The 53333-nt window shown below is 32.1% G+C and overlaps 1 protein-coding gene across 2 annotated transcripts; it reads left to right on the top strand.

Annotated features, from left to right (window-relative positions):
- The first annotated feature begins 21376 nt into the window (after positions 1–21376).
- LOC143068656 (uncharacterized) lies at positions 21377–41104 on the top strand. Of its 2 annotated transcripts, none has more exons than XM_076242882.1 (7): positions 21377–21491; positions 28966–29123; positions 30391–30499; positions 30957–31020; positions 35365–35565; positions 37198–37334; positions 40682–41104. In XM_076242882.1, the coding sequence occupies exons 1-7, from the start codon at positions 21468–21470 to the stop codon at positions 40865–40867; spliced, it is 879 nt and encodes a 292-aa protein (XP_076098997.1). In that variant the 5' UTR covers positions 21377–21467; the 3' UTR covers positions 40868–41104. The 2 variants fall into 2 exon arrangements, with proteins under 2 accessions (XP_076098997.1, XP_076098996.1); XM_076242881.1 differs by lacking the exon at positions 21377–21491 and adding an exon at positions 22609–22725.
- Positions 41105–53333: the final 12229 nt, after the last annotated feature.

The raw sequence follows: 53333 nt of genomic DNA, 5'->3' as shown, positions 1-53333 counted from the left end.
CATCCCTGGTATCGTTCACTAAAACATCGTTATTTGAACTTGATAGACCAGCAATAGGTTATAATTTAAGTTGGATTGGTCGGTCCGACATGTCTGCTGGATCAGGATTCGTAATTATCAGAGCTCCCTCTGCCTCTACATCAACCCCTACCACCACACTCACGTGTTCTCGTAGATTCGGGTTGAATGACAGTATTGTTTTCGAGAAATCTACGTATGAATTAGAAACAGAAGCAATGGACCTGTATTGATATTGAACAAGATGGTGACGTTATTGCTGAGAACGTAGTATAATCGTGGTAAGAACGTGCCATAATTGCAGTAGAAGCGTGGTACGATCGTGGTATGGTCATAGTGAGAACGTGAGGAGCGTAGAAAGATCTTGATAAGCGTAGTGAGAACGTGGTATAATGGTAGCGGGATCGTTTTAGTAGCGTAACGAGGACGTAGTAGCATCGTGAAAGCAAAGTTAATAATAATTTACATTTTCATGCCGCTCATACCGCGAGCTCACCACGATCTGAATTTATTTTAGATCGTGATGAGCGTGGTGCGATCGTGGTCTAGTGGGACTGGTGCTTCACGGGCATGCTAATATAACATGTTTTCCCTCTTTAATCTTTAATATCACTACAAATCAGTAAAACACACTCTTTCGCCTACATTTTTATGTTAATACCGCCCTGATAAGTTTCTCAACGGAGCTACATTGCATTTTAATTTTTTTTAAATGTACTTCTTTATTTATTCGATAAATGTTTAATAATTAATATAATTCACTTCCATAATTGTCTTTTAATTTAACAATAAGTCCATAAATTTTTCCAGTATTTTGTGTCAATATTTTATTCGGTCAGTTTTCTATATAATTATCAAATAAAACTTTCTGTTTAATCTCTTGTTTATATAATAATATCTTGTATGTTTTATGATATTGTTTTATTAACTGGTTGTATGCTTTATAAAATGAAGAGTTGAGACTTATTTAAAATATTGTCTTGTCTTGTCTTGTCTTGTCTACAAATCTAGATTACATAAGAGCTGGACTATTGTGGTTAATTAAGGGTATTCCAATCGATGAGGAGTCTGAACAGTCGGAGGAAACGGAGAAAATTATCCAAAATTTTATGACAGTTGAATTAAAAATGGAAATATTACCGAAGTTTCATCGAGCTCATCGTTTCGGTAAAGAATTCACCGAAAAAATTCCTGACGGTTCTATTAAATTTGTTACTAAACCAATAGTATGTAGATTTGTGAATTTCAAGCAGCGAGAACTCGTACGGAAAGCGGCTAGAGAATTAAAAGACACAAAATACGGCATAAATGAACAGTTTCCGAAGGAGATAAACGACCGTAGGAAGGCACTGTTGCCCCACTTCCAAGAGGCACGTCGTGAAAGAAAAAAGGCTTTAAAAGGGACCGCTTATTTATTGAAGGGAACGAATTTACACCAAAAGACACCACTAAAGAAATGGACACTAACGATAGACAGACACGTTCACGCCACCAACAAAACGAACAAGGTGCTCGACCGAGAGAATTCAACCAGTCGAAATATTCACAACCCCGTAGAGATCCCCAAAAAGGTCAGAACTAGGTATACCGTGGATGATTTAACAGTACCGTTAGAAATGAACAGTGTAAACAAACTAGCAACCTTCACTCGTGTTCATTACCTGTAAATAAAGATATTGATGTTCACAATAAAACTATTGAAATCCTTTCATTAAATGTATGTGGTATTAAAACAAAACTTCTGTATCCGGAATTTAAGTCATTATTAGATAAACATGACATTGTTTGTTAAACAGAAACAAAACTAGATGATGTAGACGAAATAGATTGTGGTAATTTTATTTTTCACTATAAAAATAGAAAGAAGCTAGCAAATCACAAATCTTGTGGTATTGCTTTAGGTTTTAAAAATATTTAGACAAGTATATTAAATATATTCAGTCGGACTGCCAATTTGTACTTTGGTTTAGTATAGACAAAAAGTTTGAGATTTAACAAATGATGCTATTTTTGGAATTATATATATTATCCCACCGATAAATACTTCATATGTACATTAGAAGATGCATTTACTGAAATTGAATTTAAATTACATTTTTTTTGTAGTAAAACAAACTATATTATTATGCTTGGCGATTATAATAGTCGCACGGGAAATTTGTCTGATTTTTATAACATTGATCAAGATAATTCTTTTGAAAATAATATCACAGATAATAATGAATTAAATGATGTTGATGTTTTAGATGAACTTGGTATACCAAGGCTTCGAAATAGTATAGATACTGTAGTAAATGGATATGGAAAAAAAATAATTGATTTTTGTAAAAATAACAGAATGTTTATTCTAAACGGTAGACTGGAAGAAAACAAAACAGGTAGTCAACTAGTAGAAAAATGCTAGCGTTATTGATTATGTGTTGAGTTCTACTCACTTTCTATACAACATTTGTAAACATGAAGTGTTAAATTTTTGTAAACTTTTTTCAGATGTACATTCTCCTTTGTCTATACAATTGTATACACATGATGAAATAAAAGACAAATTGTTAACAGAAACATTTTGTTGTGGTGACGAAAGAGTTAACAAATGGGAAAATGAAAAATGTAATGAGTATAAGAACAATATAGATAGAAATAAAGTTGATGATATATTTTATAGTTGTCTGCATATGTAAATGATGCAAATAATGTACTAAATATGATATGAATAATATTGTTACTGATATTTGTGATACTTTAACCGAATCTGCCAAGGCAACATTCGGAACTTCAACATTTAATAAAACTATGTTTAAGTGCTCAGTTTAGTAAAGACTGGTACAATAAAGATTGTAAAAAAGCGAATGAGAATTTAGAAAATCTCAGAGGTTATACTAACATTATGGGTCGAACATTTTTAAAGAACGACTTAGACAAAGTGAATTACATTATAAAAAAGTTATGGATGTTAATATTAAGAATCATAATACTGAAATGAGTAAAAAGATGAAGGGATTGAAAATAAAAAATCCAAAAGAATTTTGGAAATTGTTCAATAGAGGTAGAAAAAGAGAGAAAAGCAATATTTCACTGCAAAACTTATTTCATTTTTTCAAGCACTTAAACAAAAATAAGTTCGAAAATGAGGTTATTATAGAAAACGATATAAATTCTGATACAGTAAACGAAAATTTGAATTGTCCAATAACCCGGGATGAAATTTTGAAAGCTGTAAAAAAGGCTAAAAATAATAAATAACCGGGTGAAGACCAAGTTATTAATGAATATATTTCCTCTTCTCTTGATTGTATGGTTGATATTTATGTACATTTATTTTAATATTGTATTTGATACGAGAATCTTGCCTGAGGATTCAATTTGACTTATTGGAAATGTAATACCTATTTTCAAAAACAAGGGGAGTAAATTAGACGCCAAAAATTATAGGCCGATTACACTTTTCCTTGAGTGTCTAGGGAAAGTTTTCACGTCAATTCATAACGACAGACTTGGGGATTTTATTAAAAATTATAATATCTTAAATGAAAACCAAGCAGGTTTCCGGCAAGTTCCGGCAAGGTTATGGTGTCATACCACCAATTACTCCCTCAAATTTAGAACGTATGTGAAAGTAGGCCTACTCGGACAAAAAAAAGTGCATTTGATGTCCTTGTTTACTTAAACTAAGCAACAAATTGGCAGAAATGAAACTTTTGGTGAATGAGAAATATATTTAGACCATTTTGAGCTAAAATTTACTTGTTTATGAGTTTGCATTTAAAATTGAGGATTAGTGCACTCCATAGTATACTAATTTAAGATTTCCAGAAAACCAGGGGTTATTTTTAGTGGTACCTCTATTCGGAAGGCCTTTTCTTTTTATATGATTTTAAACACCTGTTGAAAATTGGTATGTAGAAAGCTGATACATGTACGATTCAGGATATACCTGGGGTGGTGTTCTCGAAAGTATCCTAAGATTCGTCGTAAGTCATAGATAAGACCGATTTTAGGATGGACTTAGGATGGACTTAGGACACTCTTGAGTTGCGTCTCGAAGCTATCTCAGCCGCATCTTATGTTAGGACGTCCTAAACATGTCCTATGTGCGAAATCCTAAATAGTTAAAGTAATTGTTTGATAAAACATTTATTAGTGACGAAACTAATTAATAAATCTGTTTACAAAATTTTGTAATAACAAGTATTTAATGAAAATAAAATGCATGATTTTAAATTTAGTTAAAAAATAATATCAAAATAGGATTTTGATATAAACTGTAAAACAATTTGTTTTGAAATGAGAATATTGAATTCGTAGTGTCATCGTATCGTAAAAATACGACGTTCAAAGGTTAAAATTATGCACAATCTCTTTTCACGTTCATCTTCACGTAAACAAATGAGAAAAAAGCATGCACAAGTTAGGATGAAGATATGATGATCTTAAGACACCTAATTAGGTGTCCTAAAGTAAGGACGAAAGTGTGATATATCCTAAGTTAAGAGAGCTTCGAGAACACGACTTAGGACAAAGACTTGTCATAAGATGGTCTTAGGACACGTCCTAATCCTAAGATAGCTTCGAGAACACCACCCCTGGTTTCTATGAAGTTAAACTTAAGGTAAAATATTTAGAAAGCTGTGAAAATTATAAAATTTGTTTGAACAGATAGAGACTTTTAATTGGTGGTATGACACCTTTATTCCACAACGGATCATGTTTTTTCATTATATGCTTTATTTGAATTATCACGGGTGAAAAAGAAGAAATTATTTTGTGTATTTGTCGACTTATAAAAAGCTTTTGATTTTATTCATCGAAACTCATTATTTTTTAAATTGATATTAAACCATGTGGACGGAAAATTTCTAAGAATTATTAAAAATATGTATGATGATGTCAAATCTAGAATTGTTCATAATTCAGAAGTTTCTGATATTTTTGCTTGTGAAACAGGAGCAAGACAAGGGGAAAACCTTTCTCCTTTGCTTTTCTCCTTGTATCTAAATGATTTACAAGAATTTTTAGAAAATTCTAATATTGAAGGAATTCAGTCTGTAACAAAAGATTTTGAAAATGAACTTTTTGTATATTTTAGTTTTTTCTATTATTGTATGCTGAACTTTTTGTATATTTTATTTTTTTTTGTTATTGTATGCTGATGATACAATATTACTTGCTGAATCTAGCCATGATTTACAATGTACGTTGGACAAGTTTTTAGAATATTGTAAAAAATGGAAATTGAAAATTAATGTAAATAAAACGAAAATTGATATTCTCAAAAGGTAGAATACCTAGAAACTTGTTAAATAATATAGATGGAAATGAAATTGAGATAGTCAGTAGTTATAAATATCTTGGTATTATATTTTCTAAAAGTGGCTCATTTCTTTCCACCAGAAAATATCTACGTGACCAGGAGATTAAAGCAATGTATGCTGTAATTAAAAAAATCCAGATTAAATCACTTGTCGATCGAGTGCCAACTAGATATGTTTGATAAGGCTATTGTTCCTATACTAATTTATGGGTGTGAGATATGGGGATTCGAAACTTTAGATATTCTTGAGAGAGTTCATTTGCGTTTTTGAAAACATATATTGAGGTTAAAAAATTCAACCCCTAATTTCATGGTCTATGGGGAATTGGGAAGATACCCGATTTCAGTTACCGTCAAGTCACATATGATTACAACTGGTGTCATTTACAAGAAGAAAAAGAGATTAAAAATATCATGTTTATTATATAAGCTGTTATATTTAAATCTCAATAACTATGGTTTTGATAGAAAATGGATGTTATATATAAAGAAAATTTTTGATGACTGTGGAATGTCAAATATATGGCAAAATCACAACTTATTTGAGAAACGTTGGGTTGTATTAAGTGTTCAGCAAAGATTAAGAGACCAGTTCATTCAAGAATGATCAACAGAAATAAACAACTCGCCCAAGGGGCTGTGTTATAGATTGTACAAAAATGTTTTTAAATTTGAACACTATTTATCAGTACTACCATTTAATTTATTGATAACCTTATGTAAATTTAGATGTGGGAATAACCGTTTGCCCATCGAGACGGGAAGGTTTCGCAACATCCCAAGATCTAAAAGATTGTGTCACCTTTGCGTCTCAGCTGACATTGGTAATGAATACCATTATATCATGATGTCATGTAATTATTTTAAAGATGAAAGATTCAAATACTTACCACATTATTGTAATAAAAATATAAATGTTATCAAATTCAAACAAGTATGTTCAACCCAAAATATTGTTGAGATTGAGAAACTTTGTTTTTTTGTTTTGTTTCTATGTCTGTGAAAGTCTATCCTCCTGGTTAATACAACTATATGTTTATTTATCATTTGTGTAAATATTTATCATATTAATTTTGCATTTCACACATGCTATATCTTATATATGTTATATTATTGTAATATCTTCTCTGTAATTATGTATTTGGTTTATGAGAATAAAGATCATTCATTCATTCATTCATTCAGGATTTTGTACTTAAATTAAATTAAAAAAATCAGGTAACTAAGGTTGCTTGCTTGTTTATCAAATTTGATTGGCCGAACATGAAAAAGTGACGCGAAATTGTAAAAGTAAATTTGATCTGATAGTAGCACTTTAATATGCTGTTAAAGAAAGAAGACAATAAAACCATTTTAAGGTTAGTTAAATATTTTTTTTAAAGGTTAATATATTTTGTTTTATCATTTTTGTATTCTAGCATAGATTATTCTGAGAAAGGTTTTGTTACTTTGAATCCAGCTCCGCTCGCCCAAAATTACGTTCGCTCCCATTCTCGTTCGACCTTTTCACGTTTGCACCTTACACGTTCATATTTTGTTTTTAAAAGTTTTTGAAATGAATAAGTTTTTAATCGTTCTTTAGTTTGTGTTTTATTGTATAAAGAACATTTGTTTTTCTTAACAGACTGTAACAGAAAGGCAGAAGATTTCAAACGGCTATCAAACAAGATACAAACTGTTATTTTTTTTTATCAGTGTTCTAAAATAAATCACAATTAATAATCTAATCACAAATAAATATTTTTTTTACAATATTCACGAATTTTATTATACAAATATAAAGCTTTTAATATAAACATCTAAAAACATCAATCGGTATTTGAATAAATGTAGGGCGCGAATGGACACAAGAGGCGAAAGTGTGGGATGAGAACATGTATATGCATTTGTTTTTAAAAAGAGAACAAACCAGATAGCTGTTACTTTTGAAACCTGAAGCTTTATAATTTATAGAAGTATATAAGAATTTGTGACCAGCTGTAAATTTTGCTAGGCTAATTTTCTGTCTTATCCAATATATCCAAATTTTTCAGTGGCATTCCAAGTTTCACGTCCAGAGACGACCTTCTATTTGTGCTATTACAGGACCTAACAATATATCATTTATGTGTTCTCGTCATGAATAGACATGACGTGCTTCTTTCGCTTTGTTAATAAACCCATGCTCTAAAATTCAATAAAATATGTATGCACATGCGTATATTGACCACTACAGAATAATGAATTTCATCAAATTGTCATGCATTTAAAATATTTCATTAATTTAAAACACTTCAAAACTCTAAAATGATGCACATGTTGTTACTAATTCATTTGTTATGACTGTAATATGTTGCATTTGGAAATTGACATATTTGAATTAGATACAACAACCGTTCATGCTGGCTTTTCAAACTCCTCCCTCTGAAAATTCATAGTGCCAGTCGTTTGCTGGTTTACAAACAAGAAAGGGAGGTTCATGAAATAGCCTACACAAACACTATCGCTTTGGCAAAAATAATCACGAATATAATGCTTACCCATGTTAAAACTACAATAAAGTATAGCTTAGCCTAGCATCAATTTTTGACACAGGTTGTAAAGCAGATAACAATAAAAAAATTCATGAGTCATTCCATGTAACAGTATACACGAAGACACGCTCTTGTACAATGCTAAAATGTTATATTTCCATGTATAAAAAAGTTCTATGGGGGAAATAATATCCTACAGGATTTTGATGCTGTTTTCACTCTTATTGTCGAGTCAGGCAATATGTGCAAATTAATTCAAGAGACTGTGTAATAACATTCAAGCAGGGCATAAATACAATGTATATACCTCGAACTAGTATTTGAAACCGTATGCAATGTCTTTCGCTCCTATAATGACTACCTCAAAAGAGGGTTGATGTTTAAAAAGAGTGCATTTCATTAAGGATTCTTCGTTGCTTTATTAAAGCCGTCCTTTGAAAGTTTTATGGTGGGACGACACAATCGTTATTTTAAAATACAGACAACGTATTCTATTCAATTTATAAAAATCGATAAAGATAAAAATATAAAATCCTTGATACCAAAACATATAAAGACTAAGTATTAAGACATAAAAATAAAAGAACATCGCTTATGTCATACAAGGACAAATAATTTTATCCATTCTTGACTTCTTTTATAGCTTATATATATAATGAATACAGAAGTTGGGGAACACAATGGCGATGCTGACGCGCGTATGCTAGATGTGATACAAGTGTAAAATATCAATGAATTTTAAAAATATTATAATCAAATAAAGGCAACAGTAGTATACCGCTGTTTAAACTCATAAATCCATGGACAAAAAACAAAATCGGAGTAACAAACTAAAACTGAGGGAAGCGCATTAAATATAAGAGGAGAACAACGACACAACACTACAATGTAACACACACAGAAATACCTCTGTGAAAAAATTATGTATTTACAATGAATGGTTTTTGAGTAATCCAGTTTTCAAATTGTACTACCAATCAAGTCTGTATTTTTAGCCAGAATTTTGAGAAAATGGGTGAGGGATACAAAGAATCATGTACATCCCATATCATTTTGGTCTTTTCAAACTTCTTAGATATGTATTTTATCAATCATTTATAAAACAAAAGTTGAAATAATATGCATTTTTTTCTTAAAATTGAGAAAAATCACAAAAATACAAAATTGACAGCATGGTAAATTTTACACAAAAAAGCGTCAAAATATGATAAAACGTTCTTATATCAACACCTACTTATAGTTTTTTAAGTAAAATTTATTCAGATTAGTTCACTTCATCTTTATAGAAAGTATGAAAAAAAGTTTAATTGTGGAACTGTGATTTTTTTCACAAAAAAAGCCCAAAAATAGGTAAAAATCGATGAAAGATGAGAAAATCATCAAAATTGGGCATATTCAAAGGGCCGTAGCAAAAAAAGAAGTGCACCACCATATCATTTTTTCTTTCCAAATTATTTTGTTACAGTGTAGTAAACCCAAAGATCAGGTTAAGAAAAAAAGTTTAATTCTAGAAATTTTTGGCTCCTCAGAGGTGTACATCCTTAAAGCTTTTGGAGTAGACGTCACGCTAAAAGCTGGGTCTGATTTAGAGGCGTTTGTCAAAAAGGAACATGTGATTGAAAACAATGGCGGTGCTAACGTGGGTATGCTTGATGCAAATGCCATTGTCGGTGTACAGAATGGTATATATAGAGCAGGATCAGGAGCAGGAGCGGAAGCAGTCATATTTAATTCAAAGGATGAAAAATGACATGCATGCCTCTGTAAAAGATTTTGGAGTAGACGTCACGGCAAAAGCTGGGGCTGATTTAGAGGCGTTCGCCAAAAAGGGACACTTAATTGGAGCAGAAATAAAAGCTAGCGGAACATTAGTAGATGCTTCAGGAGGCCCTTTTAGGGTTCATCTCGGAGTTGGTGTTTCAACCGGGGCTAAGTAGAAAATGTGACCGTAGAGGCAAAGCTTGCTGGACGTGGACTCAAACTTGGGGAACGAATTGGAATTGCTATTTTAAATAAAGAAATCACCGTTGAAGCGCTCTCACTTTTTGGCAAAGGATGGCTTTGGGGAAGTTTGGACGAGTAACATTTGTTATAATTTGCAGATCTACTGATACAATGCTGAATAATTTTTTTGTCTCAAATCGAAAGAAAAGAAATCAAGCATCTTCTTAAATTTTGGAAAGTGACCATTTATATATATAAATATATATATGAATTATTTGTAAAGTCTTATATGAACATAAAAATGAGTGTTATTGGGCAAATTATTTTACCCTGTATCGTTTGGAAAAAACAAGGAGTCCGAACATCTAACACACACTTCCAAAAACTTATCTAAGTAAATCCTTGAGAGGTACATGTCCTTAATTTATGTCGGTCGCAAATATATCTCTAATATCAGGTTACTACTATTATGACAGTTTTACAACTCTGGATGCAATAATGGCACCCGTAATAATGGTGTACTGTTTATTAAAGTTGTAAAAATTATTTAGAAAACGGATATTTTTTCCGTTACTGAAACCAGATTTCGTCAGTTTCAATTTTTCGCAGATCTATTAAGTAACAACAGTCACAAGAAAATTATCACTCTAAAACATACATAAAAATAAAGCATTAAACGAATGTTTAATCAATCAGTTAACATGTGTTTTTATATATATATATTAACTTAGCATAGTATCAGTAGATCTGCAAATTCACATTAAAATAAAATATAAAACTACAATGTTTTACAAATGCTACTCGTCCAAACTTCCCTTAAGCCATCCTTTGCCAACAAGTGAGAGCGCTTCAACGATGAATTCGTTATCAAAAACAGAAACTCCAATTCGTTTCCCAACTTCAAGTCCACATTCAGCAAGCCTCTATGGTCCCATCTTCTACCTTAGCCCCGGTTAAAACACCAACTCTGAGATGAACATTAAAAGGGCCGATAGTAGCATCTACCAATGTCCCTCTAGCTTTTATTTCTGCTCCAATCACATGTCCCTTTTTGACGAACGCCTCTAAATCATCCCCAGCTTTTAACGCGACGTCTACTCTAAAAGCTTTAGCAGCGGCATGTGCTTTTTAATCCTTTGAATTCCGCTCCTGCTCCTGAGCCTGCTCTATATATACTATTCTGTACACCAACAATGTAATTTGCATCTAGCATATGCACGTCAGCATCGCCATTGTATTCGGGAAATGCATGTACCCCAACTTCTGTATTCATTATATATAAGCTATAAAAGAAGTTAAAAATTGATACAATTATTTGTCCTTGTATGACATAAGCTATGTTCTTATATTTTTATATCTTAATACTTAATCTTTATAGGTTTTAGTATCATGGATTTTATATTTGTATCTTTATCGATTCCAAATACTAGTTGGAGGTATATACATTGTATTTATGCCCTGCTTGAATGTTACTACATAGTCTCTTGGATTAATTTGCACATATCGCCTGGATCTACAATAAGAGTGAAAACAGCATCAAAATCATTTAGGATATTATTTTCCCCCATAGGATTTTTTAAAATCATATGCAGGGAAATATTACATTCTAGCAATGTACTATATCTTGTGTTTATGTATACTGTGAAATGGAATTACTTATTAATTGTTTGAATTTTGTCTGTTTTACGTCCTGTGGCAAATATTTCATGTATGGTAATGACGAGAACACATAAATTATAGATAGTTAGGGTCCTGTAATAGCAAAAATAGAAGGTCGTCTGTGGACTTGAAACTTTAAATGCCACTGAAAATCTTTTGTATATTTGATAAGAAACAGCAACAGCTGGCCACAAAGTCTTGCATAACTTCTATAAATAATATAGCTTCAGATTTCAAAAGTGGTCTGCTCGCTCCCAAAACATATTCGCAACTACACGTTCGTATCCCACACGTTCGCCTCCTTTTTCCGTTCGTGCCTTATTTTATTTTGAAATGCTGCTTGAATGAGAAGATTTTTTTTAGGCTTTTGACATGAGCGTCACTGATGAGTCTTATGTAGACGAAACGCGCGTCTGGTGTACTAAATTATAATCCTGGTACCTTTGATAACTATATATCTCAAAACATTTATATTTGTATGAACAAACTCGTGAATATTTAAAACAAAATATTTGTTTGTGATTAGATTATTAACTGTGATTAATTTTAGATTTCATTTTATTTCATTTTAATACAATAATAAAAGCCAAAGTTTCTTTATATAGTAATACACTCACTACAGCACGATTAAAAACTTGTTCAATACAAAACCTTAAAAAAAAAGAATGCAAACGTGATTTTTGGAGAACGGACCTTGTTTCAAAGTAACAAAACCTTTCTGAGAATATTTTATGCGAGAAAACAAAACAAAACAAAAATTATAAAAACAAAATATATTAACAATAAAAAAATAATATATTTGACTCACCTGAAAACAGTTACAACTACGATTCAAATTGTTTTTATGTCTTCTTTGTTTAAAATCAAACAAGTGTCACTCTTTAGACCAAATTTAATTGATATGATTTAGCGTCACTTATTTAGGTTCGGCCATACAAGTTTGATAAACAACCAAGCAACCTTAGTTACTCTGATTTTTTTTGGTAAAACAAGGTGGTGCCAAGAACTTTTGAGCTTTTGAACTAATCAGAACAAAACCTCAATTAACCCAGTAACCTACTATGTAATTTTGATTTGCAAAGAAGACAAGACAATATCTTATTTAAGTTTCACCTTTTCATTTTATAAAACATGTAAATAGTTTATAAATTAAAGACAATTTCATAAAACATACAAGAGCCATTATAAAAGGAGTTATGAGAGACTATCTAAAAAGTATATACATTATCTACACTAGAATTAGCAATATAAAATAAATCTTTGTTTTAATAATTAATATTTTTATTTTCATCAAAATAATGTATTGTATAAATAAATGATTACACAGATAGTTTTATATAATGATTATAAAGAAAACTGGCAAAATAGAATTTTGACACAAAATGTTTGTAAAACATTACGGACTTACAAATTGTTTAATTTAAAAGACAGTGCTACCTGTACACAAGTTAAAATAAAATTGATTAAAGATACATGTACTAAATATATTTGGTAAATACAGGAGTGCTATGTCTAAATTGCGATGTGGCGTCGCTCCTATTCGAATATAAACGGGGAAATATGAGAATATATGTTTAGAGAAATTTAAAGGTTGTATTTTGATTGTAATGTAATTGAAAATGAAAAACAGGTGTTATTGTAATGTCCAATATATGCATATTATAGTCTTTTTAATAGTAATGGTCACTTTGACGATTTTTTATATGTAACAACGTATTAGATTTTAGCGAGAGAATATTCTGTATTACTGAAAAATTATTACATCAGGGTTTTCGTTATCACAAACTAGTCAAAACATTTACGAAATTTTATAATCGGTACAAGGACATCATTCGTAAATATAACTCAACATGTAGACATCTTATACGTTCAGGTATTTCACATCCATGTTTCATGGTAATATTCTTTTACAAAGCACAAAAATGTCAGTATTCACCTCAAAAGCTAACAAAACGTTTAAACATACTTATTAAGAAGAAATATAGTTATGATACTGTTGTCAGGTCATTAAAGATTGCATATTTTGACTTTAATATTGATTCACCAAGTCAGGAATATGATAGTTCTTGTCCATTCGTTTTTGCTGTGTTTTGTTATTTGATTTTTCCATGTGATTATGGACTTTTCGATTAGATTTTCCTCTAAGTTCAGTATTTTTGTGATTTTACTTTTTATAAGGTCTTTGCATCGGAATTAAACATATTTATTCTAAAACCAGTTTATGGTATGACACGGGTTATGGTCTTCTCATATGGTTTATGATGGTATAATAATAAACCTCTAACGGGAGTAATTGTGGTTGATATTCATATGATGAAGCCATAATCTTTCAATCAGTTTAGTTGAGGTCTGGAGCTAGCATGTCAGTAACTGGTAGAAGTCCTTTGTTAATTTATGTATTATTGTCATTTTGCTTAGTTTCTTTTGTTACCTTCTCTGGCATTGGACTCGGACTTCTCTTAAACTGAGTTTTACTATGCGTATTGTTGTGCGTTTGTTTTTTCTACATTGGCTAGAGGTATACAGGAAGGGTTGAGATCTAAAAAAAACATGTTAAACACCGCCACGTATTTGCGCCTGTCCTAAAACAGGATCCTCAGGCTCTGGCCTTTGTTAATCTTGTATAATTTTTAATTTTAGTTTCTTGTGTATAATTCGGAGTTTAGTATGACGTCCATTATCACTGAACTAGTAACATATTTGTTTAGGGCCCAGTTGGAGGACTCCACTGGGTGCTGGAGTTTCTTGCTGCATTGAAGTCCCACGGATGGTATTCGACTGTTGTCTGCTCTATGGTCGGGTTACTGTCTTTTTAGCGCATTCCCCATTTCCATTCTCAATTTTGTGAATATGTTTAATGATGAAAAACTTATATTTAATTTTTTTTACACTTTGGTTGGGTTGTTTTTTCAATACTTTCCAACACGTTGGTTGGGTTGTTTTCTCTTTGAAACATTCCCCATTTCCATTCTCATTTTTTTTTATTAATAATGATGATATTCAATTTCACACTGCCAAAATCTGCCACGATATCTAATTGAATAGAAAAGTGTTGTATATGTTTATTGCTTGTATCTCGAAGTTTTTATATACATTTATACAATAATGTTAATTTGATTACATCATTTTGAATTCTAAATTACTCTTTTTAGAGTGGATTATGCATAAGCTGTTGTTGGCCTTTATCTATGTCTATGTAACAATAGTTTTGAATGATTCTATATGAATTATATTTCTGTCATGTGTATGTGTTTTTAATCAGTCCTTCGTTACTCTTTTTATAGTGGCTTATGTATCTCTTTTATATATGTATAAATCTTTTATATATGTATAAATCTTTTATATATGTATAAATCTTTTATATATGTATAAATCTTTTATGTATATCTATGTTTTATATGTATGTTCATATGGTGACACTTTAAGAAAGTATTTGTCGTGTCTTGTCTTGTATTTTGCTATCGTGTTAACTTGGCTTACAGCCTAACATAAGTCCACATTTAATTAATATAAAGTATACGTTAATTATGCAATATATTGATAAAAATAATACAAAGAAAATTCTAAATGATAACTTCCAAAATAAATTACTGCTACAAATGTATTTGCTCAATTAAATCATATAAGAATATTTTATAATGAACTTTTAATTTTCACTAAAGAAAAAAATGTAAATTGATGGTAAAATTGACACTTTGACATATTTTCAGGTTAGGAACCGGTAGTTCAGTGGTTTATGCGTGTCATGTTTTTCCCCTATAGATTAGGCCGTGAGTTTATTTTTTTAAATGTTTCATATTTTTCATGTCGGGTACCACCATAGGTTTTTTTTCTAATTGTTGAAGGCCGTACGATTGCCTATAACTAGTAACTTCCACCCTATTTGAACTTTGTTGGATAATTTTCTTGTTTTATCATTGACAATTACACACAACTCCTTTTTTATAAAGTGGGTCAATCTGAAACAAGTAAAACAAGAATGTGTCCATAGTACACGGATGCCCCACTCGCACTATTATTTTATATGTTCAGTGGACCGTGAAATTTGCATCGATACTTTAATTAGAATAAGAAAGATCATATTATAGGGAACATATGTACTAAGTTTCAAGTTGATTGGACTTCAACTTCATCATAAACTACCTTGACCAAAAACGTTAACCGAAACTTTAACCTGAGCTTCGCACTATCTTTTTCTTTCTTGAGTGGACTGTGAAATTGGGGACAAAACTCTAATTTGGCATTAAAATTACAAAGATCATATCATTGGGAACATGTGTACTAAATGTCAAGTTGATTGGACTTCAACTTCATCAAAAACTACCTTGACCTAAAACTTTAACCTGAAGCAGGATGAACGGACGCACGGACGAACGAACGGAAGCACAGACCAGAAAACATAATGCCACTCTACTATCGTAGTTGGGGCATAAAAATTAAAAGTTTAAAACACTTGAATACAATGGATTATTTGCAAGGACAAATGTTTCTAGAATACAGTTGGCCGTAGTCCTTGGCCTATAATATAAAACTTCATATTAGGTTCGTATTGGTTGCAATCAACGTATTTTATCAGATATTTTCTTTAACTATCAATGCTGAACCCCCTTTTTGATTGGATATTTTGTTCTACTATCAATGCTGTACCACGTATTTTATCAGATATTTTGTTTTACTATCAATGCTGAACCAAATTTTTTATTGGATATTTTTTTTTACTATCAATGCTGAACCACATTTTTTATTGTATATTTTGGTTTACTATCAATGCTGTACCACGTATTTTATCCGATATTTTGTTTTACTATGAATGCTGAACCAAATTTTTTATTCGATATTTTTTTTTACTATCAATGCTTAACCACATTTTCTATTTTTCTATTGGATATTTTGTTTTACTATCAATGCTGAACCACATTTTTTATTGGATATTTTGTTTTACTATCAATGCTGAACCACATTTTTTATTGGATATTTTGTTTTACTATCAATGCTGAACCACATTTTTTATTTGATATTTTTTTTACTATCAATGCCGAACCACATTTTCTATTGGATATTTTGTTTTACTATCAATGCTGTACCACGTATTTTATCAGATATTTTGTTTAACTATCAATGCTGAACCACATTTGTTATTTGATATTTTATTTTACTATCAATGCCGAACCACATTTTTTATTGGATATTTTGTTTTACTATCAATGCTGAACCACATTTTTTATTTGATATTTTTTTTACTATCAATGCCGAACCACATTTTCTATTGGATATTTTGTTTTACTATCAATGCTGTACCACGTATTTTATCAGATATTTTGTTTAACTATCAATGCTGAACCACATTTTTTATTTGATATTTTATTTTACTATCAATGCCGAACCACCTTTTTTATTGAATATTTTGTTTTACTATCAATGCTGTACCACGTATTTTATCAGATATTTTGTTTTACTATCAATGATGAGCCACATTTTTTTTTTGATATTTTGTTTTACTATCAATGCTGCACCACGTTTTTTCTTGAATACTTTGTTTTACTATCAATGCTGAACACATTTTTTATTGGATATTTAATTTTACTATCAATGCTGTACCACGTATTTTATCAGATATTTTGTTTTACTATCAATGCTGAACCACATTTTTTATTGGATATTTTGTTTTACTATCAATGCTGTACCACGTTTTGTATTGGATATTTTGTTTTACTATCAATGCTGAACCACATTTTTTATTGGATATTTAATTTTACTATCAATGCTGTACCACGTATTTTATTAGATATTTTGTTTCACTATCAAAGCTGTACCACGTTTTTTATCGGATATTTTGTGTTACATTTGATTCTGAACCACGTTTTTATGTTCTATCTACAATAGAAGAGGGGTATTATGTTTTCTGGTCTGTGCGGCCGTTCGTCCATCTGTTCGTTTGTTCGTTCGTCCGTCCGTTCGATCGTTCTTCCGCCCCGCTTTAGGTTAAAGTTTTGGGTTGAGGTAGTTTTTTATGAAGTCCAATAAACTTGAAACTTAGTTCACATGTTTCATATGATATGATCTTTATCATTTTAGTGCCAAATTAGAGTTTTAACCCCAATTCACGGTCCACTGAACATAGAAAATGATAGTGTGAGTGGGTTATCCGTGTACTGAGGACACATTCTTGTTAATCGGATATTTTGTTTTACTATCGATGCTTAACAATGTTTTTATCGACTATTTTGTTTTACTATCGATGTTAAACCATGTGGATCAGTGAAAAAAAGAATCAGATTAATAACGTTGAATGCAAACGAGTTGAACCTACGAAGTTTTATATTATAGGACTTAATTGAACCATGATTGACACTGTACCGTAAGCTATTATCCACTTTTTCAATGCAGATGAATTTCAACAAAACGTAAGAAAACACGCAAAATGAAAAAAATGAATTTTGCTAGTGAGGAGAATCCAATGCGGATGTATTGTAATGAAGATGTCGCAGTTTCTCAGAGATCATGTATACAAATATTTGAAGTCGTTTAATGAATTATATATGTCAGGAGCCTCTGGTCTTTGTTAGTCTTGTATTATATTTAACTTCAGTTTCTTGTGTACAATTTGGAATTTAGTATGGCGTTCATTATCACTGAACTAGTATTTATATATGTTTAGGGGCCAGCTGAAGGACGCCTCTGGGTACGGGACTTTCTCGCTGCATTGAAGACCTGTTGGGGACCTTCTGCTGTTGTCTGCTCTATGATCGGGTTGTTGTCTCTTTGACACATTCCTCATTTCCATTCTGATTTTATATTACTGGACAAAAAAAAATAATAATTAAGCTTTGCTAATTTGTAGAAAATGATATGTATGACAGACTACGACGGACACGTAAGGATATTGCACTGTATAATGCTAACTGTATGTACCACATCATAAAATATTTTAAATTTATATACATATATGAACTCGTTAAAGGAATATATTTCGGGACAAAAACGAATTCATTATATAAGCTCAAGGACGATATATGACCTCCTTGGTAAACTGTATACACTTTTTTGTGTTTTCATGTCAACAACACAGTTTAACCATATTTTTTCATCTATATTGAACTCGGTTAGGAAATATATTAAAAACTGGAGAAAAACGCAAAAACTATAAATATGAAAATGAGAGAGTCTCAGACGATGACCAAGATCAAGTGGTTTTAATGAGAAGCGACGACGGACAAATGTTATTGTGTGTATCATATTTGATAATGTCGTTTTTACATTTTTAAACCTTCGTTCACATCCTAAGTGCAGTGTTAAGTAATTTGTCAAGCTTGATAGGAGTCATTTCAATTGCTGTGAGTATTGGTGTGTGTGTTTTTTATTGTACATTGGAAATAGGTAAAGGGGGAAAATGTCTCGATTTTGGAATTTCAAGAATAGAACATTCGACTTGCATATCTTTGTTTGCATTAAAAAAAGCTCTTTTAACTTCAAAATTGTAATACTCTGTTATAATGGTTTGGTGTTATCTACAATTTTGAATTTAAGCTGGAGAACAGAAATCAGAAAAAGGGTTTGTTTATTTTTTATTTTTCCAAGATGGGTACGTAAAGACATACAACGATGTGGTCGAAAGATCGGGGTTTGCAACCCTTACTCATCCAAACTTTTTAAAACGATTCGTATGGCAAATATTTATTAGATATCTGACTCATTGACTTATAAACAGGACGTATCCTCTTCAATTCTCAGAATTAAAAGCATACAATGATGACATGTACCTTGTATCTGTAGCATTAAAACATTACTGTGACGTCATTCCACTGTTTTTCCTGTTCTTTATTTCAGTGATTGAACTATCATTTAACTGTAAGAAACCAACATGTAACCTTAAGCTGTCCAATATTTTTAAGAATAGTCCTCTTTTTTCTTATTGGACAGCTAAAGGTAGCATAACTGATTCTTACAGGTGAATGAAAGTTCAATCACTGAAATAGAAAAATTAACAATGACCCTAATTGGTTTTCATCATGTAAAAAAAATACAACCAAAGAACAAATAACAATTAAAATTTTTTTTTTATTAAAGTCAACTTCCAATACAATAATTTCGTCACTCATCAAAACAGTTCCTTGAGGGAAAACATCACTTTCAAATTGATTTTAACACTACCAATACTTATATCACAGCCACTTTTCTCATGTTTTTGAGTTGTCTCTTTTTGCACTAATTCAATAAGTTGATTATGGTCGTTGTAAGTCTCATTTTGTTGCCAGTCTTGTTTTTGTTGACTTTATGAATTTCTTTTTTTAAAAGATCTATCCTCGTCCGTCATTTTGGTAATCAAAATTGACCTCTGGTGTTGCTCTTAATCTTCCTAACATCATTTTCAACTAAATTAAAATGAAAAAACCCCAATAAAGTAATGCTTCTTAAATTTCATAGATCATGCCGCAATACAACAGCCACCAACAATCAAAATCGTATCCTGTGTACAAAGTGAACTGCCTTCATGAACTATGGGACTATAATACTTTTTAGAATTTTCAGATTTCGGTGTTGATTTACAAATTGTTGATTTTTTAAGCTATTGATTAGATATGAATATAATGCAACATTTGGCTTATGAACGACGATGAATATTGGAAGCAGAATAAAGGAAGACATTACCGTATTTTATCTCTCAAACAAACCAATCGTGTGTCCGATTGCACTTTGTTCGCAGTGATCGTTTTATAAAAGTTTTTATTCAAAAGAAAATCGAGGCAAAATTACGTTTCGGTAACAATTAAATATAGAAGGGACTGAATACACAAATAAACGAAAAAAGAGTGATACGACCTTGTAGAAAGTAAAAAAATGCATGTTGTTATCTCTTCGTTTGTTCATATTGATTATTTATTTGAAATAAAATCGACTGCGGTGCACTCGGTATTGATTAACAAGAACCTGTCTTCATATGCTATTTTTCCCTCATTAACCCTGTAACAATAAAACCAGAGAAAAAAACAAGAAACTTATAGGAGAGGACTACATTTTGAAAATATAATATTTATTAAACCATTATTAGCTGCTTTGACTATATCCTCTTTGTAATCCACACTGAAATAATGTATCTGAATATATCCTGAATACACATTTGAATTTAATTCAAAGTTTGAAACAACCCAATAACTAATAACGACATCTCTTTCTTCGTTTTTGCATTAAGAATATGATTTCATCACTTTATCCATTTTGAAACACAAAACGAATGTAAAGGTATTCACGGAAAATATGAGCGGAAACTATGAGTTGCCTTTGCGCACGAAAAATCATGATACGCATACCCTGTGTCTTATTCTTCGTTTAGCAATACATGTTGTTTACCTTTAGCTGTACTTTCTTTTTGTCTATTCTTTTTAAGTTGAGCTGCTGTCTAAAGGGGCCAAAATGTAGGATATATATTAATGTAAAGAAGTTTATTCACAAAACAATTTTCATACTTAATGAAAATAAATACGTGCTTGCTTTTTCTTTTGTTTTACCTTTTTGACGTGTTAAACAATGTTTTAAGTAAGATATAAGCCTCTAACAGTCCATTCTGTAAAATATTGAACAGAATAAACTGTTATCGGCTAATATCCCTTACTTAAACGTGCAATAAGGATTTGAACACCACAAAAGGTATTCATCAAAATTATAAAAATTCAATATGAGAAAAACTTGTTACGAAGTGGTTTTACTACACATGATAGAAGATGATAGTTTTTACTTTTGTTTTTGTACACTCGAGGATGTAAATAATGAATTATTATTACAAGAAAATGGAAATCACCTTTAAAACATATTTAATCTATAAATTATAGTTGGTAACTGTCTCTATTCACGTAAGAATGACAACATTAAAATATGTCAAGTATTTAGTACTTTTAACTTGATGGACAGGATGTAATGTGTTATAAATAGACGAATAAGTGATATTTAGCATTTAGAATTTTATATGCTCGTGGTGGTAAAGAAAACCAAAATCAAAGTTCTTAAAATGGACATTAAAATTGAAGAAAATGAGGATTTTTCTGTTGAAAACGGTAAGTACAGTTAAATCACCAATATCATGAAGAAATACGAATATAATATATATTAAGCAACATTTTAAAGCAATAGGTATTTTCGGAAGTGACAATACATAGTTTTCATAAACATCCCACTTGCTGAAAGTGTCTTGGTCCATTTGTTTGCTCGCTCGTCTATAATAGTTATAAAAGGTACCAGGCTTATAATTTCAAAATACTTCAGACGCGCGTTTCGTCTAAGACTCATTTCCTATTTTTACTATTTTTGAAATATATCGGGATTTCAATGAAACTTTCACATAGATCTCTTAGGTTGACCACATCACTATTTTCTACACACTACACATATATACGTGTACTTCCTTGCTGTCATTCGGTCATCAGTCACTGTGCATATAAAAAAAAAACATTAAAGTATATGCTTCTTTAAATAAAGGCAACAGTAGTATACCGCTGTTCAAACTCATAAATCCATGGACAAAAAACAAAATCGGGGTAACAAACTAAAACTGACGGAAACGCATAAATATAAGAGGAGAACAACGACACAACACTACAATGTAACTAAACACACAGAAACGGACCAAGCACCAGACAGAATCCCACGAGAATAACAAATATAACATCAAAACCAAATACATGAATTTGGGATAGACAAGTACCGTGACACGTCTTATCGCAATGTCAATTTACACTCAAAAATAAGAGAAAACAAACGACGCAAAGTTAAATTGTAACACACACAGAAACGAACTATAATATAACAATGGCCATATTCCTGACTTGGTACAGGACATTTTTAAAGGAAAAAATGGTGGGTTGAACCTGGTTTTGTGGCATGCCAAACCTCGCACTTTAATGGCAATGTTAAATATAATATAGAAATGACAACATAATATTACAGGACTACAATATAAATAAATAGGAAAACGTATTAGACAAAGAAACACATGATTAATGAATAACAAAAAGCATCAGGTTTAAAATTTAATACGCCAAAAACGCGCCTCGTCCACAAAAGACTCACCAGTGACGCCCAGATATAAAAGATCGAAAGCTAAAAAAAGTACAAAGTTGTACAGCACTGAAGATGAAAAGTTGAAAAAGGTTGTGTTGTTTAAATTCAGACATTCAAACCGGTACATATAATTCAAGAGCCAGTGACAAAAATAACTGTATGCAAGATCAAGATCAAGACGAGGAGCATGCGTCGAGTTTTAAGAACAAAACAACTGAAATTCCATTAAAGGTAAACATTCAAATGCTTTTTAATTTCACCAGAGACAGGGTAGATGATTACTTTTTTGTACATATCGAATTTGTCCAAAACAACATTGTGTGTAAATATCATTACATAAACTGCTTGGTAAATGAACTAGGACACTTACCAAAGAGGAAATTCTGGATAATCATACATTTGTAGGTCTGTTTTATGTTCCTTTGGAATTTCAACCAAAGACGAAGAACTGTATCTTCCATCACTGTATTGGATACCTAAACTACATAAGTGTCATTACTTACAACGGTATGTTGCTGGGTCTTCAAAGTGCTCCGCGAAACCTCTTTCTTGATTATTAACATCTATCTTATCAGTTATCAAAGCCGGGCTCCAAAGTTATTGCGAAACTGCCTATTCTAGAGGTGGTGTGAAACAGATGTGGATATTAAATAGTTCCAAAGATCTTTTAGAGTACATATAATCGCACACTCTCTCATCTTGCAATAGTATCAAAATATTTGACTTTTCCACACTTTACACAAGTATTCCCAATTCCAAACTATAAGACAAATTGAAAGAGTTGGCATAACTTTGTGTCATTAAAAAAGAATGACGAACGGTGATACAAGTATTTTGTCTTGGGGAGGGATAAATCCTACTTTGTAAAGAATCACTCTGATTTAAACAAAAAATTCTATGAAACTGACATTATCAAAATACTTGATTATTTGATTGACAAGGATGAAAGATTAAGACGCTAGAAATATCCTTTAACTTAACGTTCCGCTATATGGATGATAATCGAACTAGAGATAAAAGATACTAAAGATATAGTTAAGCCTGCCTTATATCTTGACTTACATATAGAAATTGACAATGAGGGTCGGTTAAAAACAAAACTGTACGACAAAAGAAATGATTCCACCTTCCCAATTGTGAAATTTTATTTCTGTGTAGTAATATTCCAGCAGCGCCTGCATATGGAGTATATATCTCCCAATTAATACGATATTCCCGGGCTTATATTTCCTATCATGATTTCCTTGACAGAAGTTTGATGCTTACAAGTAAGCTATTAAACCAAGAGTTCCAAATGGTTAAGTTGAAATCATCCCTTCGTAAATTTTACGGTCGCCATCAAGAGTTGGTTGACTGTTTTGGAAATTACCGTTTCCCAGATAATATCGGATATGTTCCCTATGTTGTAACAACAATACCCTTTCCAGTTCACGAACTTGACCTACCGAAGTACAATATCTACCGGATTTTTAATAACATAAGCAACATGACAGGTGCCACATGCGGAGCAGGATCTTTGTAACGTCTTCTTTACTATTGTCTACTTGTCTTTTAATGTTTAGCAATGACTTTGTCAGTTTATTTTCAATCTATCTATCTTTCGTCCTTTTTTTGTCTGTTACTTCTTTTACGTTTTGATATAAGTTAATAAGTTGACTCGATTGCTTCCTATCAACTAAATATAAATGATACCACAGATACACTTAAGTCAGTTTCATTTTTGTCCACATTAAAGAAAATCAAAATTTACAGACGAAAACTGAAATTCTCGTAAATCACTTTGAATATTCATGATTATTTTGTTTAGATATTTGTATTAATTTGTTATACTGCTATTTATGATTGATATTATTTATAACTGCTGGGTCATTGCTGGTGGGGAGTTTGCTGATATCGACAGTTTACTTTGGTGTTCCATTACGTACAAACTGAAGGTTTACTGTGGATTAATATTTTTGTTAAAACACTTAGCTTACACTTTATTATTTTATTTTTTCATTTATTAGATTATATCTATTTCGTTCATTATACTTAGGTCATCAAAATCTTACCTTAATTATAAATGCATGTTCAAATTTTAAATCAAAACATATTTTGTCGGTCCTTAATTACTGCTCAATTATTATATGAAGCCACATATAGACATTGTATATGTCATAAGAAGAGGAATTCACAAAATACTGGAAACAAACACTTTTTTGTGACTCTAATACAGATAGTCATGGTAATAAACTAAGAATATATCGCAAAGTTAAAAATAATTTTGATTAAGAAAAATATCTTCTACTGTATCTTAACAAAAGTGTTATTTCTAAAATGGTAAAAATCAGAATCAGTAATGGTAAATTACTAATAGAAGTTGATATACTAAAACACCTTTAGAACAAATAATTTGTTCAATTTACAAGGATGAAATTGAAGATGAGTTCCATTTCCTCATTGAATGTTAAGCGTTAGAACTTAAAAGAAATGTACTCTTTTGCAATTTCAGTGATATAGTTCCATCTTTTGTTGATATGTCTGAACAAGATAAGTTTAGTTTCATTTTGAAAAGTAATGATACGGAAATTAGTACTGTATGTGTAGCTGGAATAAGCGATATGTATGATTTGAACATTCATTTAAAGCAAACATAATGTTGCTAAGAGCTTTTATAGTATTAAAGCTTATTGCAATAGCTTGAATTAATAATATAGTACCTCCACGCAATGTAGATATAAAATATATATCTCTAATCATTGAGAAAATATGTTGGTTTTTTTGTTTGTTTGTTTGTTTATTTAAGGTCTTTCCTTTTTCTATAAGGAAAGACCTTACTGTATTTCTTCTGATTATTATTATTATTATTATTAGGTCTTTCCACCTTTCCGTGGAAAGACCTATTGGATTTCTTCTTCTGATTATTAGGTCTTTCCACTTTTCTGTGGAAAGACCTATTGTTTTTCTTCTGATTATTTTTTTTTTTTTTTTTTCTTCCGCCAAATTTTGTTCTTGCGATAAACATTTGTTTCGCAATATGTCGCTTAGATATTTGGTATATGATATCGAACAGTTTATGCGCTTTTGAAATTTACCCTGCGTAACCGAATACTTTTCTTTGTAGGAGTTATCTCCCCAAACACTGTTTTCCTTGTTAGCGCATCTCCTTCGCAACTGTAAAAGATTACGACAAATTTATTTTATAAAATTGCTCGTTATATCCTTCGCATGATTTGTCCATGATTTCGACCGAAGCAATATGAACGCTCCATATGAGAGTTATTTCCCTTTTTGTATTTGAAATTTTGAAATGTATTTTAAACTGGAACACCATAAGTGATAGAGACCTAGGATCTTTTGATTTGAGGTCCTTGGTCCAAAAAAATGAAAATTAGGTCAAGGTCAAAGGTCAAGGTCATATTCTAATTTTTGAATTTGTCTTATTTTCACTCATTTTCATTAACCTTATAAGATATCGACAAATTATTTTTACTAAATTGTTAGTTGCGACATGTCGTAACATAATAATTTTGGTTGAAAGGGTGCGTAGACAATAAATGGGAGTTTTAGACCTATCATATCTAAAATTATGCGTTAAGTGATATAACTTATTTACCATACATATTAGAGACCTAGGGTCTTTTGATTTGAGATCCTCAGTTTGTGACCTTGAAATTGAGGTCAAGGTCAAAGGTCAAGGTCATATTCTAAATTTTTGATTTTGGCTTATTTTCACTCATTTTCATTAACCTTATAAGATATCGACAAATTATTTTTACTAAATTGTTAGTTGCAACATATCGTAACATAATTATTTTGGTTGAAAGGGTGCGTAGACAATAAATATGAGTTTTAGCCCCTATCATATCTAAAATTATGCGTAAAGTGATAAAACTTATTTACCATACAAATTAGAGACCTAGGGTCTTTTGATTTGAGATCCTCAGTTTGTGACCTTGAAATTGAGGTCAAGGTCAAAGGTCAAGGTCATATTCTAAATTTTTGGTTTTGGCTTATTTTCACTCATTTTCATTAACCTTATAAGATATCGACAAATAATTTTTACTAAATTGTTAGTTGCAACATGTCGTAACTTAATAATTTTGGTTGAAAGGGTGCGTAGTCAATAAACGTGAGTTTTAGCCCCTATCATATCTAAAATTATGCGTAAAGTCATATAACTTATTTACCATACATATTAGAGACCTAGGGTCTTTTGATTTGAGATCCTCAGTTTGTGACCTTGAAATTGAGGTCAAGGTCATAGGTAAATTTGACGTTCTAGATTATGACCTTTGCTTAAAATTCATATCTATACATCATAAAGCCATAGGAATTGACATTTTAGACTGATTTTTAATATTTTAATATCAAAATAGATATTTACTGGTGGAAAGACCTTCAATTGTTCTCTGAACAATTGGTTTTTAATTATTATTTTTTTTTTTATTCTTCCGCCTAATTCTTTTCTTGCGTAGTATTGATGTTTCAAAAGATGTCGCTTAGATATTTGGAATATGATATCGTAAAGCGTATGCACTTTTAAAACTAACCACTGCGTAACCAAATACTTTACGTTGTAAGAGTTATCTCCCCAAACACTGTTTTTCTTGTGGCCACTACTCCTTTGCAACCATAAAAGATTACGACAAATTTATTTTACCAAATTGCTCGTTACATCCTCAGGATGTTCTGTTTTATTTTGACCGAAGCCGTATAGAGACTCCATATGAGAGTTAGTTCCCCTTTTGTATTTGAAATTTTGAAATGTATTTTAAACTGGAAAACCATAAGTGATAGAGACCTAGGGTCTTTTGTTTTGAGATCATTGGTCCAAAAAAATGAAAATTAGGTAAAGGTCAAAGGTCAAGGTCATATTCTAAATTTTGATTTTGGCCTATTTTCACTAATTTTCATTAACCTTATAAGATACCGACAAATTATTTTTACTGAATTGTTAGTTGTGACATGTCGTAACTTATATATTTTGGTTAAAGGGGTGTGTAGACATAAAATGGGAGTTTTTGCCCCTCCTATATTAAGAATTAAACGTAAAGTGATATAACTCATTAACTATACATATTACAGACCTAGGGTCTTTTTATTTGGGGTCCCTGGTTTATGACCTTGAAATATAGGTCAAGGTCATCAGTAAATTTGACGTTCTAGATTTTGACCTTTGCTCAAAATTCATATTTATACATCATTAAGCCATAGAAACTGACATTTTCAACTGAATTTTAATATTTTCATATCAAAATAGATCCTTATTGGTGGAAAGACCTTCAATTGTTCTCTGAACAATTGGTTTTTAATTATTATTATTATTATTCTTTCCGCCAAACTTTAACGACATTTCCCAAAAAAAGTACGCGACATGTTGAAATGATATTAGGTATCTAGTATCGGTTGACCAAAAGCTATCTTGTGGTGACGGCACGACCCCGTAACATTTCTTTTATAGGGGTTATCTCCCCTAACACCGAAAACCTTGTTATCATTCTAACTCCATAACCATAATAGGTAGAAAAAAACAAAGGGTGGAATTTGTTCAGGAACAGACCCTGGTGCTTCGTTACATTTGAATCGAAAAGATTCAACAACTCATTGGTAGGGTTATGCCCCTTTGAAAATTAACAAATGTTGGTTGGCCACTAAAATTCAAAAGCTGTAAGTTGTAGCCACCTAGGATCATCACCAATGATCATCAATTCACATGAACATGAAAATTGACCTAAGGGCAAAGGCCAAGGTCATGACCTATATTTTGACCTTAGTTTGTTATCGAATTTACTAAATAACCGTAAAAGATGGCTGATAAAATGTAATGGAGAAAATATGTGTCTTGTCGAGATCTACATTTGTTATGTGGATTGAAAATCATTGGACCAACTGTTATGGAACTAGGGCACCAAAACTGTTTTTGGGGTCCGAAATGATGATTGTTTGCTTGTAACTCAAAAATGGTTAGAGATAGAAAGAAACTTTCTATTGCAAAAATGATCAGCATAATAAGATCTACAAAGTTAGGTCAAGGTCAGCGGTCAAGTCCCTAGCAACGACATAAAACACCTTAGCAACCATATATTTTTGAACTTAGAAGGCTATGAATAATATAAATATGACATTTTTATTACTGGAAATGACATTTTTGTCCCTAGCAACGACATACAAGTCCTTAGCAATCACTTATTTTTTTGACTTTAAATACTATGAATAGTACATATGACATTTTTAATAACTTATTTTAATATATTTATCCTTAGGAATGATTTTTGCCCTAAGCAACCACTTATGAACATAAAAGTCCTTAGAAACTATATATTTTTTAACTAAGAAGGCAATTAATAAAAGAAAAAAGGAAAGACCATTCAATTGTTCATGAACAATTGACTTTTTAATTTTATATTTGTATTTGTATTTTGTAAATGTCAGCTGGTATCATTTCTGTATAGGAATTTACACCAATATAATTATTTGATTTATAATTAGGAATGTACAGCAGGAATTGCAGATCTTGGAATTGAACAAACAGAAATCAATACAGTTCAGTGGTTGCACGGAAACATAGAAACACGGTACATCGAAAATCATGGATTTCAGCACATATTTATGTTTGACTCGACAACGACTCCAACACTGCAAATAAGGTAGTGTACCTAAAAATTATGCAATTTTTCATCGAATAAAAAAAATTTCCAATTTGTTCCAAAATAGGATGAATGATTGATTGTATGATTTCTTACTGTGGTATCAACACAGAATGAATATGTCGCAAGGACCTCTTTTGGAAAGTAAATGTGTCAAGTACCGACAACAATACACGAACGAGAAAAATAAAAACACTCTTTCGTTTGTTCATTTGTCAAAAAAATATGGTCATCAAACACTGTCTGCTAATTAAGGTTCCTATTTTATGACGAAAATATATGTGATCAGCACCTTGATCTTGATGAACAGTCACCTGTAGTGGCTTTTCTAAACGGGTAGGCACCTGATACCTTTAGAATTGATGATCTTGATGATAATTTGATCCAGTGCTCCTAAATATTGAACCTCATTCATACGGATACAATGTAACATGTGTTAAATTCTCCCTCGCCCTGCTCGTCCGAATTTAAAGTATTTAATCTTTAAATTCAATAGGCTATAAAACAAGACAAACACAGATATAGGATAAGTTGCCCGCAGTAACATCTTATTTTCTCTTACGATACAATATTTTATTTTACTTTAAATTTATTGTACATTTTTCTTTGATTGAAACAATATATAAATACATGACATATAACATTGTTCCTCTTTCGCATCGTTTCTTTTTCCTCGGCTAATACCTCCAACGCCTGTACGTTCAATAAACACAGCAGCAAATGCATATATACCTATGTGACCAACTTCAATTCGACGTAACTGCGAGAACCTTCGATACTAATACATTTAAATGCCAAACTTTATATAGTACCATTTAACCCCACCCGTAAAAACCGCCAAAACTTTCCTCGTGACTTATGCACCTAACATCAAATTTATAAATAGTACATACTGTTACAAAACCAGTATCAAACCTGTTATACTAGTTCCCATCTATAATATTTACTATAAATAGCAAAGGGAAAACCCCTATTTCAAACGAAATAAAATACATTAATGTTTAATCACTTTTTGAACCTCTCTTTGCATACAACAAATACTGCCCTCTTTCGATACTTTCTTTATCGAATGAAATAGTGACTTATAAAAGTTAATTTCTGTGTCATGTGGTCTATTGTGGACTTTTGTCTCGTTAGCTCTCATACCAGATCTTCTTTTTTATATGCTTAGCAAGACAACGCTAAAACAACATTATGTCTAAAATCAAAACTAGTAGAATACAAATACTTTTTTTGTTCTTTTCTTGATAGTTTGTTTTAATTGCAGTAATGGGGATCAACTTCTTGCTATAAACGATGAAGATGTTACAATACTGCATAATAAGGACGTCATGGAACTCCTAGAAGAAATACCTGTAAAAAGGAATACAACAATGGTACTTTTATTTTTACAATTGTTTTATGTCTTTGTATATAATATAAGTTAAAGTGACATGTGTTTTTCACAAAATATTAAATAATACAGTGAAATATAAAAAAAAAACAAAAAAAAAAAACAACAATTAGAACACCGCACCCTTTGAGAATATCATGTGACTGTAAACATTCATGTCAATTGGTACGACGAACATTATTGTGATTGAAAATGTTCATATAAAAAGTATTTTTCACTTATTGTAAGCCTCTTTAATATATATATAGCAGTTTTCTAGGATGCTGACATAGTAACTTTTTAAACTGTTGATTTTATTTTATAGTAGAAATAAATCTTATTTTTTTGAGAACTGTTGAACTCTTAGATTGTTGTAAACATTACCATTTATAAGGAAAGAAAAATAGTTTTTCACACAGTAATCACCATATATTTTATATATACATTATATGTATTGTTAGACTTACTGGAGACCCTCTACAAACTCTGTCACAGTTGTAAAGTTTTGCTTATATTTATCTGGAGGTAAGTATCAACAAACCATCCGTGAAAAATTATCAAAAGAAATAAAATTACAAATATACAATAATGAGATGTGGTATGTTTCTATATGAGTCCATGTACTTGGAACACATTCTTGTTCGTTTTGTTCTTATGCTTAATTATTGATAAACTCAATGCATAATTCACATGAAATGTTCATATTTATTTCAATCACAAATACGTTAATGTGGTATAAAACAGTCAAATAAGGTCTTAATTAATCTGCTATTCCCGAAACACATCAATTTGTGAACTTTCCATTTCTATATATCAACCTGCATACAGAGTATATATATCCCAGTCGATCCGATATTTCAGGGCTACTTTTTCATGTCATGAGCAACACGACGGGTGCCACATGTGCTCACCACTACGGAGCACCTAATACCCCCCCCCCCCAGTTTTTGACTAGGTTCTTGTTGCTGAGTCTTTAGTTTCTATGTCACTGATGAGTCTTTTGTAGACGAAACGCGCGTCTGGCGTATATATAAGATTTAGTCCTGGTATATATGATGAGTTTATCTTTTGCCTCTTTTTGTGTGCGCATATAACTCGAATCTGGCTTGTGATTACTACGAACCTGTTATAGTAGGGTGCCCAGTATCGAAAAAGACGTCTAGTTAACGAGTTTAAGTTAACAGATAACACACGGCTATATTTATATGCAAACTATAGGAAATTCATTATATTTTCCAATCATGAATGTCGTCGTAAGCTACCGTGGTCACGTTTTTCAAAATTTTGTAGTTTCTTATGGTACCCAAAAATACATCCTCATACAGGCCATCTTCAACACGAAAAATGAAATTATTGCTTTCTGTATTATTTGTTCAAATGGTACCTATTATTTAGCTGAGAAACTACATTTATCATATAACGAAAGCTGAAAAGATTTATATACTTCGAGTAGAAGTATTTCATAATTTTAGTAAGACAATTTTTTTCGCTTAAATTTACCACATTTCGAACGAAAGAAAATGTATTGTGTGTTACTTTCACGGAATTTTTTCTCTGAGTACACCAATAAGACATGGTGCATATGTGTGCCAAATATCTTTTGTGTAATGTTAATCGGTGAGAAGAAAATAGCAATTTAAAACACAAATTAAGTGATAATTCTGCCTTGATTCAAACACGCCTTTTCTCGTACCGTTAATCGTTTTGTAGCTTACACTATCAGGTCATTAACTAGGACGTTTGTCACTAAACTCATTTCTCTTTTTTGCTAATTGTATGGTCGATTTGTATGTTTTGAATAAACCAGTTAGTTTGAAGATCATTGTTTTGTTGTAGGAAGTATTTTTTTTGTTGGTTTTTATAACTTTTATTGTTTTTTTTTAATTGATAGATTTGTTATAATTGTAATATACAAATAAAATCTTCGGTCACGTTTCAGACCCGGAATATGGCACACAATCACAGTCCTGTTCAACTATGTCCATCAAGCCCTAATCGAAGTAGGAATGAAATACAATGGGATAAGTGTGTTATATGTCAGGGTTCTTCTTCTGAATTGCTTATTAATACGCGAGGAATTAGCATACATAAAAACTTTATCGACGCTATGGGAGCACGGAAAGATTATGTATATTTTAGTAAATTGCATCATGCTTCAGACCTAGACAATCTTCCTACTCATGTTTACAAAATATTGTACCATCATTTTTGCTATAAATCTTACACTAGCAGACGCAACTGCAGTTATTCTAAAACTGATTCAAATTGGTGTTCGTCTGTAAAAGTGTTTCCGGTCATATATAGATGGTCGTCAAATTCCTGAATGGAATAAGTTCTTTGAGTCAGTGAGAACCAGAAGACCATAATCGGATTTCTTGGCGAAATGATTTTTCAGCATCATGGTACATAACAGTAACTAAGATACATGAGGGATACACGAGGAAGTCGTTTATCTAGCTAGCACTTTCAAGGACCCTAATTCTGCTCAGAAGGAGTATTCAGGTTTTAAGAATAATTTTGTATGCCCGATGAAGTAGATACTCGCATGATTTTACATGCTATTCGTGTAGACAAAGACTTCGGTGTAAAAGGGGTAGGTTAATTATAAAGTCACAAGTTACAGATGTCCTGATCTTATGCGTTCATTACTTTCCCTCCATGCAGCATACGCATGAGCTATGGTTTCAAACAGACACTTTATCTTGCACATAAGATTTGCGCCGCTATATATTTTTTTATTATTGTAATTACCTGTCCACGAAATATGTAAAATAGATCATTGTGACATAAACAAATTGAGCGTAAAATTTTCTAAAATTTTCTGTTCTATGGTCGGGTTGTTGTCTCTTTTTCCCCATTTCCATTCTCAATTTTACAATTTGAAATTTCTCCCTTGTCAGACTTCCTCCTTGGGAATCTACTTATAAACACTACAAATATAGCAAAACTACCCTACATTCTCCCTTCAGTTCGGATGAAAAAAGAAGAATGACTTGTTCCTGTCTATCTTTCAGCTTCATTTAGTTTGTACTTGAAAGGGAAATCTGCGTTTTCAAAGGGTTGCATTTGCTTCAATCAAAATCTATCATATGTCAAAATTTCAATACTCGTCTGATTGCAGTTAGATACATCGACGAAGATGACGCTGTATAAGATTTCATTTTTTCTGTTTGTACCTTATGAATCATTGTTAGCTATCGAATGAAAATTAAGCAGTTTCTAAACAATAAAGAAAACATCTACTCTATTTTAAAATCGTGGGAAATATAGTAATAATCTATCTAGTGGGGAAAGATATGTAAAAAAACCCAAATAAAAACCATGCCATATGATCTCTGACCTTGACATGGTTTGTGGGCTTAAACTACAGGAGACCATAGAACGTAGTAGGTTATAAAAAATTGAAAACAACACGTTTAATAATGTCTTGCGTTCGAAGCGCTTTTCTGGATATACCTTCATCAGGAACGCTCAAAGCCAAACATGTGAAATCTGAGGATGTATAAGTACCGAAACCGTTGAAGAGCTATATGTCAAAAATACCTAAATTCATCTAAAGCCAACTTTGCCTGATCATAATTTTCTATTTGTATTTAGGTCTTTTTTTCCGTGGTTTTGTTATGCTGTTGTCAGCTTGTATTCATTTAATGTCCCTATGGTTTTTTACGCCCTTTTTTATTATTGTAATTACTTGTAAAATAAATCGGTGATGTACATAACCCTCTCCCTTATTCTATTTTTAGAGTACTAGTGAACATTATGGACAATTGTTGCTTATTTAGTCTTCTGTATATGTAGGATGGGTTGTTTTACCTGTTTCTAAAAGAATTTTTGTTTTCATAACTTTAACCCCCCCTTTTTTTCTCCGTTAGCAGTATTTTTTACTTCTGTAAAGCAAAGCTATTTACAGAACTTTATTTTCAACCAAGTTCTACTTTAATGTTACACAATTTTAGAAACAAATTATTTATATATTCTCTTTCAAACCTAATAAGAGAAACTTGATATTTACCTAGAAATTGACAAACACCTTAGTATCAAAAGACGTTAAAAATACATTTTGTTTTCGACAAATGATTAAAGTTAAGATCTAAAAAACATCTTAAGATCTTACTTGTAATGAATTGAATACAAAAATTTTTAATTTAGAACTTGAAATAGGTCAAGGTCATTGTTATTTAACAGCTGTTTGAAAATTTCAAATTTCCACCATTTATGCAAAAAGGTCAATCTAAAGTCATTTTTGGCGCTAAAAATATAAAATATGTTTTAAATGTAGATACAAAAGATATTTTTCTATAAAATAGTTGTTTTTGTTTTGCTCCAACCGCATATTTGTAGCAGAAACAAGCTATCAAAATGTGACTGTGCATTTTTCTGGAAGTTTTGCGTTGACCTTTGACCTTGATTAAAAAAAACACGTGACCACGGCAGACAATGACGATTTCGATGAGGCTTGTTCTCCTCTTTCCAATGATATAAACTATAGTCTTGTGTTATTCCGTTAAGGCAAATCGGTCAAATTTGTTGATTGGACACCCTACTATTAAACTTCGACGTGACATCACACAGAATAATAATAGTGCTTAAACAAAACTCATCAACGATACATGGCTTATAATTTGATATGCAATACTGGACTCTTATCTCTACTGGACTCATCAGTGGCGTTCAAATCGAAACAGTGTGAAGACAAAATCAACACAAAATCAAACATGTTTTTTCTTTTACAAATTGTTACTTGGATGGAGAATTGTCTCATTGGCACTAATACTACTTCTTCTATCTTCATGTAGGATAGTAAATTGTTAACCATATAATTCAGCAATGATTATTTTGATTCGTTGAATGCTTTTTTTCCAATTTCAGAAATTATTCGTGCACGTTTCATTGATGCTTCTACAAATCCACTGAGACCAGATTGGATCGATAATGAGTACCGCGTTGTTGTTTTCAATAAACAATTGACAAATTTGTTTATGCAACACTTGGAAAGTCAGAGTAATAGTATTATTTTTAAGAAATTGTCATCAGATAACCCGGGTCAAAAGGCATGCGATTTTATTGACTGTAAGTATAAAAATATACTTCAGTTACCAGGTTAGTGTTTGTGTGTGTAGTAGTAGTGTTTAAAACAATATTAGTTTTCCTTTATTCCAAAGTGAACCAATTTTACATATTAAGTTTGGGCTTTTAATTTTGCCTTTTAATTAGGGACTTTCCATTTTGAATTTCCCGGAGTTCGGTATTTCTGTTATTTTACAGACTTTTTAACATTAACATAGTCAAATGCATGTGGTTCGTACTTTTTTTTTCTATATGCGCATACTTATATTGTTTTATTGAAAGTATATATTTACAATTACATGAATAGGATGTCAAGAAGATTGTATTGCACGAACAGAACAATTATAGTTCCTAATATATATCAATGATTAAATCCCAACTGATTTTTTTTTAATCGTTTGGTTGATGGTTTGCATTATGTTCAATTGATCTAGTCATATACTTACGTACTTAGATGAATAAATGTAATTATAAGTTTAAAAGCACCTAACACAACTGTTTGATATTAATGCTATCCAATCACGGGATATACTTAGATACATTTTGTTTGTATGTAGTCTTTTGTTGCATGCCAGCTCCAGACCGCAATTAGACTGATTGGAAGATTTTGTCTGAATCATATGAAAATCAAGTAAATTCCCTGACGTTTGGGGTTTAGTATCATACCATCATAAAAATATATATTAAGAAGAATAATTTCGCTCAATGCATATTCAATATGTCTTTTGTTTCAGCTGATTTGATATTTTATAGGGTGTCCTACTGTGTTTTGATGTTACATTATTGTTTCGGGTAAGTGTAAGGTTGGTACCTATAAACACGTGAAAGCCTGCTGTTTGCACCGGTTTTAAGTCAGGAACCTGATATTGAGTTGTTGTCATTTGTTGATGTGGTTCAGAAGAGTTTTTTGTTTCTCGTTTTTTATATATAGATAAGACCGCTTATTTTCAGGTTGAATGGTTTTACATTAGTAATAGCAGGGGCCCTTTATAGCTTACTGTTCAGTGTAAGCCAAGTGTCAGATTGTTTTTGAAAATTGTGATTTTGATGGCGAATTGTCTCATCGGCACTCATATCACATCTTCTTATGTCTATTGACAACAGTATCGTGTATTTACATCGATAGTTAAATATGTTTATAACAAAAATGCATTTTGCTTCACTTTTATTGTTTTTCTAATAAATGTAATGTTGTAATGTACATGTCATCGTATCATCATAGTTACATTGGTGACAAAATATCAAGTATAATGCACTAATTTATAAATAACACTTAGCTTAAACAAATATTATATGATTGTGTATTTAGTTTTTTGGTTGACAAATATGGTTTGCATATTATAAGGGTATGTTCCGGAAAGCCCAAGCATAATGATTCTGCGAGTGATTAAATACCGATTAGATATCGAGGCGTTAAATTTGGCATCGTAGAGCAGCAAAATGTAACGACTCAATTTGATTCAGGTTAACACATAATTATACATCAAATCTAAAATCCAACAAATGCTATAAAACTTAAACCTGTTTCGCAAGTATGAAACTAGTGAGATAAGGAACTTATTCATCGTTCAAATGAATAGCGTTCTAATATATGTTGTCTTGGTATAGTTTAATCACGTTCAATTATCTTTATAGGTCGTTTTCTGGAAGATAGAAGAATTGAAAGTATTGGAACGTATGCTTTTTACATCAGGCGCTATTCGACAATATTTAAAAACGGAGAAAAGAAATATCTACACGTACCAGATGATGGCACCCTTGATCTTGTTGATGTAATTATTTAATGGTTTGATTGGACTTCAAATTAAGAATTATATTTCGTAATTACTAAGTTCTTTGCCATTTGAATTATGTAACGCATATTCATTTAATTCGTCATTTGTGTAATGTTTCACGATCAATGTATGTAAGGATAAGCCATGATACAACTCATTCTTGAAATATTGAACGCAATATTGACATTTAAAACGCACCAAGCCTCTCAATATTGGTTAAATGGTATTGATAATCGGAATAAGAAGATCCGAACATACCATCGTCATAAGAATTGCTTAATTTACGTAAAGTTCCTATTGTTCGTACAAAGGTACCAGGATTATAATTTAATACGTCAGACGTGAGTTTTGTCTACATTAGACTCATCTGTGACGGTCAGATCAAAATAGGTATAAAACAAAATAAATACAAGTTGGAGAGCATTGAATTCCCAAAATTCCCAAAAGTTGTCCCAAATACGACTAAGGTAATCTATGTTGGGGACAAGACAATCCCTACTTTTTTGAAACATTCAAAGTTTTGTAAACAGGAAATTTATAAAAATAACAATATAACTGATATTCATGTCAACACCGAAGTGCTGGCTAATGGGCTTATCGTAGAGTGGTTGTATCGGACACACATTACGGCCTTGAAAATAAGTACGTCTGTTTGCAATGATACTTGTATTGGAACTCTGAATAGATAACGTTACAACAACGGTGACGTCGTGTACATAGAGAGCGGTAGCGGGATCACCTCTTGTGCAGTTATTAAAATCCTGGGATACCCGCAAATGTATTTTATTACAATAAATGAAAATAAATTATTAAAATTTCACTTTGAATTACTGTCTGTGATAAACATAAAAATTTGAATATCTTTAACAGTCTTTGATAATGAGCACGAATAAAATAAAATTATTTCACACTCTGTAATATAGCTCCAACAGTTAATAGTCCTTAAAATTATACGATAGTCTCATTTTGTCCGCATTTTTATCTTTTCTTTTGCATTGGTCTTCGCTCGTCTTGCGTGTAGTATTTCTTTACACGATCTTGTGTATTTATGAGATGTCAGTTCCAGTGATTATAATAATCGCGGTTCCTTTTTAAGTCTTTCAATTACATTTTCTTTTCTCCACTTTGCAATCTCTTTGTTCACTGGTGAAGGTGGGTGATCTTCTTTCTGGGATAAATTAGCGAAATGTCTGTTATCATGGTTACTTGTCTTCTGATATGAATCTAATCCCTGTCCTCTCGTCGATATGTTCAATGTCAAATGATTCTGTCTTCTATAACTTTTCCGGATTGCATTCTTCTGTATTTTGGGATATCCTCACATTCATTGTAGATGTTTGCTGGTTATTGTAGCTTGGTGTACCGTGAAGTGGTCCTGATGAAAAAATAACCAATTTTCGATTTCACGGCAGAAGGTACTTCGCCTCTAATGAGATGTTTTTCTACAATTGACCAATAGTAGTCGGTTCCTACAAGTACTGATACTTGAAAATTATCGTTTGCGGTAACTTGAAGAGCGAGTTCTATTCCTCGTAAATACGGTAATTTTGCGGCTTTATGGATGTACAATTTGAGCGGTGCGGCGATTTCCGGTACGACCAATACTCTGATCGGCAATTGTCCTTCATCTGTTAGGAAATAAATAATACTAGTTTTTTAAGTATCTAATTCTTGTACTTTCTGCACTGTCCCCAAATCCGGATAGGTTTTAAGTTTCTGTGCCAGTTATTGATAACAGTAATTTAACGGCTAGGTCTTCTGTGATAAATGATCTCTGTGCTCCTACATCAAAAAGATTATGGGCATCTACATATTGTCGTCCCGATCTTACAGCATTGATTGCAGTTTTGAGCAAATCGTTTGTGGTTGCCTGTGTATGTGAAATTGGGTCCGGTTCCTTCACGTTGTGTTGTATGGTACTTACGTTTACACTGTCTTGATTATCATTTTGTGTATTCTCTTTACATAAACTCGTGTGATGACGCTTGTTACACTGTCTGCATAATTTGATTGACTTACAATCAACCAAGTTGTGAAGTCCTAAACAGTTAGAACATAAGCAGTATCTTTTGGCTACTGCATTCGGTCTGTATATTCAACTACTTTTGTTCAATTACCGAGGCATGTAATTCGTGGCAATACACGCACTGTTTAGAATTGAAATTGGTGTTTTGCTGATTTTTATATGTGTGGCTTTGACTTTATTGTCGATTGCGCGGTTCCGTGTTTGTCAAAAATGCTGCTGTAGCGGTAGGATTTTCATGGCGGTCTATTGAGTTGCCGGCTTCCATGATATTTCTTTAAAAATGCCTTTTCGTTTTTTTGTTTACAATGATTGGTACTAACAGCGCTCCAAATGAATCATCCAATTTTAGACGTTTCTTAAGGTTGGGTTCGTTTGCACGGCTGTCCCAAATGAGTCCCAAAATGACTGCCATTCAAGTATATCTCCATCGAAAGTAGGGATATTCAACTTGAGTAGTTTGTTGTATTCACTCGTTGATCTATATGATGGGCGAAAATCTGACAAACGGTAATTTGAGTTGTTCTTGTGTTCTGTATTTGAAGAGTTAATTGTATGAACGGGTTGAGTAGTTTCTAAGCATGGAGTAAAACTTTCTGCGTGTGTATTCAACGATGTAGTTTTGACTAAAATAAATTTGTTGACTTGACAAATTTTACCTTCTAAATTAAATGCATACTCATCTGCTTCAACGATCTCCGTTTCGATATGTCCGTCATCCAGTTCCCGTACTATGCCCTCATCTAACTTGCGTATTATGTTCTGCTTCCGTTTCAGACTATCAAATATGTTTGATAAATCCTCCATGTCCACGGTTCCATTTTCCTCTTGTTAAATGATTTCAAACTTCTTTATCAGTCTGGAAATTGCACTTTTATGTCCTGCTCGTATCGAACGTAGCTTCAGATTCATCCTGGTTTCGGCACCAATAACGTAGAGTGGTTATATCGGACACAAATTAAGGCTTAGAAAATAGGTATGTCTGCTTGTAATGATACTTGTATTGGAACTCTGAATAGATAACGTTAAAACAACGGTGACGTCGTGTACATAGAGAGCGGTAGCGGTAACAGGGCTGATGATACCCTCGTGGACGAAACGTCCATCAGAAGAGGCATATATCCAGTAGTGTCATATTATGTTTTAGACCTTTGTGTCAATCATTTGCCAATATTTAGTAAGGGAATGTTTCCAAATGCAGAATCGTATGTTGAAAACATAGAAAAACAAAATATTCTAAATAGACACTTGTAAAACAATGTTATCGTCATTTGTCTGTTGACACTGTTAATGTACTTAAATATATGATTGTTTTTTTCAGGAGATTACCAAATCATCAGAATTCGAATTGATTCTGGCTCAGTTGTATGCATTTCTTGTTATGAAAGAGAGCTCAACAAATCGATGTATGAAAATGGAAGGAGATGAGGGTAAATTTGTGGGTGTAGACTACACACATATTGACAACATTGGGGATGAATTTAGATTTGAATCATCTAGATGTTAAGAGCAATGTAATTCGAAATGTTCGACTAAAATTGTGTGATTATCTGACTTGATATAAAGATTTCATTTACATTTGTTAAAATATATTGCTTGATGACTATTAATAATAAACTCTTAAATATATAAATGTCATTATATAAAAAAGGTTCTCAAAATGTGTATAACATATGTTTCGCAAGTAACAGATGTTAAAAATTATATAATTTGTTTAAATTGGAAATAAAGTAGGATACATAAATGACCAGTTTGTATCACTGTAGGCTCTTACTACTACAAACATCAACCTGCTGTCTTTTATTTCCGTAAGGTTCAAAATAAACCACATTACATAAACTTATGACTAAAACAATTAGGTATTAACAATTCACTAGAAACTCAACCTATACCTCCACGACATTTACCAAGTAGTAAATACTGAATGAACATAAATTTGTTCTGCATTCTATTAATATTTTAACAAAACCTGATGAATATAAAAAAGAAGATGTGGTATGATTGCCATTGAGACAACTGTCCACAAGAGACCAAAATGACACAGACATCAACAAATATATGCTACCGTTCGGCCCTCAACAATGAGCACAGCCTATGCCGCATAGTCAGCTATAAAAGGCCCCGATAAAACAATGTAAAACAGTTCAAACGAGAAAACAAACGGCCTTATTTTAAATAAAAAAAAATAAACGAAAAACAAATATGTAACACAAAAACAAACGACAACCACTGAATTACAGGCTCCTGACTTGGGACAGGCACATACATAAATAATGTGGCGGGGTTAAACATGTTAGCGGGATCCCAACCCTCCCCCTAACCTGGGACAGTGGTATAACAGTACAACATAAGAACGAACTATAAAATCAGTTGAAAAAGGCTTAACTCATCAGATGGACAAAACCACAATTGGACGTGGCCGGGAACTTGTACATCCCGACAACAAAAAGACACTAGGAACAGATCTGAGAGTACTCGAAGTTATCTGACAGCTAGTTCAAAGCAACTTACAACTAATAAAAAATCATGCTTCTAAGACTAAACTATCAATCCGTACACAGCCAACATCCAATTGATTTAGTGTCAAGACGTCATAAACACTCAGAGAAAAAAAACATGACCTTGTGCAATGCCAGTTACAGGTATCGACAGATTGTAGATAACATGAATGTTTGAAGTAGATCTTCCTTCATACAAGGTTATATTGCGGTGTCTACCAAAAGCTCAACAAAGCCTTTTCTAAAATTATATAACATCTAGTTTATCAGCAATCAAAGCCGGGCTTCAAAGTGATTGTTACTCCTCTAGTGGAGGTGTGAATAAGATGTGGATAATTACAAATTCCAATGATCCTTTAGTGTACTTAGAATTAAAGTTTTTGTTTCCTCCATTAATAGAATTCAAACTATTTTATTTGTCTCCACTTGACACAAGTATTTCCAATTTCATAAATGAGAATTGGTCCTACTTAGTTTTAAGAGAAACGAATGACAAACGTTTCTGTTTTTCATGAGAGATCTAGATCAATTTCACTTATTGAATAGCACTCTGATTCGAGCAGGAAATTTCTGAAACTAACATCACCATGATGCTTCATTGGCTACATATTTGTTACCTTTGGAGGACGTATTTTTTCAGCAAACAATCAGCATACCAGTTGGAAAAAACTATGCTCTTTTTTGTCGACTTGTTCCATTATTCATATGATTCTGACTTTATACAGTGGGTTCATAGGAAAATCAAAGTAATCTTGTACTATCATGAAACATCACGTTCCGCTATAAAAATGAGTTTCTATCCTTTCGATTTCTATTAATAAAAACGAACACTTAATATCTCGCAGAGTCTTATCAATTACAATCTGCTCACGAAACGATCAAAATTCAAGCGAAATAATGAAGAGAATCTTTATCACTCTCTTTAAACCATATCATACTATTTTCCAAAATTATATGCAGAATCTCATAACTTATTATTTAAACCATGGAAAATATCATATCTATTAAAGTCAACAGTTCTAAGTCAAATATAATTTAACAAGATAACAGACATAACTACGTGGGTATGAAATTGAAAATGTCAATTACTAGCAAAGTCGTAGTTGAAAGGATTTACAAGACATATATAAAAAAAAGAAGATATACCCTGCATGATACAATAGTTGTCCTACATCAACCGATTAGTAAAAAAGTTTGAACTCCGAAAAAGGATATGTTCTTCTGCCTCAATATAACTAATATACCTCGGATTATTTTATAGAACACCATGTAGGTGTCTTAATATGCTTTTGGAATGGCCATAACTTTAGTTTACATATGCATTCTCTTTTCGTTAATTTGTAAACAAGTACGACCTCCTATAGCTATATGGATCTCGATATCCTGTATAGCAATATACCGTTTTATGGACTAATAATGCATTGAACTATCTTAGTGACATTGATACCAAAAGCAAGTATAGATTGTCACGTCCGTAACACAGGAAAGGCTTAAAAGACAAAGACAAAACAAACAACCCACAACATAGAAAACCAAAACCGTGCAATACGAACTCAACCAAAAGCTGGGAGTAATTTCAGGTGCTCCATAAAGGTAAGCCGATCTTGCTCCATATGTCGTGTTGCATGATCATACAAGCAAACATACGGTGATGAGTCTGATTCGGTAGGTAATATTCACGAAAAAGGGGACGGGATTGTAATTGTTACAATTGGATCATGTCCATCGTCGACTTTAAAACAGTAATGGTAAACCATTAAGATAAACTCTCGATGGTGTCCGAAATATTAAATTAGGGATTCTTTCAAAATTTACGAAGGAGTAAACCTTTATTTGACATTTTTCATGGTTGAAAGCCGTACGTTGCCTATAATTGCTAACATCAATTTTATTTGAACTTAGGTTAGTACCTGTCTCATTGACATTCATACCATATCATCTTTATTACTGTTTTGGATTCGAGCGTCACTGATGAGTCTTTTGTAGACGAAACGCTCGTCTGGCGTATATATAAAGTTTAGTCCTGGTATCTATGATGAATTTATTTACAACCACTGGGTCGATGCCACTGCTGGTGGAGATTTATTTCCCGAGGGTATCACAAGCCCAGTAGTCAGCACTTTTTGTGCTGACATGAATTATCATTGATATTGTTATATTTATAAATTAACTGTTTACAAAATCTTTAACTTTTTGAAATACTAAGGCTTTTCTACCTCAGGCATAGATGACCTTAGCTGTATTTGGCAACACTTTTAGGAATTTTGGATCTCAATGCTCTTTAACTTCGTACTTTATTTGGCTTTTTTTTTTTTTTTTACTTTTTTGGATTTGAGCGTCACTGATGAGTCTTTTGTAGACGAAACGCGCGTCTGGCGTATATATAAAGTTTAGTCCTGGTATCTATGATGAGTTTATTTACAACCACTGGGTTGATGCCACTGCTGGTGGAGATTTATTTCCCCGAGGGTATCACAAGCCCAGTAGTCAGCACTTTTTGTGCTGACATGAATTATCATTGATATTGTTATATTTATAAATTAACTGTTTACAAAATCTTGAATTTTTTGAAATACTAAGGCTTTTCTACCTCAGGCTTAGATTACCTTAGCTGTATTTGGCAACACTTTTAGGAATTTTGGATCTCAATGCTCATTAACTTCGTACTTTATTTGGCTTTTTTTTTTTTTTTTACTTTTTTGGATTTGAGCGTCACTGATGAGTCTTTTGTAGATGAAACGCGCGTCTGGCGTATATATAAAGTTTAGTCCTGGTATCTATGATGAGTTTATTTACAACCACTGGGTCGATGCCACTGCTGGTGGAGATTTATTTCCCGAGGGTATCACAATCCCAGTAGACAGTACTTTTTGTGCTGACATGAATTATCATTGATATTGTTATATTTATAAATTAACTGTTTACAAAATTTAGATTTTTTTTAAATAATAAGGATTTTCTACCTCAGGCATATATTACCTTAGCTGTATTTGGCAACACTTTTAGGAATTTTGGATCTCAATGCTCTTCAACTTCGTACTTTATTTGGCTCCTTTTTTTTACTTTTTTGGATTCGAGCGTCACTGATGAGTCTTTTGTAGACGAAACGCGCGTCTAGCGTATATATAAAGTTTAGTCCTGGTATCTATGATGAGTTTATCTACTTTCTATGAGGTGAAATTTAATTGTTCAGAGTATTCCAAAATTGTTTCCCCTTATTTTGAATCCTAAGAGTAACAGTGAAATGAAACTTATTTATCATGTTGTATTCTTACTCAATACAGTTGTGTTAATACATCGAAAATAAACTTTTATTTGCAAGCAACATTTAAACCAGTGACCAATAAATGTAACTATGTTAGAAACGATAAGTTTAAAATATATAAGTTATGGAGACTGATAAAGTTATTTTGTTTCTGTCAGTAGTTGTATTGCTTGGTGCGTTCTACGAGTAAACCTTAGAACAAAGAATACTCCAAGTTAGAGAGGAATTTATTAAGGAAGAAATTTAGCGTGAGAAGAAAAAAGGAACGTGAAGAAAAATTTGACATCGATAAAAGATCAGATTAGTGCACAGCGTAAAAATATGGACGAAATAAAACAAATATTGATAGAAAACGACGATGAGTGTAAAAAATAAATGAAGGAAATAAAGGAAAATTCTTACGAAGACACACTAAATGACGTTAAAAAAGGTAAACAAGAATTGATAATACACTATTGTACAATATCCCATTTTCTACAATTACTACATTTGCTTTGGTAAAAGGAGACGATCTATATATATATTAAATCTCTGGTTGTACATAGCACCTGAAATTAGTATGATTTATCTTTAGGATTTCACAACATTTTTGACTTGCATATTTTTTCATTATGGTGTCAAAATCAATTCATAACTTATTATAGGTCAGTTGGGTTTCCTTAAACTATTGTATCTTAGATTAGTATCGAATAACTCATCATAGACACCAGGACTACAATTCTATATTGCGCCAGACGCACTCGTCGACAGAAGACGTATTAGTGGCGCTCAGAGTAAAAAAAATAAAAGTACATAATAAAGTACGAAGTTGAAGAGCATAGATGAGCAAAATTCCTAAAAGTGTTCCAACATTCAGCTATTCCTCAGGTAAAAAAGCCATTTGTGTCGTATTTAAAAAAAAAACCAATGTTTTTTAAACACTTAATGTGTAGCTCTGGTTTTTTTATACTAATTCTCCAGTTATGCTATTGAACGTTTCCTTTTGTATCTGATCTACACAGACGTCATAAATTACATGGGAATCAAAACATTACACTCCTGGCACTTTTGTCAAGAATCTTGTATAATGCTCCAGTTTGTTTGTTAGTGAACCTTTGACGAAAAACCAAAGATTCAGACGACCAAATTGAGATTTCTTCTTACTGAAGATGCACTATTGATTTTCACTCCAAATTTATCACAAAAAATTATTCTGCCTTTATGACATTAATTGCTGGATGATTGGCTTGGTCAAAAGAAAATGATTGCTAACTGCTTAATACAAGAGAACGACAGTAGTGAAGGGATGTTCATATCTTGTAAATATATTAGGAAGGGACAAAAACGGATTTAGGAAATTGCAAATACTCCAAAAGGGGCAAAGTCGAGTCTGTTGACAGTGTATTGACCTGGTCAGTTTGCAGCTAAATGACTTTCCCAACCTTGAATCATCATGCAAGTGTAATGGGTTTCAATCCTTTTTTACCGTAGGAATAGATTACCTTAGCTGTATTTGGCAAAACATCTAGGAATTTTTGGTCTTCAATGCTCATCAATTTCGTACTTTATTTGGCTTTAAACATTTTATGATTCGAGCGTCACCGATGAGTCTTTTGTAGACGAATCGTACATCTGGCGCAAATATAAAATTGTAATCCTGGTTTCTATGATGAGTTAATTGGTAATATTTATAGGCGTTATTCATAAGAAGTTTCAAAATGATTTCAAATGCATGTATTAATTAAAATCATTAAATACAATTCCTACTACAAATGTCAATACTGTTGCACATTGTAGATTGAACCAAATGAAAAAAGTACTTCATATATGTGGTATATCGACGTTTTCATTAAGGATACATCAACCTCTCCTTTTATACAATGCTTTATTTTGTCAACGGTAAGCTTAAAATCTGTTTCCTCACCTTACTTGCATCAGTTGTAAATTTATATCCACAAGGGGTGGTCCGTCTGTAGATGTCATATGTATCACATTGAATTTTGTTTAACCTGTATTATCAAACTTATTTGAATGGGAAATTTTGAATCGATCAATTTTAAATAAGCAAACCAATTAATTATTCGAATTCATATATAAATTTCATTCTATTTAAAAATCCATGTACAGTTGAAAAAACACTGTAAACATTAATATAAGTTATACTTGACACATTTGATGTGAAAATTGCCACCTATATTTTGAAGCTACAATTTCACTTCATTTTTCCAGCGATTAGTGTATAACCTAAGTTAATATTTCAATATGAATTCCATTATATCAAAACCCTCATTCAAATTACACATGGCTTATCGTCACAATGAGAGGACAAATCTATAAACGAAACGTATTATTTAGCAATGTTTTGATAACGTATGCTACTGTAACCAATGTAATGCAATGCAAGTTCTCAATTTAGATTTGTATAACCTTTACCTATAACTATCGAATTTCAAAATAATGACACACTTATCACACTAATCACAGATTAGTTAACATTTTATTTTTCAGTATCGATTGTGAATTGTTTAGTAAATGGAAGATATGTCTAAGTGAAATATAATGTTAAGTGTGACAGACGTGTGTATAGTATAAGATTCAAAACACAACTTTCCAAAAAGATATATTAGAGGTAACCGTTGAGAGCACGAATCACGTACGAAGCACGAACGTATTACCTTATTTGCCGTATGACACGAAGCGGGATCATTAATTTCAAGTTAGGATGCATTAGTGTTCATGATTATCTCGCTTTGATTATGAGTGCATTATTTATTGATTGATATGCTTCCTGTCTGTTTTATTCTTTTTATTTTGTATGTCGTCGTCAGTCACGGAGCAATTTTTGGTTGGAGTGGGGGGGGGGGGGGTGGGAGACGGGATGGGGGGCTTTTATTTAAAAAAATATATACTTTGATTCTGATTTTGGTAAAAAAAAAAAATCTGGCCAGCACATAGAGCAATAAATAAATGATAAGTAACAACTTTAATTGGATGCAGTACCAAAATCTAACTTGCATGGAACAAAAGGGGGGGGGGGGGGTATTTTCGGAAATAAATAACTTGATTCCAAATTTTCAGAGACTGAACGAAAAAAAAATGGCTAGAAATGGAAGAGACAAAAATAATTTCTTACGAGAAAATTGAACATGCCTTTCCCCCAGCCCCATTTTCAATCTTAATGGTTTGTCCCTTGAGTTAGTTCAAAATTTCTGCCCAAATCATAGATTTGCCTAATAAATTTCGCCTAGACATAAATTAGGCCTGAAATTACTGGTCTCGTCATATAATAAGGTTTCTCTTATTCTTCGGCAATTTGTCCTTTTCTGCACCCATTGTATAAAAAAAAAATAATCAACGTGTGGTTCGTTGGATCTCAGTTCTTCATTGGTTAAAATCCGATTGTGACGTCGAATTTTCTTGTTTTTCCTCTGAATTTCCTATTGTGACGGCATGAAAAAAGGCGACCATGCCTGATGACGTCACATAGAGAGAACACATCTTTTTGCAGATCAGTCGACACAAAGGAATAAGTTTGCCTGCGTATTATTTTAAAATCATTAGAGAGACAGATTACACCACCAAATCTCGTGTAATACGATATTTATCCACTCTCGACAATTTATTAATTTAACTGTCTCGAGTGGATAAATATCGTATTACACTCGATGCAGTGGTAGAATCTATATTTCTCTAATTCTTCGTCAATTTAACCCTTTCTGCATTATTTTCTAAAATAAATAATCTGACTGACCAAATCTGCCAGGCCGGCCTCCTCAGAAATCAAATGGTTGCCTCATTATACCCTCATCAAAGAAAGATGGTCGATACCCGCTATATCTGCGATTTAAAATTATATATAGGAAAAAGTCAGTCCCTTACAGTCCCTTACAAAATTTGAAACAAATAATAAAAAAAAATCATTTGTCCCGGACCGACTATTTAACATGAAGAGGGGGCGGGGGCATGTTTCTTCGAAATAATATAGTTGATTCTGAATTTTGACAAAACAATTAATCTGGCCAGATAAGGAAGAAAAAATCTTATCTTGGATAATTACCACAAATTATAATGTTAAATTTGAAAAAAAATAATTTGTCGCGCAGCATAAAAAAAAATTCAAGTTAAATATGGTCGGTCCCTACTAGTTTAAATGTTTATTTGAATTAATATATATTCAATATCTTCTTTTTTTCTCTCTATCAAACACATGCACAGTGGTAATTAAAAGATTGTCCCCATGATTAAATCATGCTATTATTCCAAATAACTTTTAAAAGTGTAGTAGGTGATCACCACAGGTATACATTTATACGTACTATTTCGTTTTAATCCGTACAAAGGCACTTCCGGTATATAAGTTAAAACACATAGTCTTATATATCCATCCTTATACTTGAAAGCTCGTATTTTATCATTGTTTTCTAATAAAAGAAACTTTGTGAGGTGTCAAGGGGTATTTTAGTCGATTATTCGATTTTAATGAGCTTTACCCAATATGAAAATCACTGCTCCCAATACGTTCGTTCGTCATTATTCGTCGGTTCGTGATTTCAACGGTTACCTCTAATTTGAACTATTTACTGGCCGTTTATGATATCGACAATTCCACACAGTTAAAATGAAATCATTGCCGAACAGCTGATTATATTGCACATTCATTTTACTGTGTGTATGGTAAATAAGACCGTGTTCACACTAGAATTTATCTAGTTTAAACTGATCTTGAAGGCATATAGTGTGAACGAGGACTAAGAACGTTTATCAGGTATGTTATATATTCTTCAATCATTGTTGGTGTTGTAAAAATAACGCAATTTGATGCGACTCTCATACAAGTGAGAGGTTTAGCCAGCTATAAAACCAGGTTCAATCCACCTTTTTCTACATTTGAAAAATACCTGTACCAAGTCAGGAATATGACAGTTGTTTTCCATTCGTTTGATGTGTTTTATCCTTTGATTTTGCCATTTGATCCTTTTGAAATTTCCTCGGAGTTCAGTAGATTTGTGATTTTACTTTTTTTCTCATATATATTTTTGGTCATAAAATATGTGTACTTGTTAGTTTAGTGAAATTACCATTATGTATAAATTCCCTTTCGGGTAACTTACACGTTTTCTAACTTACAAATTATATAAAAGAAAAAGGAAATACAGTAGGTTACAAAACCCATAAGAAATTATTAAGCATCGCGAGCAACATTCAAAACGAAGGGTAAACATGTTGCGTTTAAAGGTAAGCAATTCCACCATCCTAGTGGCACCTATCATGATGCTCACGACAAAACAAAATCAACATTTTTTCGCATTCTACTATTTTATATAGAGACAAAGTAAACGGCACAGTTTCTTTATACTACCTTCACATTACTGTCCATGGAAATGTGGCTCTATGGACGTTAGAAAAAATGATTAAAAAAATCTTTGGCATAAAACTAAAACATTCACAGGTTTACATTTTATGTTGTGTCATATACATTCATACTATTAAAAAGCACTTTGTGTCCTATATAATTCAAACTATAGCCAGTAAAATCTCGATTATGAACATTACTGTTTCATAGAAGCGTTACTATAATTATATAGTTTTTTGTGCAAGGACAATTGAAATGAAAGACTGGAAATTAGAAATTCTGAAAGGTGTCGAAAGCGTACCATTCCCAGAATGTGCCCCAGGAGTCATTTTTGTTTACGGAGAAAAGTCTCAAGCAATTCTTGCCAATAAGAGAGGACATTGTTTTATGTGCAGGTGGTTTGTTTTATGTTATGTAATATTATGTTGGTCCTTCTATATTAAGTATATGCTTCCAGTAAGTAAATAAAGTGTTTCTGGCTACTGGTTACTTTCCTGTTAATATTATACAAATTATATTTTAGCAAAAAATCTCAATTATATTTATCATTTTAGATTGACTCGAATGTTTCGTTCTGTTAATTTTATTCTGCACAATGTATAGCGATTTCTTGAAACCAACTGTGAAACAGATTCCACAGACAGTAATAAATAAAGTGTAAAAACAGACATAACAAAACAAACAAATAGCTAGGGATAAAATAACAACACTGATAATCCATAGGAGGGGCGAAAGATATACCAGAGGAGCAGTCAAATTCATAAATCGAAAATAAACTGGCTAAAAATGAAAAAGACAAACAGACAAATAATAGCATAGTTATGCTTCAACGGAGGACAATTATTTAATACGCTTTAAAACAGACTTTGTAAAAACATTGACATTATATTTCCACGTAAACATTATTGTTTCTCTATCCAACACAATTTTTATCCCAGAATAAAAATGAATCGTCATCCAACAAAAACATTTCAAAGTATAAACACGTGTTCTGGTCATATATTGTCATAAAAAAAAGGAAGGTTTAAAGACAATTAATCATTTCATCATAGATTATTGTGTATATTTTCAGCTGAAAATGGTAATAGAAGAATTATTACATATTTTCGCACGATGCTTTTGTTAATAGTTTTCATAAAAAAGATACAGAACGTCAAAAAAAACAAACCCGATTCAACAAATATATATATATATCAGAAAATGGATAACGAAGAAAAAGGACAATGGAAATGAAATAGCTTGTTATTCTGAGTATGTAAAAAAATTTGATGAGCTACCTTCTGAATAAAGGATATTAAAATGGGATGGACTTCCGGTTCTTAAAGAAGATTACAGTATATTGAAATTACTTGATTGGGTAGAGAGGGTTGGCGGATTAGTATGTGGAGTATGTCCATGGGGTTTTGCACAAGTTTATGAAATAGGCGTTGACATTATACCACTTAAAATCATCTTCAGGGCAATAGGTGTTTGTTACGCTGGGAAATTGATTTACGAGAATGATACCGAGCTCCGATTGAAGGCCGTACCTTGACCTATAATGGTTTACTTTGTTAAAATGTCACTTGGATGGAGAGTTATCTCATTGGCACTCATACCGCATCTTGCTATATCCATTATGTAAGTTATAAGATATAAAAATATAAGAATGTAGCTTAAGTCATATAAGGACAAATAATTTTATCAATTCTTGACTTCTTTTATAGCTTATAATGAATGCAGTAGTTGGGGTACATGCATTTTCGGAACACAATGACAATGCTGACTTGTTAATATAAAAAAAGAAGATGTGGTATGATTGCCAATGAGACAACTGTCCACAAGAGACCAAAATGACACAGATATTAACAACTATAGGTCACCGTACGGCCTTCAACAATGAGCAAAGCCCATACCACATAGTCAGCTATAAAAGACCCCGATATGACAATGTAAAACAATTCAAAAGAGAAATCTAACGGCCTTATTTATATAAAAAAAATAAACGAAAAACAAATATGTAACACATAAACAAACGACAACCACTGAATTACAGGCTTCTGACTTGGGACAGGCACATACATAAATAATGTGGCGGGGTTAAACATGTAAGCGGGATACCAACTCTCCCCCTAACCTGGGACAGTGGTATAACAGTACAACATAAGAACGAACTATAAAATCAGTTGAAAAAGGCTTAACTCATCAGATGGACAAAAACACAATTGGACGTGGCCGGGTACTTGTACAACCCGACAACAAAAAGACACTAGGAACAGATCTGAGAGTACTCGCAGTTACATGTATCTGACAGCTAGTTCTAAGCCACTAACAACTAATAAAAAAATCATGCATCTAAGACTAAACTACCAATCCGTACACATCCAACATCCAATTGATTTAGTGTAAAGACGTTAAAAATGCTAGATGCAAATGCCAATGCCGGTATACAGCATGGTATATATGGAGCAGGCGCAGTAGCAGGAGCGGAAGCTTACGTATTTAATGTAAATGATAAAAAAAGCACGTGTTGAAGTAAAAGCTATTGGAGTAAACGTCACGGCAAAAACTGGGGCTGATTTAGAGGCGTTTGTCAAAAAGGGACATGTTATTGGAGCAGAAATAAAAGCTAGAGGAACATTGGTATACGTAGATGCTACAGGAGGCCCTTTTAATATTCATCTCGGAGTTGGTGTTTCAACCGCGGCTAAGGTAGAAGATGGTACCGTAGAGGCAAAGCTTGCTGGGTGTGGACTTAAAGTTGGGAAACGAATTGGAGTTGCTGTTTTTGATAACGAATTCACCATTGAAGCGCTCTTTCTTGTTGGCAAAGGATGGCTATGGGGAAGTTTTGACGATTAAAATTTGTTATAGTTTTATATATTTTATTTTAATGTGA

Source organism: Mytilus galloprovincialis, chromosome 3, assembly GCF_965363235.1.
Source record: "Mytilus galloprovincialis chromosome 3, xbMytGall1.hap1.1, whole genome shotgun sequence".
In the NCBI taxonomy this organism is placed as follows: domain Eukaryota; kingdom Metazoa; phylum Mollusca; class Bivalvia; order Mytilida; family Mytilidae; genus Mytilus; species Mytilus galloprovincialis.
The sequence above is the reverse complement of the archived record's forward strand: the minus strand, read 5'-3'. Positions and strand labels throughout refer to the sequence as shown.

Bases quoted from the DNA above. Each gene is read 5' to 3' on its own strand.
- LOC143068656 (XM_076242881.1), top strand. From the start codon at position 22,654: ATGCAAGATCAAGATCAAGACGAGGAGCATGCGTCGAGTTTTAAGAAC. The intron at 22,726-28,965 runs GTAAACATTCAA...ATTTATAATTAG, and splicing joins CAACTGAAATTCCATTAAAG to GAATGTACAGCAGGAATTGC. The intron at 30,500-30,956 runs GTACTTTTATTT...ATGTATTGTTAG, and splicing joins TAAAAAGGAATACAACAATG to ACTTACTGGAGACCCTCTAC.